Source organism: Anas platyrhynchos, chromosome 5 (genome assembly GCF_047663525.1).
Source record: "Anas platyrhynchos isolate ZD024472 breed Pekin duck chromosome 5, IASCAAS_PekinDuck_T2T, whole genome shotgun sequence".
Taxonomy (NCBI): domain Eukaryota; kingdom Metazoa; phylum Chordata; class Aves; order Anseriformes; family Anatidae; genus Anas; species Anas platyrhynchos.
The window spans coordinates 68,563,945-68,636,033 of NC_092591.1; positions in this window are offsets into that span (position 1 = coordinate 68,563,945).

Here is a 72,089-nt window from a genome sequence, read left to right on the forward strand (position 1 = left end):
CTTCCAAGGAGGAAGACAGATTCTTACCCACCACTTACTTTCTCTGCTTCTTATGTAGCAATGCTTTCCCATCATGCATTTGTTCTTTGAGAGATATTTCTAATCATACAATCACAGAATCAAAAAACTATCCCAAGTTGGAAGGGACCCAGAAAGATAATCAAGTCCAATTCCTTCATTAAGTTCTACTTCTAAGGGCCTTTGCATTCCCTTTGACCCCTTCCTATGCTTTGTTTCCCCACTTTCATCTCTTACTTCTTCCTTTGCCTGTCTAATTCATAGATCTTGCTCTGAGAAAAATGCCCATATCTGTTCCTTTTTACACCCCCTGAATTCCATGGCCCCATTGAGACATGTCTCAGAAACCAGGGAATCACAGACATACCCTATGTCACAACTGACTCAGACACAATGATAGAAAACTAGATGGCAGTTTTTAGTGAAGAGACTGTCTATGCAACCCAAGCAGAGAATGGACTGTCAGTTTTCTCCAGGAGTCTCTCAGCACCTTGGTATATCAGGGTCTTCTCACAGAACTGCTTGCAGTGCATAGCTTTAGTTGATAAACTAAACGAATTTCCTTGGGCTGATTCAATCTGCCTTTATCTTCACCTTGAAGACCAACTTTGAATCAGCAACTGATGTACAAATAAATTTGAGGAGTCCCACACTTGGTTTCCTGTAGTCCTGTTTGGATTCTGTTTCCACTTCCTTCTGCTTGATCTTGACATACCAACTGAAACTGCTGTGAAAACTGCTTGGCACTAGGGAAAGTTTTCACATCCTGCCCAGTCATTGAGGTGAGACCGAGAGATGAAACTTAACAGCTAAATTAAATCTGATCTTTATGGTAGAAACAAACAAGATCTAATGAGCACCTCAGCAGTCCCATCACACAGTCCTGTCCCTTGCATTTGTGTCGACGAAGGCTGCTGATGCCACTGGCAGAAACCTGAGAAAAATCATTCAGACATGAGTGTAGTGTATAAACAAAAGTGTCTTTCTCCTTCACGAACTAATTCCTTTAGAGCTTATGCATGAAGTATAAAGCTGAATTTGAGTTAACAGAGCATTACGGGAATAGTGACAAGGGAACTGGTCCTCTGCAAAGAATACATAAACCAGATCCATCACTCATTGGATTCTGCCTTGGGGTCTTCACAAATTCTTTTAATTTCTGTCCAGCATCCATTCTTTTGCAGAGAAGAAATGTCTTTCCAAAACTCACTATTAATTAACTGATATATCCCAAAGCATTTTCTGTGGTCCCACAAGCTTTAAATCAATGCAACATCAAGGACTACACTGTTCGTCATGGGTCTTTTAGGTAATAGATAAAAGGAGCATAAAGAAACATCTATTTTTCTATCTACTTTAGAAAATCTTGGTAGGTTAAGGACATGGTCTGGCAATATTTTAACTGTTTACCTTCAGGATTCTTCATCTCATGTATTCCTAAAAACGTTACTAGTGCCAACTGGACTAACTGGTATAACTTTGGATGATGGTTCTCAGAAGAGACCGTGGGCACTAAGAAAGATAACCAGTGCTTTGCAAGGAAGAATTGTGTGTGTGATACCTTTCTGGCTAGGTTTCATGCTTTAATCTTCATTTGAACATCAGCTTGGGTAATATTTTTCTAGAGCTGATAAGCCCTCTCACCTAAAAATACGTACTTGCACTGCATTCATCCAGCAAACCTGGCAAGGGGTACAAGGAAAAGATGCATTTGCCCTACCTATTATCCTGAAGAGCAGCTTTTTTGTTTCCCACCACTCAACCCCACCCACCAGGAGAAACACTAAAAATACCAAACCCAGATCTGACGGTGCCTTTAGCAACTTCTAAAAGGGAGCTTTTCCAGATTGTCTCATTCCTCCTGAATTCTTCCCCTGTAGAGGTTGGACCAACATTTTAATAAATGACACAGCAGAAGCCACACTGTATGAAAACTAGGTTTAAGACAGGTCTTAGATGATAAGGCCTCAGTCTATGCAACCATATAGTGAAAAGCAGCAGGGAATACTCAGCGCAGAATACAGCTCTTTACCCCTAAATAGGTGACCCAAACCCAGCACAAACAGCACCTCTACTACTACCATAACACAGATTTGCACATGGGATTTATTTCTAGCTGTTGCTTCCTGACAGGTCAGGGTCCAACATATGGATTTGGGGAGCCTTTCAGTAACTGCCTGAGTTTGGTTACCCCTGTTCAACAGGCTCTGCACCTTTGCACTGCTGCTGCCCTGATGCATTGTGCTGCGTTTGTGAGGGCACCAGCACCACAGCCTGTGTGGTGGAGCAGATGTTCTTTCAACCCCACCTTTGCACTCCTGTGCTACCCTCCTCGCACAGTCCCTCTGCAGGTCAGCGCTGACAGGGATGTCCCCATGGGTCCCATCTTATGAAGGCCCCTGTGGGAGTCACTTCCTGATGAACCATTTGGATCTGTTTCTATAGGGTGCTTCCAACACAGTTCCCACATTTATCTTTTCCCTGTCTGGATGTAGCTGTGCTCTGTTGGGATAGAAAACGATGGACAATTGCATCCTTCATGTATTTTAACTTCAGAGTGCTCTCAGTAACTCCAAGAGGCAAACCAAGGTCTGATGTCTGCTGGGGTGACTCTGGGACAGCTCTGTGTCAGAGCCAAACAGCCTAGGTGATGCAGGATATGGTGAAAGTTATCAGATCAGCCCCAGAAAGGCAGCTGGTGCAAGGCAGCAATGAGACAAGGGAAACAGTAATTTCTGATGTGAGTTTGTACTCCTTTCTGGGCCTTCCACTGATGGTATTGAACCAAACTACATCAGCCTGATGACAGATTATCTCTACTGTGATGATCGTTGAAGGAAATCAAAGTGCATAACTTTTCTTCAAAACACCTGGAGAAATGGACCTGATCAGCTCCATGGACCCACCTCCCTGTCCTCTAAGCCCTACTAGTTTCCTGGGGTGAAAAGAAGAACATTTTATGGCTTTCTATAAAGCCATAAATGAGTGTGTCAGGGCACACTGCTAGCAGAGAAGGCAATGCTGGCTACTCTTCTTGGTGCCATTGAAACCTGCCTAAATTCCTTGATAATGCTGGAGCTATGGGTATCACATGACTTGAAAGTTCAAAGGAGTCCAACAGTGCTGTTTGGTGTTTGGGTCCCTTTTTCAGGCTTTCAGGCCTCTTATAACAATGCATGAGAAGGGAAACTACAGGAACTCTCAGACTCCAAGGCTTACAGGCAAGAAGATGCTTAATCTAATTGAAAACTGAGCCGCATTTGAGGTCTGCATAGTATAAAGAACAACTTGTAACCCATGGTTCTATGGTTGCACTCTCATGCCTCCAAGTGGGGCAGCTCTGTGACATCTGCTTAGGGAAATCCCATCCCAGAGTCAGTCCACAGAACCAGCCAAGAATCCGGGAAAGATCGCTAAAGCAAGCAAGGACAACATGTCTGCTGCTAGGAGAAGTCTGGAAGATCACTCTTCCACACCCAGATGAACTAGTTCAGCATTCATACCAGCCAGCTCTGCTTGGAGGGGAAAGGAAAGAAAGCAATTAGTGAGGAAATAAATGAGGAAAAAAAAAAAAAAAAGAAAAGAAAAAAAAGAAGAGGAGAACAAAGACAACACAAGAACATTTTGCCACAAAGATGATGAAGTGAGTACCTAATATTTCTGCAAAATGACAGACCAGATCTCCATGAAAAGCACAAAAATGGTCTCAGATATAAGCACTTGCAGCCCAGGAGAGGATGGGAATATGAATAAATTTATTTTGCTTTTGTCCATGCTGTGATTGTGTTTAGATGGGTACTCAATATCCATTTTTCATATTTTTTTTCTATCATCCACCAATCCTCTGCCCTCAGTTCACTGGAGTCATCCCATATAAGGTGGGTGGTAGCACTGCTGACTCTTATCTGGGCAAGAGATGCCTCTTGAAGACTCACGCTGTTGCAATGATGGGTAGGAAAGAAACAGACATCTTTGACAGAATTTAGTCTCATGATTTCTTTCATCATTTGCATTATTCCGTGGAGCAATAAAAAATTGTGTTTTAAGTGGCACTGCTCCTTTATCATCCCAACTGTCACTTGCCAGAAAATTCAGAAAGCCAATGTAGAGCTTGAGGTTATTAAGAAACCTCACTGAAGCATATTCCTCACTCCTCTTACTCAGATAACTACTCCTATTCTCATCCAACAGGTCAAGCCTGACTCAAAGAGCAGTGAACTGTAGGAGTGAACAGAACAGTGGCTGATGTCCCTTTGCAGCCCTTCCTGGATCTCCCTCATTTGCAAGGCAGTGCTGGAACCTGGGTTGCCTGTCTGGGAGTCAGTGGGACAGGCTGTCTTGGTGACCAGCAGGTCTGACACATACCCCTGTTGGCTTTGCTGTCAGTGGGGTCTGGTGCTTACAGAACCTCGTGCATGAAGGAGCCTTGTTGCATGGTGCTCTCCTTAATAGTGCTCTCCAAGCTGGGGCTTAAGACCTGTTCCAGACTCTTTTTCTGCAGGATTGATCTTCTTCCCATGATCCAAGAACCTTTAGTCTTTGACAAATTGCTAACAGCACTGGCAGCCTATTCCACTTTGGGGGACTGGATAAAACCACCCTTAAAGCAGGGGATAAATCAATAGGATGGGATAGGGCAAAGGTGGGAATAAAAGTAATTGGGCAATCATAAGGCTGGTAGTGAGACGAGCAGATTTCCCAGAGGAGCTAGCCAAGAGTAATACATATCTAGGCTTACAAAAGAGCTCCTGTAAGTCAAAATAACAGATGTGGTCGTGAATATAGCCTTTGTCAACGCAGTATAATTGCGATGTTCAATGGCTTCATGAAAATGTGTTGACTCCTAATTGCTATAGCACCTGCATTCCTCAACTAGCACAAAGCTCCAAACCTTCAAGAAGATCATAAAAGAGCTGAAAGTTTCCTGGCTTCAGACAACTGCATTTTTTCAGCTCCCCTTGCAAACTGCACAGTGACAGCTTGGACCAACCCCAGCAAGTCCACTTGGCAACTGTTCCCTATTTTGCTGTGGGAAGCAAGCAGGAGATGACACAGGCTCCAGCAAAATGAGTACAGAGGTTGATTTTTTCTTCTTCCTGTTGGTCAAGTTGGCAGTTCCTTGGGCAGGACTCTTAGAGTAGTGGGAATGAAGTGAAATGATCTTGCCTTAGAGAGTCCGTGTCTCCGTGGGTTCCTTCAGTCATCAGGGACTGAAAACTCCCTTCCTGTATGTGGTGGTTTTACTGTGTTGGGCAGCTAAACCCCACAATCGCTCTCTCACTCCCCCTCTTTAGATGACGAGGGGAAGAAGTAAAGCAAAGAACAATTCACAGGTTGAGATAAGGATAATTTAATTAAAGGGAAATAATAATAATAAATAAATAAAGATTATTATAAACTAAACAATTTAACTAAAGGGAAATAAAAAGGGGAAGGGGAAAAGGGAGGGGGAAAGGGAAAATAAAAAAAAAAAGGAGGAAAACAAACAAATAAAACAAATGAAGGCTATGTGGAAGTGCAGAGGAAAGAAATTACTCTCTACTTCCCACAAATGAGCGATGATTGACCATGTCCTTGAAGCAGGGCCTAGATGCACATAGCCAGTGTTTGGGAGGAGGAACGATGTTTTCACAACAAGAGCCCACCCCTCCCCTCCTCTTCCTGTTTCCACCTTTTATTGCTGAGTGTGACATCACATGGTATGGAATATCCCTTTGATTGGTTTAGATCAGCTGCCCTAGTGATGTTTCTCTCCTCACTTTTTGCCCACCCCCTAGGAGGGTTAGAGAGAGGCCCAATGCTGTGCCAGCACTGCTCAGCAGTAGACACAACCCTGGTGTGATAACACTGCTGTTCCAGCTACAAGTGCAGAGTACAGCACTGTATGGGCTGCTGCCGGGAAAGTTAACATTCCAGCCAGACCTGGTACACTGTATTACTTCCTTTTCTGCTGCAGTGCTTCCAAGCACCTCTTGCAATCACTCAGAATCACACAGGAGTGATTCTTAGAGAGCTCCTGGCACGTGAAAGTGTCCCAAGTGCCTTGAGTTTAATCAGGCCACAGTTCTTCTTACTCCTAAGCTCAGCAATACTCTGCAAGTGATGCTCCAAAACAACAGGTTTCACACTGAGTACCACGAGGTCAAACTCACCCTGTGGCTCATGGTTCCAACCAAATGCCATTTTGCAGCTAGAAGACCCCATCATGCTCATAACCTATCAGTAGTGCTCAGAGTGGCATGCTGCTAATATAAATGATACATCCCCTCACACCATGCCACCAACCCTGCTGTCATCTCATGGCTGGGTGTGTGCACATCACAGGTCTTCCCACTCCCCAGGGCTGAGGGGTTTGGTGACTTGTTCAAGAGGATGTCCTGAAACCCCAGCTCCTGAAGCACCAGCTCAGTCCTTCCCGTTTTCACGCACATGACAGATGGAACGATGTACTTTCTGGACTTTGATCTCTGTTTTCTCTCTGTGTTTCCTTCTAGATCTTCCCTTCTTTCCAGCAAATTGAAAGAGAACTTTCCCGTATGGCAAAGAACTTTTCAAGGAGATCTTTCACTTCACAGTATCTGTGGATCTCTACTTCAGCCACATATCTTTTTTGCCTACATCTCTGGACTGTCCTCTGCTGCCCTTCACACTCGCTGTTTCTCCAGCCATGTGACACTCATTATTTCTGAATGCAAAAAATAAGAAAGACAAAAAAATTCTTTCAAGTTGCGGAGGCTGGGCTGTCTTGTCATTCATCTGTGGGGAAAACAAAGGAAAACAAAATAAAGAAGAAGAAGCAATCACTAAAAACATCTCCTCCCTGAGCAGTTTGAAAGGGACGGAGCTCCTCTGTGATGTTGGCAATACCATGCAGCTCTGCAGGAGAAACACAGTGATCTGCAGTGGAGGTTTGTAGAGGTGCAAGCAGCAAAGAAAAAATGATCTTGCTTTAATGAATTACCTTAAAATTCACCTGTTGTAATCTCCTCTAATGAGTTACTTCTCCTTCACAGAGTTAGGGTTGCAGACAGTGTTTCAGCTCTTGGTTCATCCTGTAAGCAAAGTAAAATGAGCTTAAAAGTATTTACAATGTGGGTTTCCTTATGAAAGCAGATGTTCCATCTTACTAGAGCTGCCCCTTCAAGGGGTACCAATCCCACCAGCACACTGCAGTGCCCATGAGGAGATCCCATTAGGAACCAGACCCCAGAGCTCTGCCCACACCCTTTGCCCTGTCACACTGCTTTTTGCTCAAGGCCATCGATGGCGATGTGGTGGGGATGTGGCAGAGGATGCTGCTGAAGATGTGACTGTGAAGCACTGCGGTGGGGGTGCCAGCACGTGCTACCCTGCTTTGGGACAGGATGAAATGTGCATGCCAGCTGACTGCTTCTGCTGCAACATGCCCCTGAGCTGATACTGGCATGACTGCCTAGGAAAGGGATTACGTTAGCACCACTCCTGTGGCCTAGGCCAGCTGGGCTGTCAGTCTCAAAGGCTCTTCCTCATAGAAATGCACCTTCAGAGTTAACACTTGTGCCAACTGTTAGCAGGGCTACATCTTGCTTTCAGCCTTGAAACCATACCAATACGTACGGTCCTGAATGCTCCTGAATTCAGTGTCCCATGCATGTCCAGCTGGGAGAAATTTACTGAGTCTTTAAGACTCTCCATAAGCCTTTTCTAACTGCTTCCACAATCCAAAGTATTTGCCAAGCATACTGTGCATAACATTCTCCCCACACTCCCACAGACTCGCATTTCACTCCAAGCTATGCTAACCCATAGCTCTTTGTGCAGTCATCAAGTTTCAGTTGTATTTTATTTATCATAGGCTTACACTTCAAAATTTAACCTTTTAGTATCTTGTGAGGTGATCTCTTGAGAAGGCAGTGCTTCTTCCTTGCCACATAAACATGGTTGCCTACAGGCTATACAGAATTAGTCTTCCAAATCTTTAGCCTTTTCCACTTCTATCAGCTTTGATTTCTTGTAATCCCCTGTGTCCAGCCACTGAGACATACCTGGTGGGTTCTTGGTTTTGTTCTAATTCTCTGAGTGAAGAAAGCATATCTGAGAACACTATCACTCTAAGCAGCAACAGGGAAATACCTGTGAACTGTCCCAATGTAATCAGGAACTGTTCTGGAAACATGATATGACGGATTGCCCAACTGAAGTGCCTCTACACCAATGCACACAGCTTGGGAAACAAGCAAGAGGGGAAATTCAGTGGTGAGGCACTGGAACAGGTTGCCCAGGGGTTGTGGATGCCACATCCCTGGAGGTGTTCAAGGCCAGGTTAGATGAGGCCCTGGGCAACCTGATCTAGTGGGTGGTGGCCCTGAACGTGACAGAAGGCTGGAACTGGATGACCTTTGAAGTCCCTTCCAACCCGAGTCATTCTATTCTATGATAAATAATGGCAGTCTGGAGGCCATCCATTAGCCCTTTGGCTTCTCACTCACCTTGGTGTCCCCAGCTCTTCATGGACACTTGACATAGGCATCTGCCCACCAGGAAGGCCTTTGTACCTGCTGCTCTGCTGGTGCTCTTGCTCTTGTAGAGATGAATCTCAGGAGCTGAGCATCTCCAGTATAGCTGCTTTTTTTGGCAGTGGCTCCATCTACACCTCTCCACACTAAAGAAGGTCCTTTCTTCACAGTGAAAGAGAGGATTTTGCCCAAGATTGCCCCAAGGCTCAACTTCTTGTAATGAACAGACAGACAAATCCCCAGAGTCATTGCAGAGAGCTGAGACCAGGTTGTGGAGCAACCAAGGGACACGTGATGCTCAGCCAACAACCAGGATGGAGAAAAAAACAGGCCACTCAGTCCTCTGAGCCTTCATGGCAGGTCACCAGGTTCTCTGTATAGAGGGTATGGGGACAAAGGGCTTCTTTGGGGGGTTCTGTAGCCCCAGGAGCATGGCCAATTTGTTGGCACCCTTATATTTGTGCTTGCCATCCTTGGCTCAGGACTCAGAAGGGCTAATGCCCCACTTCAGTCCAGGAAGACACTTTCAGTATGCTTTTCCAGTTGATTTAATTCCTCTGACACTATCATGTCTCCATGACACCTGCATCATTTATAAAACTCCTCCCTGCCTGCAGGGGACAGAAGTTATTATTGAGGGTCTGGAAGGTTATGCCACCCTCCCACTCAGACTCTGCAAAATAATTGAGGAGCCCTTGGCGTTCAGCTCCATGGTTTCCTCTTGAATGACACTCAATGTCAAGGCAGGGCTTACAGGCTTACAAGAAACAGCTTTTGTCTGGTCTCGCTGCTCCCTAGCCCTTTGCAAATCTTTCTGGAGATTTCCTTCAGGTACAGTTCTGCTTCTTAAACATTTTAAACCAGAATGATATTTAGCAAAGATAAGGCTTAAGCAGTCTCCCTGCATCTCTCTGTCTCAGTTGGGCTGCTTGATGGGCTTCAGTACACTGAAAGCTGATAACAGCAGCCTGCCTTGGGGAGCCTGGGTCTACATCCAGACTAAGAAGCTCAGCAAAGTCAGGGGGGCATGGCAGCCCAAAGTGTCTGATCAGAAGCATGCTTCATGGCACAGTTTAGAGCTGTACTAACCAGAATGCCTCGGGGGTTAGCGTGGACCAGGGACCATTTTCATGGAGTTCTGGGGAAACAGCTACCTTTTTGCAGAGTTTGGCTGTATGGCTGTACTAGCTATCTCGCACCAAAGTCAGGACTGGAAAGAATCCTTGGGGTGTTTAGTCTAAAACACTCAGACCATGGTTACCTCTGAGAGTAGCAGTTCTGAACGGTTGAAGTGTTAGTCATTAGGTGTCCTCCCACTATTATGGGGGAGGTATACAGGGACCTAAGAAATCCACCACTGTAAATACACAGGGAGAGTGTGCTGCAGCATCAGATCTTCCAAATTCCTAACCCAATTACATGCCAAAACAAAACAAAACAAAAACAAACAAACAAACAAACAAAACACAACAACAAAAACAAAAACAAAAAAAAACAAGATCTCAACGATGTAATGCAAAACAAAGCCAACAGGGTTATTGCATAGCTCCATGCAATATGTCCTTTGTATTTTGACTGCTGTCAGCATGGTCTGTATACAAGATAAATTAAATTATTATTATTATTATTTTAAACAAACTGTAGAGTACTGTTTCTCCACTTTTAGCATTTGTTTTATTAAAAATGACTCTATATATTAATGTCTATACATGTAACTTACATTTATATACAAATAAATGAATAAATGAATAAATAAATAAATCTATATATATACTAGACTCCCCCACCACCCCGGGCACAGTTTCATTAAAATGGGTCTTCGTATGTCAACCACTATTTACGTTATTTAGGTGACATGAGAGTTTTCCATACAAATTTTATTACAGCTGTGCAGCTCATGAAAATTTCCAGAAAAAAGGGTGAAAGGACACAAAAAAATGGGCATTGGTGGTTGTTAGCAGGAAAGGGTCCTACACAGACAACAACGGACCTCTGGAAGGCTGGGCAGATGAGCGATGGGTAGCAGAGTGTTTGTTGCAGGGTATGTGAACATGCCCCGCACTGCAGAGCGAGCCCAAAGCAGGGAGGGGATTCCCCCCGGATTCATTCAGGCTTGGCTGCCAGGATTAGTTTCTGAAATGTAGTTGGGCACATATGGATGCAAATAAGCACCCAGTAGGAATTTTAAAAGCACATAATCCCTAGCAATTTTGTGGGAGGAAGGCACCTGAATACAGATAAGAATCTAGCTTTAGGTGCCTAGCCTTTTACAGAATGAATCTCAATAGATGCCTACCTACTCTGTTAGATACCTACACATATTTTTCTTCCTTGGAACCAGTTTAAACAGGAGACTCTGCTAATCCACAGAGATGCAGTTTCAGTTTCTCAAGGCCTCCTGGCAGGCAGCAGCACCAGGAGGGAGACCTTGAAGTTTCTGTAAAGCAGCACCCCCTGTGATTGCTGTGAAGTCTGTCTCTGCTGAAGGCGTAGTAACAGACTGCTACGGCTCCAGCTGAATGCTCTGGCATTGTAATAGTCAAATTATATGCAAAATGCATGCATAGTCATTACTCATTAATTAATTTAAATAATTGACTACTTCAGAAGTATGTATGATCTGTCTCTTCTGCAGCTGCTTCATTTGGCTGATCTATTGTTCTGTGGACACATATTAGAAATGTTTGTGAAAAGCACAAAATATTTAGTTTGTGAGTACTGTGTAAGTAAATATTCTTTTTATCCAAGTACTCCAGAAGCAATTAATTAACACCATATCCTCAAAGAAGAGAGCCTTTCATAAATCACTGTCAGTAAAACAACCTAGTCTGGTTGCTGGGAAAAAAAAAAAAAAAAGTTCTATTTGCACAACCGTGGACAAGTCTAAAGCAAGAACAGCCCAGCTGAGTGAGGAGCCTGCCACCTCAAGCAGAAATTGTGAGAAAGGAGCAGTGCCTATGGCCTTGAATGCTCATACTCCATGCTGGCAATGTCCCAAGGGATGTGTGACACTGTGGCACTGACATCCATGGTAGGATCCAGGGCTATGCCATGTCAAGCCCCATCAGGAGAGCATGGTCACCTCTGCTGGACTCATCACTTGGAGCCAGCCCCTTTTGTGATGCACGAACTTAAGAAGACTTCCTGCTTTTCCAGGAGATCCTCTCCTTTTCTTCCTCCATCTGGGCTTTGCAGATGTTTTACTGTTGCCAACCACCAAGGAGACTTCAGCATCCTTGTTTTCTCTCTGAAGTAACCAGAAATAGTGTTAGCCTGATTATTGACAGAAGTCTTTTCTGGACTGGTAGCACCTGGACAGTGAAGATGGACCCTTGACCAGCATGGAGGTCTCTCCTGACCCTAAGTTAGATCTAAACTTGGTGTCACAAACTTCCTTCTCCTCCTTTTTTTTTTTTTTTTTTTTTTTTCCCTTTTTCCCTTAGTGGCCAGATGAGGACTTCTGGATGTCAGTAATTTCTCTTTTAATGCTGACTCTTCTTCTGACCCACACTATGCTCTCACCCAGGCCACTGTGAATGTCTTCTCCACTGTGGGTGCCTTGCTTTTAGCAAGGGTACAGCAGAGGCTAGACCATGCCAGAAGATTTTCAGAAGAATGACACTGATTTGGAGGAAGGCTAAATGACTATAATTAAGATTATCATGTTTTGGTTTTGTTTTTCTCACTTCCCTTTTATCATCCCAACTATAATGTGATTCTATGATTTTCATCCTATCTTTGCAGATGGAGGCAAGTCTTTGTTCCTTGGTAATACCAGAGCCCTTCTTGACTGCAGAAGGAATCTATCTATTGTAAACACAATAAACCTTAGCACAACACTTCCAAACATCATGGGGAGAGACGCTGAGCAAGAACATGATCGCAGATCTAGTGAAGTTACTAGTGGGAAGAAGATACCAACTATAGTCACCAAAACAAGAAAGGAAGAATATCTTTTCCAAGCAAATAACAACCTGCAAAGGAGGATATTGCAGTCTCTGAGGAGATTCAATGTGTATTTTAGAATCAGATTTGGGAATCCAGCCATCTGTCCAAATATTGAAATTCATCAGCCATTTCAAGTGGGAGTTCGTCAAGCAAAAACATCCAAGGGAGCTCCCACGCCTGCTGTGTTACTGGGCTTGGGCCACAGCCAAACACCATTGACACAGTTTTCTTGCTCTTGCATCTTAACTTTTTTTTTTTTTTTTTTTTTGGCTGAAAATCACCTCTGAGTGTGTGCAAAATCTATCTGTCAGTTCGGCAAAGTCACATGTCATATGAAAGTACTACAGGTGCTAGTAGGATTTTTCATGTGTGGATGGAGACAGGAGAATGTTCCCTGGCCACATGGAGACTCATTGCTCCCTTAAACATCCCTTGAAGAAGGGACCCAGCAGTGGCTTTCTCTGCATCACTCTTCTGTGTTTCCTTTCGGACCTTCATCAGCAAGGCTTTTTTTTTTTTTTTTTTCTTTTTATTTCTGCAAATATTGTGGTTATTTCAAGGTAAGGAGAATAATTAAACAAGGCTAGGGAGAAAAGCTGGTACAGACGCCTCTGTGAGAGGGCTCAGCAGTGGACAAAGTGGTTGCAGTTGCTGCACCAGTGTTTAGAAAGCACAGTTCTGCTCTGGAAAGGACATTTGCCTCCCATCTGGATCCATGCTTTCAAACAGGGCTACTGTTGGTACTATTTGCCACAAGCTTTGAGCCAGAAACTGGGCAATTTTTACAAGGCAGCACAGATCTGCAGTCTTCAGGCATTGCAGGAGACAGAAGAGCCAGGCCAGAAGCAGCACGGGTAGAGATGCCCGTAATATTGCCACAGCCATAAAGGGGCTGATTCAGCCCAGACTAAGGAGTGCTGGCTGAGCAGCTAGCAGGTGCAGGGAGGAGTGCTGCTGTCCCCAGCAGAAGGCAAAGGATGAACAAGATCAATGCCCACAGGACACAGATGCAACATGAAAACTTCTGCGAGTGCTGGGATTTCCACCGGGTCTAGTACCTGTCTTCAAAGCAACTCAGTCTACCCTGGGAATGAGAGCGCCCTGGCTCCCTTCGTATGGCTGTGTTCCAAGTCCTCGAGCTGCCAGAAGGCATGGAGGGCTGCCTCTGCCTTGTACTCCCCAGGCATGGCTGCTGTGCTGTGACACAGCCCAGAGAAGGTGGGCAATCTCATGCTGATTTGACTCATGACTTTTGATCTCCAGCATTGTGATTTCAGGAGATGTTTTTGGTCAAAGCCACACTTTGGATGGTTTTGTAGGATATCCTGAATAACTACAGATGGGAAAATCAAGCCTGGGACCTAAATGTTCCTGTACTTTGAGTAAAAAAAAAAAAAAGTTATGTGTCATCTATCCCATCCCAAAGTGTCCGATCATCTGCTAGGCTAGCATAGTTCTGTTCCAAATCCCTGGGCAGATTTAGGGGCAGAAGCGAAGCAGCACATGGCAGACCTGGGAAGTCTTCTTTGCAGAGAGCTCTGGTAAAGAAGTCGTCCAAGAGTTTGTGAAGGCAAATGAGACAGGGGGTGAAATCTGTATATCATGCAGTTGGTAAGAATGCACATTGTTTCTCTGAAAAAATAGCTGCCACATCAGGAGGCTACCACCTGAGGCTTTCCAAGTATTACTTCCAAGAGAGATTGCTCTGCAGCTGGGACTAATTCCAGCAGTTTAACTTGCATGGACAAACCCAGTCTCTCCAAGAGAACCATGTCCTCTAGTTGTAAGTCAGGGGTGTCCTGCTGTGTTGAAACACTGTTCCCCCTCTAAACCTCCCAACAGCAGAGCTGTAACGGGTATGGAGACAAGTGGATCCCCTTGAATATCTTCTCTCCATGGTGGGCCCGGGGTAAAGCCATGTAACGAGGTCCCTTGGTGGGTCACTGCAGGCTGACCTGCTCTGCTGGGTGCGGGAAGTCACAGAGGTGAAGAATGACCATGGTGCCCCACCATCCACCACAAGGTGCAAAGCAGAGCCAGTACCAATGGTGGGAAAAGGCTGTTCCGTGGGGGAGCTGCCAGCTGCACTGATCCCTGTGTGGAAACCCAAACACTAGTCCTTATGTACAGGCCCTCTTTGAACAGTCAGAATAAGTTCCTGAGGAACTATTGGCTTCCTATAGGCTGACCCCATCCCGTGTATGGACAAGGTTCACTGAAATATATTCCCAAATTGCAATAAAGATTGAATTATTTTGCTTTTCCACATGTCCCTGCTCAACAGTACTCACTCTTCTTTCCTGCCTCCTCTCAACCTCTCAACTTGGCTTTTGTTTAAAAGCTTTTTTTTTTTTTTTTTTTACTCGGGGGATTTAGAAAGTTTATAACACATTAAATCTCTCCGTAATCTCATAAATATAAATGACAATATTATGAAGAATAAAAAACGGTGCAGAGAAATCAGAATAATTAAATCTGGGACTTCTAATACTTAATGAGTCCCTTTTTCTCAGGCTGTGATTAGGAAGCCATCACTTGCTGCATTTTCTCTGATGGAGAACTGCAGATGAGAAAACTGATATGCCCTCAATGCTAGATTTGTGCAGCACCAAACACCAGATGAACTGCATATACTGAAGGCTTGGGTAAGGTTTGACTAGGGCATGCTGGAAGAGTAGCAGATGAGCTTCCAGTTTCACAGCTATGGGGAACATCTGGCAACAGATAAGCAACAGCAGGATCTGGCAAATTATTTCATCTACTGATTTAATCAGCATTTGGAAAGCCTCTGTGCACCAATATTTCTCCCCTGTGTCTTGTCTCTTTTTAATATAGAAAATCTTCAGTGTAGCACAGACTTGAAACAGCTCACTCTGGGAGGAATAGTCTGTCCTCATAGGTGTTTGGGATCAGCTAGACAAAGCCACAGCTGATCTGATCAGATATTGGAGATTGCCCTGCTCTGCGAGTCAGCGTGGACTGAAGACTTCCAGAGGTCCCTTTCCACCTGCACTTATACAAATACTTTATTTCCTTCTCCTCACAGACTTCTAAAGGAGAAGCTAAACCAGGCTGATGTCTTGGCTGTAGCATCTCACCTTTGTGGTGATCTTGATCCTGTAAGGTGCTGTGTGCTTCCTCTGGTCTGAATCAGGTTTCTGTAGCATTCGAGAGGCATCCATAGCTTGCCTCTGCCCTCTCTGCCCTCTGTTTCTTGTTCTAATACAGAGAAGTTGTCAGATTTTCTTTTTGGGTTTGTCCTTCTGACTCTGGAAACTTGCATAGAAATGGAACAAAAAGCCAGGCATGCTTCTGCTCTCTGCATAAGGCAGGATCAGAGTTTTCCATGGAAAACAGGGAGAAATGTTTCTGAAGCAGAAAACAGACACGATAGTTCCTCCACTCATTGTTCTCTTGACATGTCACAATTTTCTACCAGCATCTATTTAGAGGAACAAGGCTCCAGGTACAACCACTAGCCATCTGAGGTGGAGGTAGGATCTCAGCCTGGCTCCAGCTGCAAATAGCAAAGGACCTGTCCCTGTCCTTACCCCTGACCAAACTGAAGATGGAGTCACCTACTGCACTCAGTCAACCAGGTGAGAGCCTTTGCCCAAACACTGGTCAGTCCTCAGCAGTCTTAACCTGCACCTCTCACATTCCCCAAAAGCAGGACAGCTGCTGAGCCTTCTGGGACTTCTTGGGGTACATCATGAGATGATGTACCACTGGCATGAAGGTACGTGGCCAGGGATAGGCCCTTCTCAGAATGTCCTTAGGCAGCAGTGGGCAGTGCAACAACTCCAGCAGAGGTCAGTGCAACAATATCAACAGTGGTCAGTCCAAGAACGTCAGCAGTGGTCAGCCCAACAGTGCCAGCAGTGGTCAGTCCGAACACACATGTGGAGGTTCTTCACAGGCTCCAGGCAAGCAATGTTCTCTGAATTTCAGCAAGAGAGTGCATTTCTCTCTCTCCCATGTCCAGATGCTTTCAGCAGCCCTAGCCAGGGAGGTGATGCACAGCCTGACTTGTAGATCTGGGGCTTTGGTTTTACACCCCTTGAGGGTGGAGGAAATTCAGCACATTTGCATGGAGTGACCAAAGCCAAGACCTGAGCGCAAGTTGGTGTTTTGGGATGTGCTTTCAGTAGCAGTATCCCAACGACATAATTTAGGTAGTTCAGATTTGTGTGTTTTGTCTGAGCTGCTATTTCTCAGCTTCCTTTAAAGAAAAAAAAAAAAAGAAAAGAAAAGAAGGCAGCAGGAGAACAATTCAAATGAGGGGCTTTTAACTTTGTTATAGGTGCATAGGTGGTTCAATGAATCTCTGGTTCTGTATAAGCAGTATCTCTATAACACAGGTTAACTGGACCTCTCTAGACATATCGCCAGAGAAATTGACCTTCCTCTGTTGATTTTATGTACTTCTGGCAGCCAGATTCACCCATACTTTTCCAGCAAGGGTAGAGAAAATAGATACAGGGTTAAGTATTAAGGGTAGAAGATCTAGACTGCACAAATACTTATGAAATGAAACCTTGACAATGAGCTGCATCTCATAAACAGAAGTATTTACTTCATGGGACAATTGCTTTATAGAATAAATTAGTAGAATACTTTTCCATCCAATTACACCCCAAAACACGGTGGGATGCTTTGGGTAATCATGATCAAATACCACCAAGCTGTCTTATAACATTAAAGAAAATATTTGATTGCCAGAAATCCATTACTGAGTAGACATCTGTGCACTGAACTCAAACCATGAGATTCTTCTTCTTTTTTTTTTTTTTTTTTTTCAGACTGGTTCTCTGTAATATGCCTACTCATACTACTGTACAAACACAAGATTTGCATTAATTTATGAAGTCCTGCAGCTTTTGATACTGTACATTAATTAAAAATGATTTGTTCACAAGAGAAGAAGAAAGTTTCACAGGAATTTACGAAGAACTTTCTGCAGTTTCTGGAAGAGATGTAGGGGCTCTGGTTTGGGGTAGGCTGGGACATCGTGGGGAGGCACTGGGAGCCCATGGCACCACTGCCTGTCATGAGCAGGTGAACACTGATACAACTTGCATGGGGGTCACTCAAAACTCCCTCTCTGATAAGCAGTGCTACATTTAGTAGGCTGATACTGTGCTCAAATAGCATGCAAAGCTACTTAAGCAGTCTATCTTCGACCACAAAAAATATGTGTCTGTTGCTCACTGACATGCCAGATATGTGATGCTCCCTTGCTTCTGGGAGAGGTCCCAATTTATTCTCTGTTTCCCTTGGAAATGACAGGTTTCCCTACAGTTTCTTAAAGGATTATGGTAAAAAATAATCTGTCCTTTGTGATGGTTATGAATAGTCAAATGTAATATCAAGGACTCAGAACCAACATTGTTAATCTAAACTATCTCTAACTGAAAGCATCTGAACAGAGGCTCAGATGAGTTTCTGGAGAAAGAAATAGTTTCTCTACAGAGAAACACTGGACGCAACTGCATAATCAAAAGGGATTCATTTCTTGGTTCATTCAACTCCTAGGTTTTAGTTTTAAAACATGTCTGTCTTGGCTTAAAGCACTCTTCCAATCTCTATTTCCAGTTCCTAGGATTTCCTGAAATAGGGAATCCCACTTTTTCCTTTTACAATCTCCCAGTCTCTTCTTTTTTACCTCTCCCCAAGAAACTTAGCACTGCTCTCTTCATACTTGACAACTAGATATGGAGCTGTATCAGCCAGAAGGAAGTTTCCTTCACACTTTCTGCTTCTTACGGTATCTGGGCTCTTACCTTTACACTTACTCACCCTTCCTACATTAGCACAAAGAAAGCTGTTTGGGAGATCTGATGTCTTGTTTTCCAGAAACTGCCCTGAATCACCTTTATGAGAGCTGTCCCACGCTGCGAGCACAAGTCTTGCAGTCTGGCCAGATATTTGCCTTCTAAGTCAATAACCAAATCTGTTACAAAGGTAAGAACATGTAATTAATGGAAAGGAAATCCTTTTATCCTTTTATTTTGATCCAAATTCACTTTTTTTTTTTTTTCTAGTCCAAGAATGAATCATGGAGAACCACCAAAACTCAGGTGAGAAATGAAATGACAAATGTTAAGGTCAGGAAGCTTGCCCACTGCCATCGCTACCCTGAAAGCAGATGGAGTGCATCTTCATACGCCACAGCCTGAGACACTAGTCGACAGGCCAGCCCGTGTGAGGAAGTCCATTGCTGCCTGAATTTTAACATGACAGGGGGACTCTTAAGCCTCTTGTTTATGCTTTAGTACTTGCGGTCTATGGGAGGACCACAGCACACTCTTCTCTGTCTCCCCTTATTTGTTGATCGTCTGTAGGAAGAAGAGAACGTGCAGAGGCCCTCACCCGTACATTGGGTCTGTTCTCACTCTGTGCAGCTCCATCATTGAGCAAAGTACCAACCTTGAGGCTTCTGTAAGGACTTGACACAAACTACAGAATACTACAATGAAGCATTCACAACAAAACCACATTTTTTTCCGCAGCCAAGCATCAAAACACTTACAGAAGGGCATGGTCCCTCTCTGTGCACCTCAAGGGGAGATCCACAAGTCCTCACGTGGTTTCATCGCATCCAGCACCCTTCTCTGTGCCTCCCAGCTAAACGTGCACAGAGGCAGCTGTTGCCAAAGTGCTGTGGTGACACAATTCAGTTCTGTTTCTGAAGTCATCACCGCAGGCGCCTCCCAGTGACGGCACAACACTCTCTGTTGCTAATGCGTCTGTCTCAGAAACAGCTAGGGAAGTACCACTATGCCCAAACTGACTTGAATTAGAGTAGTTCCCAAATTGTTTTCTGTTCCCCTACATCTGTGGAAGGTGTGTGATCAATCTTTTCCTTGAGAAAGGACTACAGAGCAAAAGAGCTTGATTCTGAGACGTTGCCCGTCCTTGTAGAGCAGTTCACCTTTGATTTCCATGTCAGAAAAAAGAAGGTGAAATCAACAATTCCCTTCCTCTGAGCTGGGAATAGGAAAGAAGCCCAATTCTCCAGGAAGCCTTCAAAAGGAAACTCTGCATTTCTTTGTTAAACACCTTGTTTAATTTCTTGAAAGAAATCTTTCCCAGGACTTTGCAACTGCGGTGGTTCGAAGCGGGTGGGCAGCCGAGTTCCACCACGGCCGCTCTCTCACTCCCCCTCCTCAAAGGGAAAGGGGGAGAAAATACGATGCAAAGGGCTCCAGGGCTGAGATAAGGACAGGGCGATGGCTCAACAAGTATCGTGACGGGCAAAGCAGACTCAGCAGAGTGACCCTCAGGGTCCCTCCCTGCCCCTGCTCCCCGTGGGGTCCCTCCCATGGGATGCCGTCCTTCCCCAGCTGATCCCACACGGGCTGCCCACAGGCAGCAGCTCCTCAAGCACTGCTCCCACACGGCTCCGTCCCACGGGCTCCATCCATCCATCCATCCCCCAGGAGCAAACTGCTCCAGCACGGGTCCCCCACGGCTGGGCGGCAGCTCCCCCCAGCCCCCCTGCTCCTGCGGGGGCTCCTCTCCATGGCTGCAGCTGCGGCCCGGGGCCTGCTCCTGCGGGGGCTCTCCACAGGCCGCAGCCTCCTCCAGGCCACAGCCACCTGCTCCACCAGGGGCTCCTCCACCCACAGGGGGGCAGCAGCGTGGAGATCTGCTCCATGTGGGACCCATGGGTGCAGGGGGACAGCCTGCTCCACCAGGGGCCTCTCCCTGCACAGCCCGCAGGGGAACTGCTGCTGTGAGCCTGGAGCACCTCCTGCCTCCTGCTGCACTCACCTTGGGGGCTGCAGGGCTGCTTCTCACTCCTTGCTCTTCCAGCTTCTGTTGTGCAGCAGTATTTCCCCCTGCTTACATCTGCTCTCCCAGAGGTGCAAACAACATCGCTTATTGGCTCAGCTCTGGCAAGCGCCGGGGCCCTTTTGGAGCTATCTGGAGCTGGCTGTTGTCTGGATTGTTCTCACAGACGCCATCCCTGCAGGCCCCTGCTACCAAACCCTTGCCACGTAAATCCGATCGAAGTGTATGCAGCAATTACAAAGCCGCTGTGCTTTGGGCTGTCACGATCCTTCTGCAAGTGCAGGGGAGGTGCAGGGTTGCTTTGCATTTCCAAAAGGAGGAAGAAAGCCTCCAACCCCACTGGACCTCAGCCACTTGCAGGATCCAAGCAACGCTCCCCACTTTCAGTTATCTCCCTCCCATGCACACAGTGGGAGCAAGGTTGAACAAGCACATTTTTGAAAATGTTTATCTTAATGAAGAATAAAAGAAGTCTACAACACCCAATCCCTCTGTGCACCCAAGGCAAAAATCGTGGACTATTCTGCCTCAACACTATTTTCAGACCCAATTTGTCAAGTCATCTAGCAGAGGATTTCTCTCTTGTTCACTCACTAGCTTAGTAGAGCACCAGTTTACATAGGTGCTGGAGCAGATTCCTCAACCATCTGAAGGGACTTGATCCCAGAAAAGTTCAAAACTGCAGATGACTCATGATTTTGTGGTGAAGCATCTATTAAATGAGAGCTGTTCCGCTTAGGGCACAGTGAGACAGTGTGAGAAGAACCCTGTATCTCACTGATTGAGGCTTTATAACTCTACAGAATTGTCAGTCAACAATAAATGGAAAGTGCAGGAGATATGTTCTTTCTTCCTCCTTTCCCTGCCATACATTAGCAGAGAGATTGTGGTGGGATATAGGTTCAGAGCCTCACAGAAGAAGGATTTGAACCCAGGCTCTCCACAGTCTGCACCACTGCCTTCCTGACGGCTTTTGACTATTTTATTTTATTTTATTTTATTTTATTTTATTTTATTTTATTTTATTTTATTTTATTTTATTTTATTTTATTTTATTTTATTTTATTTTATTTTATTAGTATTATTATTGTTCTTTTTCTGGGTGGTGTCTAAGTCTTGGGGGGAAGAACAAACTGTGGGAGGAGGGAATGCTACTACTGTCTGTGACAGTGGTGATTTCTGGACAGTGTTAGCAACAGAGCTTCTGCAGAGAAGAGAAAATGCCAGGCAGTCTCTGTTGGTATTCCATGTACTGAGTACTGAGTGCAGTTTTGGGCTCCACAGTATAAGAAAAAGACATAAACCTGTTAGAGAGTGTCGAAAGAAGGGCAACAAACAAGAGGGTCTCTTTTAACAGGGGGATTGAGGTTTGTGGCAAGGTTTTGGTAGCAATTTAGGGGCTGCACTGTGCTGGACACAGCAACAGACGCACCATAAGCCAAAGTCAGACAATAAGCCAAGGTGTGTTCACGCGTGGTTTACTGTGGTTTACGTGTGGTTTACGTATAGAAGAAAGTTTTTGCCTAGTGGTGAGTATACTGCAGATTTGCTGCATTGTTCTAAATTAAATAGCAAGATAAGTGATGGCATCGTAGGCTGGGAAAATATTTCTAGAGTATCAGCGCATTTTGAGCATCATTTTAACTGTTTATGCAAACATGAAGATTATTAAAATCAGTGTTTATTTATGTCTGTATGTAAACAGGTGATCATGTTGTATAGCATGCAGTAAATGGTTTGTGAATGCTGCTTGAAGAATGAAAAGAGTAAGTCAGCTCCACAAGGAATAAATGAATTTTGTTTATTTGTGCAATGCAGAGATTAGAATTAGACCAACAGCATGGAACCAAAGTCTTGCTGTGTGCCTTTTATCTGTAGGACAGTTCATGGAGGCTTCAGCAGCCCTATCTGTTTTCTAGCAGTCTGAAATGTCCTCTGTGGTGCTGCACCCAGTTGAAAGCCTGCACTGATTGTGATGAACTTTCCTAACAGGAGGCACGGGTCCTTCGTCGGACGCTGGCTGGGGATGTATGCTGCGATGCGGGCAGATGATGCTGGCCCAAGCACTGATCTGCAGACACTTAGGGAGAGGTGAGTGCTGGTCCTGAGGGAACTTTGGTATTGTCTGCAGACGCTTCTTCGTAAGTACTCCATTAAAAGCACAAACCCTGAATTTATTAGTGAGACTTTCTTTGATGCCCTGGTAACAGTTCCTAATGAATCAATTCATATTCAGCTGGGTGAAATCATCCCAGCCTGAAGCAGAGAAATAGGCATAGAAGGAGAACAAATGGGGAATCCTGTCGCCATTATTTTATAAACCTTTTAGTGTAACACCCAAGTTGAGGCCAAGGGAAAACCTGCCACCGTGGGACAGTGCTCTTACCCTTCTCTTCACTACTCACTTGTCAGCAGCACGAGGTCCAAACCCCCCTGGTGCAAGCTCTTAAGCATGCATGTCACATCCCAGGATGCTGCCAGTGGAGTGTTTGGACTTTCTGTATGGATCTTATGTTGTTATTTAATGGGTGCTTAGAAATCCAACAAGGTCTAAACACAGCCTGTACTTTTAAATAATCTTGGAAGCTCAGAGATAGTGGAATGGCTATCAACACGCAGCATGATCCGTCAGAATATGTTTGCAGTTGATGTTTTTGTTTTGTTTTATTTTCCCTGTTTTTACAATCTAGCCTATGATGATAAAGGGCAGCTTGATGATAAATAACAAGCTTGGAATTCTAGGAGCTCTACACAAAATGTAAATATTCGAGATGAATTGAAATGTCTTTTAACATCTCATTATAAAGCTTTCTGCTGTCTAGACATTTGATCAGTGTAATGAAAACGTCACCATTTTTTATTCTATATCAATTTTTCCTTTCAGATTGGCAATGGGAAAAACACAAAAAACAACCAGAAGAATATCACAGAATCCTACGATGCTTTCTCCACAGGAAGGCTTGCTGTTATTCAATCCACCAGATGGGTAAGAACAAACATAAACTTTCAGGTTTTTTCCACTGAAATTTCTACTGTGTTGAATCACTAATTTGCAGTATGTTAATTCATAATTTTAAAAAGTGGATGTGAAGACAATGTGTATGCTTATATAAAAATAAAAAGGTATGCAGATGGGCGCAAAGACTAGTAGTACAGAAACATTCCCTGAGACCTAAATAAAGCCATGTACTAGAATGTAGCTCTTGATAAACTCTGTAAGCCTTGGGTACCAGAGTCAGTAATGTTAGAATAGACAGTCTTGTAGCTTATTGCTGTAATTTGTAATAAAGGGCACTAACATTTGTTAACTTGTAATTCTCATTGTAGTTTAGAAGCCTTTTGTTTATTAAAGAAACTGGCACTCCCTAAGTTTTGAAAAGAGCATAGATTGAGAAAATAATTGTTATTGCTAAATACAGATTGCAGTTACTCTAGAATGTTTGACAGTCACAGTATTTACTGTATATTGTTCCCACATTCTTTATGGTCTCATTTTTCTTTGATTTTGTGTACGTGTGTCTTTTTTTCACTGTGAAAACAGCACAGGTGGGTGTTGGAGAGGGGAAGTCAATTGGAGAATGGTTTGGACCAAATACAGTTGCTCAAGTACTAAAGTAAGTGAGATCATACCAGTCTCATTCAGAACGTACTCCCCTGGGGCAGCCAAGAGAAGGCCCAGGCAGAGTTTTGAAGGCTGCATCTCCCCCTGTCCCACAGTCAGGAATGTACTTGCCATCTATTTACAAGTGCAGCATGGAATGTCATGCCACAGCTCGGTGTGCAGGTACTGAGTTGGGAATGGGTGACCTCTAAATTTTAATAAAGGAAGAGCCTGAGGAGAAGAAACTGCAGGAAAGTCTCCTGCTATGCCGTCTGCATGCCCTCACCAGTCACACCACAGATGTATATTCCTTTCTGCACAGTGGCACAGCTCTGGCAGGTCGAGAGTGCCACCGTGTAGGTCGGAGTGGTGGTGTGAAACATCAGAGAGAAGCCATCTCGGCTGAGGAGGGAACTGAGCTGCAATTCCTCCCTTTCTGAGCAGCAGTTCTGCCAGCAAGGCTACTGGATAAAGATGGGCAGCTCCTCATAGTCTGGGAGCCACACTGAAAGGAACTGAGGCTGCTCAGTTCTCCAGGGGTACGTGGAGGTGTCTTACCTCAGGCAGGGGCTAGGCTACAGGTCCTGCGAGCTCAGCAGCAAGTCTTTGACACCCTGGAACAGGCACATGATCTGAAGAGGGAGGGGAGCTGAAGCATGCCCTGGACTCCAGATCTTTCATGGCCAAGTTTTTCATGGTGAAACGCTCAGCCCCATTTCTTTCTGGCTTATTTGAAACAGCTAATTCTGCCAGTGCAGCTTAAGAGTGTAGCTCCCTTCCCCAAAGGTTTGGATTTTGCAGAAGTGGACATAAAACTGTGTGCTGCTGTCTCCCACTGAAGTTTTGGTGCCCCAAACCCTTAGCTGATTTAGCTTTTAACGCCCCATTTCTGCTGTGCACGCAGGCTCAGGCAGAAGTAATTCCACTGAATTCAGTGGAATTTCTTAAGCAAAAAGTAATCTGCAAAACTGGCATAGGAATTTTTTTCTTTTCCAGATGAGAAAAGACACAATCGGGCAAGAACCCAGTGCAGAGACTGTCGAGTGCAATAAAAAGTAATAAACTTGATGTAGTTGAACTGTTACTGTCACTGCACTTAGCAGTAAGACAAAACAGTTTGCACATGGTGCAGCGCATATGTTTTTCCTGGTACCACTCAGTACCTATTTTTCTAAAGATATTAAACATTTAATGTTTAAAGTTTTCTTTTTCTTACATGGAGACTTTAAAAAATGCAGAAAGGATGTTTTTTCTTAAGAAAAAAAAAATAAATAAATGGTTCTGAGTGTAAAGCTACCCTTTTGATCCAACTAGTTTATATTAATTAGTACCTTAATGTTTTCTAGGAAGCTTGCTTTATTTGATGAATGGAATTCATTAGCAGTTTATGTATCTATGGACAATACGGTGGTCATTGAAGACATCAGGAAGTGACACCTCATCAGTTTTCTGGTAACAGTTTCTGATTTGACTCCATTTGCCAGCATGTATCTAAACATGAACAAATACTTGGGGGGCCATGGGTTTGTCTTGCAAGGGTAAGAAGAGGGAAGAAGGACATACAAACTCAGTTGTGTTTTTTTGATCCCTGATGCCAACTTCGTGCTCACATCACTGGATGTGAAGAGCTCCTTGAAGAATTTCTACTGTCATCATTGCTGCCATTTCATTTCTCTGGCGTTTTATAGGCAAAGCTTGACACTATTAATAACATTAATAGGACATGTCACTGCAGTCTTAAATTGTCATCCCCCAATCATTGATCTAACGTCTCACTTGGACGTGCCAGCACATACTGTCTGCTAGAATTACTTCTACTAAATAGCTGTAATTGCCATGCCCGGCTCGTTTTGTCTTGGGTGCCCTATAAAGATCCCTGGCAAACTAGCTTAATTCACTACTGAGAGGAAGATCTGCTTTGTGTTCCTCTGTGCGTTGACTGATTTCTAGTTTTATTCCCGCAGAAAAAATGTGCTGGTGCCCTCCTCAGAGCAGCAGCGCGTCCCACAGCAGTGCACATTTGCACAGAAGTGCTCTTGGCCGAAGCAAGAAGGCAGGAGGACTCTGCACAGGCTGGAAAGCCCTCTTGCTTATTATACCTCTACGACTAGGGATAAATCACATAAATCCCGTATATATTGATGCATTTAAAGTAAGGTTTTCTTTCAATTCATTGCTCGTTACTGTCAAATAAGTTTGGGTATCTGTGATGTCAGTAAAGAAATGAATGACAATTTCCTTTATTCCTTTTGAACTCCTAGGAATGCTTTAAGATGCCACAGTCTTTGGGAGCATTAGGAGGGAAACCAAATAATGCCTTTTATTTCATAGGATTTTTAGGTAAGGAAAAAAGAAACTTATTCCAAATGTGCAGATGATCAAAAGAGAACATTTTTTGAAGGGGAAATAGTAAGGGGTCTAAGCGTGAACCTCTAGAAGTAAAGAAAGATGAGAATAGAATAAAATAAATGAAGAAGCATATCTAAAAGAGTTTAGAAACAGTATGAGATGATCCTTAACAGGAGCAGAAAGTTAACAGCAAAGCTAGGTGTAAAAATAAGTGATGACATCAACAAGAGCAACATACTGAGAATAGCTGATAGCATTTGACAAGTGTATTGGTCAAATGTCACTTTTATTTTCTTGTATTTCAAAACTGTTTCTGATAGCAGTATCTTTTTCACCTTTTGCATACCTTCTGTTATTAAGTATTGCTCTAATTAATTTAAAATGCATTCCTTCAGATTTCACCCCACTTTGGGCCAAAATTTTGCAACCCTATTTTGTCCTTTTGTAAAACCTAACCTGTTTTAGTTAGGCTTTTTTGTTCCAATTTCTGAATGAATGCCTAATGGGATTACAGATTGCATCTGTGAACATCCTGTACCTTTTAATCTGTCAAATGTTAGTGTTTACAACACTTGAGATTTAAAAAAAAAAAAAAAAAAGTACTGGATCTCACATGGAAAAATAAAAGTATGTGACAAAGATAGAACATAACCAACCAAAAAATTACAGTAATAGGTGACAATAGGAAGTTATACTAAATACCCTGTGGGAAACGCTGTGTCTAAACCTTCCGATTCTCTTAAAGAATCCCTAGCTGGAAAGTCTAGATTATACTGACTGCGATGGCAATCTAATTTCTATTTTACAGTTCTGGACCAAGTGCTTATTAATGTCACTTGCTTATTTTTAACATACGGCTTTTACCCATCCAGACAATGAGCTGATCTATCTGGACCCTCACACCAATCAAAGCTTTGTAGATTCAGAAGAAAATGGCACGGTTGACGATGAGAGTTTCCACTGCCAGGAAGCCCCACATAGAATGAAGATCATGAATTTGGACCCTTCAGTAGCTTTAGTAAGTGTCAGGAAATCTGGAATGCATGTACTTTATCTCAAAGTAATGTCTCTCTACATTGGTAAGGGCAGCAATGCATCTCCTTGAACAGAACCAAGATCACAAAGCTGTCTTCTGTGATCAACACATAGTAGTTTGTACATAACTACATCGAGAATCTTAGGGCAAGTGGGGAGCTGTCTGTACTGTAGGAGCTCGCTTTGTTTTCTTTACTGAGCAGCTTTTACTTCTTTCAAGAGGCATTATAATGGTCAGAGCAAGGAACTGAAACAGGTTTACGTGTTTTATTCTATCACTACTTTATGTTTGGTCACCTCTAGACAAGTTACTTAAACTTACTTTCTATCATAAGTTGAAAATGTTTAAGTGGAATTATTGTATTTCACCCCAAATTACAAATACAAATGTATTATTTGTAATTCACCCAAAATGTCATGGGGGTACTGTGGTATTTGAAAAAGTTGGATCTGATCCCATGCCAGTATCCTGTGATTGGGTGATTGGCAGTTGTCACCAGTGGGATGTGTTTCTAAAGCTTTAAACAATCTGTAAAGATACCGGTATCTGTCATTCATTCACATACCTGTTTTTTAATACTGCTGCTTTTTAGAAAGTTTTTTTGTTTTGTTTTGTTTTAATACTTAACTACGTAACTGTGCAAAATGTGGCATGATGCAACGAGACAGACAAAATCATAATGAAGAGCAAATATTTTCAGTATAGATACCAGAATGGAAATGTTCCTTAGGTGGTCCATCATCTACAAGTTTTCAGCTTCTGCTGATACCTGGACTGTAGGAACTGGGTGGCGCTCCATGGAGGAGCACACAGGAGCTGCTGGTATTTTTTGGTTGACTATTTCGTTAGGGGTTTGCAGGGCCTTGTTCTCCCCGTGGGTTCTCTCCCTAGAGCTGCCACATATTTGGAGTCTTATATCTACTGATCGTACAGGGCATTACTGTATCAGAGGTCAAACCGCCTTACCTGCTGGTACCACATACCTACCATCTGCAAAGGTAAAACTCTGTGTGTTTGTTTTTTCCCCTAAGGGCTTCTTTTGCAAAGAAGAATGTGATTTTGATAACCGGTGTAGTCTTGTACAAAAGGTAAGAGTGGGAACTTAGCATCTCGATTTGTTCTTTATAAAGTCTGGTTTTTATTGTCTGTTTTTTGTAAAATTTTCCTTTGCATTTTCCTTTGTATACAAATTGTATGAGCCATGGAGAAGAATGCATTAAAGCATCAGGGTAAGGCAATACTACTGAATTGCTAATTGGAAATTGTTCAGCACTTTACCAGCCACAAACCCTGCCAGTTGGAAAATGGGTGTAAACATCCACACTTGAAGGTGTTACTGGGTGACACTTGCTTTTAACTTCTAATTCTCACTAAATGACTAAGGTTTAACTGCCATATTGTAGTGATGTATCAATGATTTGCTTCCTGATCCTTTTTTATTGTTTGACATAATAGATTGCGTGTTCTAATTATGACTGTTAGTCCCTGCTATCTTAAAGATCTGATTCTGTAAGCGCTGCAGGCCTCTAGCTCCTGCTGATCTAGGGAGAACAGAAGGTGCTGGCTGCCACAGGAAACAGACTTGAGGATGTTTCTGCATGCAGCTGTTAAGCTAAGCACCAGACGTCTGAATGTAAAGTACCATCAACCTCTAAGGGCATTTATTTAAAAAAAAAAAATCATCTAAGGAAAACAGTTTGTAAATAACTGAAATACAGGACAGAAGGTAACTTCTCTTTGAAGAGGAATAGCGTTTGGCTTCAGGAACACCTTTTTTCCTGACCAAAACCTGTCCTTCAAAATCTGATGCGTTTTTTTTTTTTTTTTTTCCCCCTTTGGAGGAGCTGATAGATCTGTCTTTTGTGCTATTGATCAACAGAAAACTTGAGGAGAGTTCTATGCAAGCAACTTTCTTTTAAAAAGCAGAAAATATTGTACATTCCTAGTGTGCTTGCTACCTGTAAACAAAATTACAGGTTTGCAGATATCAAAGCTGATATCAAAAGATGATAAGACTGATAATTTGTAGTACAGTTCAAGAGATCTGTCTTCCAGATGTGTTTTAACTAGGGATGTATTACAGAGACCATGGTGCTTGGATTTCACAGTATGTCTGTATAAAGACTTTTTTTTCCTGATGGACATGCGTAATTAAAAAACACTTTCAATTAAGCAGACACGTTTTGTGTTTGAAGCGTCCCCCGAGCCAGCTTTTAAAATGAAAGCATTCTGTCCTCAGGAGATTCTAAAGCAGCAGAGTCTACGGATGTTTGAGCTGGTCCAGAAGCACCCGCCACACTGGCCTCCTTTCATACCTCCAACAAAACCAGAAGTGACAACCACAGGAGCAGGTAAGGCACCGATTAAAAGCCTAATTGTGCAATGTTATGTTCCTCGTTAGCAAATAAAAGAATAATCACAGGTAGAATAACTATCCTTTGTGAGTGTCAAGCAATATATAGCAGGCATGTATCCAAACAAGCCATACAATTGCTAGCACAGATTTTTTTTTTTCACTCTTACAAAGTACTTTTCTGGAATGCGTCTTTCAAAGTTTTTTTTTTTAAGTGAACAAAATCAGGCATGTCTTTAGAAGCATTTTTTTCTTTATCTTTTTTTACAGAACTCATTGAATCTACTGACAAGCTATTTGAATTGGAAGAAGAATTTGAAATCCTGAGTGTGTGAAGGAAACTGTGGTGACTCTTCTGAGTGTTGAATATATTGGTAATATTATTGCATTGACTTAAACAGCCATGTTAGCCCCGAAGTGCCTGAAATTATGGATAACAGAGCACAGAAATCTAGTAGCATCCAAAACTCCAAGGGCAGTTTAACACACAAGCTTCCCCGGGTGGAAAGGCAGTAAGAGATCTTGTGATAAGATGCTTAAAGGGAATCTCTTTTTAACGTACCTTACCTGGAGACAAACGGGCCTTTGAGATTAAGGCAAAAATACATGTATCACTGGGCACCATGTTTGGAGAAAGGGATAACCCAAATGGATATTTCTTGCTCTCATATAATAATGCAATAGTTTAGTTCTTCAAGCAAAACAGTCTTCAGTTCAGGAGGATGTTTACTTCTGTTCCCTCCTGTGGGCTGCGTCATAGGAAAAATACATTGTCTTGTTTAAAAGATTGACTGGATCAGGAGAAAATTGTTTCCTTGTTAAATATTTTAACATGTATTTGAGCAACCAGACTTTATTACAAAAATGTTTCTGTAAAAGGAACTATGTCTAATGGACACATTTTGCAATAGCCTTCCTGTTTCTGGGAGACCTCAAGAGGAACAGGAGCCTCAAATAGTTGATACAGATCACAACCACTGTTATAGTTATGGTATATTTCGCCTTGACCTTAAAATTCAAATGATTAAAACTTAGGTTATTTCTTTCCGAGTTAAAACGAGTCAAAGGTGGTTTAACTGTACCTTATTTATTTTAGAATAGATTTACACAACTTTCTCTGTTACAGCACTTTATCTGTGCATCTAATAAATTTCTTAAGCTTTTCTTAGGTTGTATGCTGCTATGTTAGGTTAATTTGTGTGAACTAAATATAAACCAGGTTATCTTAAAACTTAATATAGAAGCGTACACAGATTACTGAATTGTTGCTTTTTGACTTCTTGCCTTTTGAAATCTGTTTTGGTAGAAGTGCCTTAACCCTGCAGGTTTATCAGAACAGCCTGGGCAGTTTTATTTCTAAGGAAAAGAATCTCTCTCTAGCAGCCATAAGAAAAACAGTTCAGAATAAAGAAAGGCAAAGATTTTTAATCCATGCTGAAGTTCCTTTTCACTACCAGACAGTCCCCCTTGTGGTCATGTTGTCATGCTAGTGTAATGAACATGAATTGCAGACTTTCATCTTCACCAATAAATGACAACATAGAGAAATACCGAATATTGTCTCCTCTCACTTGCACCTCTCGATCAGGGCCACTGTTTTTTCAAACAAAAGAGTTAACGAGATCCTATTGCATCTTGTTTAATGTTTATTAACTACAGTTTGGAAACCACAAACGTAGAAAAAAAATATAATTTCCTTATTTTATTAAAACATATATAAAACATATATAAAACATATATAATATATATATATAACACATATTGTGTTGTAAAGCCCACAATTCCATACCAATGACAACAAAAAAATCATCTAATTGAGCATGCAGTTTTCATTAACCTGTTTTTTGTTTCTTTTTTTTTTTTACAAATACCCAACAACACATACACATGTGTTGTGTTGTGTTTTTTTCCATCATTTCTCACTGAAGCAATACCCATCCCGTATCAGATCTGTGTCATTACTCTAATTTTTGTTCCTAATGTACTTGAAAAACTTCTTAACTCTATTGATTGCAACAGTGGATTTTTTTTCCCTCCGATCTTAACTCCATTTATCAATTACTTATTCTCTTAAAATCCTGCTTTTAAGAGATGGTTGGGTATTCACCATCTCTCACTTTTATTTATAGATTTTCTTTTCTTTTTCAGTAGTTCAGCCCTAGTCAACTCGGAGGTGGGCAGCAGCAGCTTCTATGGAGCACCTATGCTGGAAAAAAAAAAAAAAAAAAAGTTGAGCCTTGAGGGAAAAGGAAGGTGGGAGAGCCAGATGGGGCAAGAGGAAGGGAGGTGGTTTGACCAGGACACCTTGAGGGTCTGGGAAGAGAAGAAATGGATGGGTGCTTAAGAAATGAGCAGCATCACAGCCTACATACGGAAGAATTGTGACGAGCAGTTTAGAAATGTGAGCGATTGGTGGTCTTGTGTTGATCGGCAGCTGTGCTCCATGGTTATAGCTGTAATTTCAGCAGTTTACTGTGTAAGCCGCATGTTGCCACTTCCTTGATCAAGGCAAATGCTGTTCAGTTGCAGGGAAGAGGGGCAAGACTCAGGGAAGAAACGGAACGGAGAAAAACTGTACACTGTGGATATGCACACGTAGCCATAAAATCAGTGCTGGACAGAAAGAGAGAAAGAGAGACAGACAGACAGACAGAACGAAAGGAGGGAAGGAAGGAAGGAAGGAAGGAAGGAAGGAAGGAAGGAAGGAGGGAAGGAAGGAAGGAAGGAAGGAAGGAAGGAAGGAAGGAAGGAAGGAAGGGAGGGAGGGAGGGAGGGAGGGAGGGAGGGAGGAAGGTAAAGGGAGAAAGAAGGAATACCCCACACTCATAAAAGTGAGAAAGATCCAGGTGTAAAAGAACGTAAAAGAAAGACAACTGTCATGTTGTGGTCTGATAGTTTCTGGGAGAAAGCAGAAACCCAGTAATTCTGTCTTTCCTACTCCTCCAAACCAATTCCGTTGACAACTCTGAATGCTTCCAGCTAGAAAAAAAAGGAAGCATGAAGTGGAGGGCTCCTTGCCATCACTGTATTTCTGGAGCAGATTTCTGGATAGTCCCCGCAGCCAGCTGTAGGGCCTGTGCCAGGCTTGGAGTGGCTGCAGGGAACATGCCAGGGGCTCGAGGTGCTGCAGGGAACATGCCAGGGGCTGGAGGGGCTGCAGGGCGAGTGACACGGGTTTGAGGGGCCTCAGGTCCCAGCGCAGTGGTTGAAGTCGATGCAGGGAACATCAGAGTTGTTGGAGGGGCTGCAGGTAAAATGCCAGGGGTTGCGGGGGCTGCAGGGTGCTGAGTCACAGCTTTGCATCAGGTCAAGACGCATTTTCCTAGAACCATCCATTTCCTCCTGAAGGGGCTGAATAGCATGGAACGGTCTTCAAAATGCACAGAGCAGACCCCAGCAAACGTAGGGATGCTGCTAGCAAGTAGGGAACTTTTTTGTTGATGTTGTTAACATTGTTTCACGACAATAGATGCAAACATGTATCTTGAGTTGAGGGCAAAGGTGACCTTGGATCTGAAGCACACAGGCGTTCACTAATGTCCCCCCATCCGGAGTGAATCCACAACGACTCGGAAGGAAAACTAAAGTCCAAAGCAGTGCACTGGGATAAAGAGAGTTTAATAGGGTAGAAAAGGAATAAAAACAATATAAAAAATATTAATATTTATAATTTATAATATAATAACGTATAAAAATTGTTTAATTAATAAGATTAAATAATAATCATCATAATTTTATAGTAATAAAACAACGCCATACTGTACAACACAGTCAAGAAAGTGGATTTAATGCAATAAAAATAAAACCCATTTATCCCATCCCAATGAGTTCCTATCCCCATCATCACTTCCCATCCCACTGATCATTTCCTATCCCAACAACGTCCCAGTTCTGATCCCAAGGCTGAATTCCCAACTCCCACCCACCCATCCAGCCAGCCATGCACCCATTTTCTGCATTTTCAGGTCACAAGACTCTGATGAAGGCCACCTCAGCCTTTTCCCCCCAAAAAAAAGCTGCTCTTTATTGTGAAAAACTTCACTTTTGCACAACACTGCAGACCCAGCCAAGATGGTCCTGCAAGACAAGGTGAAAGAAACATACAAAACCCATATGGAGGTAAATTGGTTCATCTAAACAAATTCCTACCACGAAATCCTGATCCTCAATCTCAGCACCGATGAAAAAAGAGGATACAGTTCCCTCCTCCAAGGTCCCTCTCTGCCCCTGCTCCCCGTGGGCTCCTCTCCATGGCTGCAGCTGCGGCCCGGGGCCTGCTCCTGCGGGGGCTCTTTTTTGCACCTAAGTGCTGTTAACCATCCCAGGCATTTGTTGTTCACATGGTGAATAAGTGCTGTTTTGGATTTACAGAGATAATCTGTAGATTTGGTTCCAAAGGGGTTCAAATTCAGGCAAGGCAGTGAGAGCTTTGTGGGCTGCAGGAGAACCAAAATGCAGGAACTGTCAGGGCTCATCCTCACCCGTGACCAACTCTCATTTGGTCTTCTTTGGAGAGAAAGCCAAGCCAGCCAGATGGCTTCCACTACTTCTATGGGAGTGACATTGGGATTGATCTTTAAAATGAAATGAAGCAGAAGGCTGTGGGTTCTCCAACCTTCAAGATATGCAGCACTTGGCTGGGAAGGTTTCTTCCGTTCCTATGGATTTGAAGAATTAGGGCTGAAAGAAGCAGCAGGACCCTAGGGCCATATTCTGTCATCTCTATGGAAACTCCTGACGGGAATTACCTCCCTACTGGTGTCAAACTGCAGGCAGGCAAACGGGTGTGGTCTCCTCTCTGTGCAACTCCCCAATCCATGGTGTCTCTTTGCATGTGTGAAATTGCATGTGTATAGGGGGTGTGGTGGCAGAAGAGTGAAAGCCTCTTCTGATGGCTCCTAAAGCTGTGAGTCTGACCCTTCTGTGACTGTGCTGAAAGCGATCCTGGGGATAGAAGGGAGAGTGATCCAGCTGCACATCATGAGACGGGGAAGAGACAGAGGCTCTGGCGTGCACTGCTGACTGGTTTGCCTCGGTGGGGTTGGAGTGAGGAAGCTGTACCCTCCTCTGTTAGCACAAAGGAGAGGAGTTATTCCACGCTATTTGTCCTCCTCTGTGTATGAATGGACAGACTGCACAGTTGGTTAAGGCCGTAGCTACTGAAGACAAGAACTCGATTGTCTGCTGCTCTTCAGGCAGAAGGCAGAAGGAATCAAGAGACAGGACTGGCTCTGTCTGCATACTGCAGTAGACGCACTTTTTTGCATCTTCTGTGCGTGAAAAAGTATGTTTTAATTGATAAGAATCCCAAGGGCCTAGAAATACTGCAGTTTTAGGATAAATCTGGTATAAACTGAGTGTCCTGAGGATTTTGAGTAATCCATTTCCGTGGCCAGACCAACAGAAACTCCAGGGCAATAGGAAACACAACTTTCTCTCTCTTATCCTAAATTTCTCCACTTGTTATCTCCTGACCAGCAATTTACAGGAAAGTTACAGGAAAGTGAGGGAAAATATTTGAACTATTTATACACCAGTGCAGGTGGTGCCATGTTAACTTCACTCTTTTGCAAGATCTTGTTTGCTAACAGCAAGTTATGGCCCCTAGGGATGTTTTACCTTGAGGGAGGGAATGGGGGCACACCAAAACAAGTAGAACAAGCAAAATACTGTGGGGTGGAGCTGACAAAACAACAAACAAACAAACAAACAACAAAAAAACAACTACCACCACAGACCACCCACTAGTGCCGTGCTTTTCATACTGAAGTGAGGAAAGAGCAGAGCATCCTTGCAGGAACTTCATGCCTCAAAACCCTCCTTTGTCACTCTTCCTGCACTTGTGTAACAGTTGCTTGCAGGTCTGTTTCCTTTCTTATTTCAGGACTGGAAGATGGCTTCATGGACAAAACAGACTTGGCTTGGGGAAGAGTAATTGAATTTATTGCCAACTGATCACAAAGTAGGACAGTGAGAATTTAAAAACTTTAAAACCAACCAACCAACCAACCAACCAACCAACCAAACAGAAAACCACCTCACTACACTACCTCCATCCCAGGCTAAACCTCAGTCTTGATTCTTCTATCTATTTCCCACGGAGCAGTGGGGGGTGGTTGGAGGATGTTGGGGACTGGAGGTTGCAGGCTCTGCTGCTCCTTCATCGTATTTGGCAATTTTATTGATGGTAGCGCTCCCCACCCCTCCCATCCCCTCTTTTCCCTTCCCTCCACTCCCCTGCCCTCCCCTATGCTCCCTGTTCTTTCTGACCAACAGTATGATAGATTCGGGTGGGTGGTCAGCACGTGGGGCTACGGAGAGGACATGTACACAAAGATTTGGCTCCAGATCCAAAATGTCATGTATTTGGCAATTTTATTTATGGTAGCACTCCCCTCCCCTCCCCTCCCCTCCCCTCCCCTCCCCTCCCCTCCCCTCCCCTCCCCTCCCCTCCCCTCCCCTCCCCTCCCCTCCCCTCCCCTCCCCTCCCCTCCCCTCCCCTCCCCTCCCCTCTTCTGCCTCCTCTCCCCACTTTTGCCTCCCCTCCCCTCCCCCCCATCCTCTCCCCTCCCCTCCCGTCTCCTCCCCTCCCCTACACCCCCTCCCCTATGCTCCCTGTCCCTACACTCTGCTACACTCCCCTCCCCTATACTACCCTACACACTCCTACACTTCCCTCCCCTATCCTACCCTAAACTCCCGTTCGCTACACTACCCTACATTACCCTTTTCCCCCCTCCCCTACACTCTCCTACACTCCCCTCCCCTATCCTACCCTACACTCCCCTAAACTCTGATCCCCTACACTACCCTATACTCTCCTATGCTCCCCTCCCCTCTAACACGCTACACTACGCTATGCTACCCTACCCTACCCTACCCTACCCTACCCTACCCTACCCTACCCTACCCTACCCTACCCTACCCTACCCTACCCTACCCTATCCTATCCTATCCTATCCTACCCTACCCTACCCTACCCTACCCTACCCTACCCTACCCTACCCTACCCTACCCTACCCTACCCTACCCTACCCTACCCTACCCTATCCTATCCTATCCTATCCTATCCTATCCTATCCTATCCTATCCTATCCTATCCTATCCTATCCTATCCTATCCTATCCTATCCTACCCTCCCCCTGCCCTCCCCTCCCCTCCCTTCCCTTCTTTTTATTCCCTCCCCTTCCCTCCCCTCTTGTCTTCTTCTCTCCTCTCTTCTTTCTTTCGGGTAACTTCAAATCGCTTCAGTCGTTCTCATATGTCCTCTCCCTGGCTGATTCACGGGAACCCATCAGCAGCAACCAGAAGCGCTCCAGCTGCTGTGTCACTGGTCGAGCAACAGTCTCCAACTGGGAATCGCTGACTTCGTTGTGTGGCTCAGACAGGTGCCTTGCAGTTCCACCGTGGCCTGGACGTTTCCTCTTGCTGTGTCCCCACCTACAGCGCACTTCTGCTTAGAAGCAGCAGCAGGCTTTGCAAGATGTCCCACTCCTTCCATTTTCAGTGGTTTAGCTTGGCTAGCTGGGTGGTGTCTGTCAATAGAAGACAACAACGAGATTTGGGTTAGAAACAGCTAACTGAGTAGTTCCTTTGCACAAGGGCAAGGAATATCTACACCTTCCTACTGGAGGCTGCAGTGTCAGAGATAATGACGGGTCCTTCCGAGAGCTTTGAAATATCCCTTGGGGATGCTGAGTCCAGAGGACCAGAGCAAACCTGTCTAAAGTACACCGTGGAATCACTCGGAATGACTTCCTAGCAGAAGCATGGGTCTGATACGGCTTCAGCTGCTTGCAGTGTTCTTCTTCACCTCGTACCTAAATTCAGATGAGAGATCTCAATGAAGATGGAAAGGTTGAGAAATAGAGAAATCACTGATGTGCTTTGAGAACTTCTAAGGACTGAGTACTGCATCAATCCAATGTTGTAACATTAAGGATTGGTTAGAAAAGCAAACGTTAAAAACAAGGAAAGGGGAAGAACAAGTAAGCTTTCTTAAAGTATCTATTCTATTTAAGGTATCTTTAAAGAAGTAAATAAGTACTGAAATATATATGCAGATAGAGAGAGAGAGAGAGAGAGAGAGAGAGAGAGATACAGAAACCTAAGAGTCTGCTGTGCAGGTTAGCTTCTTGCTCTCTTTTCTAAAAGTCACAGTGAATGCAGCATCTGTGTGCGTTACAAGCATTACCCTCAGTCCAGCACAGGTACACACGAGAGGTCAGCCTGCAGGTTGCGGAGGCAAAGCAACTGCTCTGGCTGGATGTGAAGAGCCAAGACAGAAGTTGCTGTCAGGGAAAAGATACACAGAGGGGATGAAAAAGACGGAGTGTGCTTCCGACCTTCACAACTTCTAAGCAAGCGGAGATGAGGTTGTGGAAGAAGCAAATAAGCTGTTGATCTAGAAGCAGCCTGAAGATTGTCCTTAAGCAGGGCCTTGCATTCTTCATTTTTACAGCATTGCTTGCCTTCAAGTGCACGACGATGATTTTATGAACTTTCTACCACTACAGAAATGCACCGGATTCTTTCACAAAACTTACGGGTGGTACTTGGCAATATTGGTCAGCATTCTCTATTTCCTTCTTCATCTCAATTCTCTTTTGGCCTGTGAAGCTTTCCAGATCAGAGGAGAAGATCCACGGTAATACGGAGCTTTGGATACTGCAAAGGAAACGAAGAATCCTACTGACAACTCTTTTCAACCTCGCCTGCAAGCATCACAGAAAAGAACACCGAAAGAACACCGCTTTATCATGGGAAGCATAAATTGGAGCATAGGTGTCCTATAGCTGAAGCGAGGTGAAGCAGGTTCCACACAAGGTGAAGGAGCACACCCATAAGCATTTCCATAAAGCCGTGTTTTCAAACAAAGGGTTAAGATTTAGATTTTCTTACAAGTGAAGAATGAAGAAATAAAAGAAAAAGAAAATTACCAGGACATCCAGTTTTCCTCTAGCTTGCTTTGCTTCTTTCCGAATCTGAGTCTGGAGTGACAGTCAGGGAGCAGCGTTGTGCAGAAATGCCAAAGCCTCCCCAGCTGGTTGTACCTTCATCAGCAAGGGCTTTGATACTGCTGCCTCCTCAGCAACATCAGCCATTTCCGAGGAAAGCTGGTGTCCATCAGGTCAAATAGGAATGGGAAATCCCTCTTGCCACAACTTCACACTCACACCAGAGTTGGCAGGACAGGCCGATGGACAGAGAAGCGTCTGCAAGAGTGTTAGAAAACAGACTTTAGATTTCCGTCAACCCAGGAAGAATTACTTGCTCATCCCTTCAAAGTGAACTCTGAGTAGAAGGAGGGGATCCCAAGCTGCATTCCTGACATCTATGCTGCAAAGTCATCCAATGGGACATGTTACTGGACCAGCCTGTTACGAACAGAAACAGGACTTTGAGGTTATGCTGTTGGATTAGAATTAAGCTCAAAGAGTTAGTCCTTTGACGTGTTTTTGTTTGCAAGTGTTTTCACTGCTTCCCAGACAATGTCTCCAGCAAGCTAGCTGCTTGCTTCATTTGTTCTGTTCTGTTCTGTTCTTTTTGATTCTGTTTTGTTTTGTTTTCTCAGCCAGGATTCTTAGAGAAATGAGATTAAAGTGATCATATTGTATGTCCACCCATCCCTCCCTCCCCTTCGCTTGTCCAGAGCTTTTACCTCGTCCAGCAGCTTGAATGAACTCGGTCCTAGGCGCAGTTGTGTCCAAGCCATTCTGTTCCTAGACGTGTTGTGAGAACAGACAGCTAAGTAGTGGGGAGAGGACGTGCTGCTGTCTGCAGTGTGACCTCAGCGCTTACCAAACAGTAGGGAATACACAGAGAAGGGCCTTAGGAGAACTTCAAGCCCCAGATACGTTTTATGTGGAAACCATATTTCCCAAGATAACACTGGACGCAACTGCATAATCAAAAGGGATTCATTTCTTGGTTCATTCAACTCCTAGGTTTTAGTTTTAAAACATGTCTGTCTTGGCTTAAAGCACTCTTCCAATCTCTATTTCCAGTTCCTAGGATTTCCTGAAATAGGGAATCCCACTTTTTCCTTTTACAATCTCCCAGTCTTCTTTTTTACCTCTCCCCAAGAAACTTAGCACTGCTCTCTTCATACTTGACAACTAGATATGGAGCTGTATCAGCCAGAAGGAAGTTTCCTTCACACTTTCTGCTTCTTACGGTATCTGGGCTCTTACCTTTACACTTACTCACCCTTCCTACATTAGCACAAAGAAAGCTGTTTGGGAGATCTGATGTCTTGTTTTCCAGAAACTGCCCTGAATCACCTTTACGAGAGCTGTCCCACGCTGCGAGCACAAGTCTTGCAGTCTGGCCAGATATTTGCCTTCTAAGTCAATAACCAAATCTGTTACAAAGGTAAGAACATGTAATTAATGGAAAGGAAATCCTTTTATCCTTTTATTTTGATCCAAATTCACTTTTTTTTTTTTTTTTTTTTTTTTTTTTCTAGACCAAGAATGAACCGTGGAGAACCACCAAAACTCAGGTGAGAAATGAAATGACAAATGTTAAGGTCAGGAAGCTTGCCCACTGCCATTGCTACCCTGAAAGCAGATGGAGTGCATCTTCATACGCCACAGCCTGAGACACTAGTCGACAGGCCAGCCCGTGTGAGGAAGTCCATTGCTGCCTGAATTTTAACATGACAGGGGGACTCTTAAGCCTCTTGTTTATGCTTTAGTACTTGCGGTCTATGGGAGGACCACAGCACACTCTTCTCTGTCTCCCCTTATTTGTTGATCGTCTGTAGGAAGAAGAGAACGTGCAGAGGCCCTCACCCGTACATTGGGTCTGTTCTCACTCTGTGCAGCTCCATCATTGAGCAAAGTACCAACCTTGAGGCTTCTGTAAGAACTTGACACAAACTACAGAATACTACAATGAAGCATTCACAACAAAACCACATTTTTTTCCTCAGCCAAGCATCAAAACACTTACAGAAGGGCATGGTCCCTCTCTGTGCACCTCAAGGGGAGATCCACAAATCCTCACGTGGTTTCATCGCATCCAGCACCCTTCTCTGTGCCTCCCAGCTAAACGTGCACAGAGGCAGCTGTTGCCAAAGTGCTGTGGTGACACAATTCAGTTCTGTTTCTGAAGTCATCACCGCAGGCGCCTCCCAGTGACGGCACAACACTCTCTGTTGCTAATGCGTCTGTCTCAGAAACAGCTAGGGAAGTACCACTATGCCCAAACTGACTTGAATTAGAGTAGTTCCCAAATTATTCTCTGCTCCCCTACATCTGTGGAAGGTGGGTGATCAATCTTTTCCTTGAGAAAGGACTACAGAGCAAAAGAGCTTGATTCTGAGACGTTGCCCGTCCTTGTAGAGCAGTTCACCTTTGATTTCCATGTCAGAAAAAAGAAGGTGAAATCAACAATTCCCTTCCTCTGAGCTGGGAATAGGAAAGAAGCCCAATTCTCCAGGAAGCCTTCAAAAGGAAACTCTGCATTTCTTTGTTAAACACCTTGTTTAATTTCTTGAAAGAAATCTTTCCCAGGACTTTGCAACTGCGGTGGTTCGAAGCGGGTGGGCAGCCGAGTTCCACCACGGCCGCTCTCTCACTCCCCCTCCTCAAAGGGAAAGGGGGAGAAAATACGATGCAAAGGGCTCCAGGGCTGAGATAAGGACAGGGCGATGGCTCAACAAGTATCGTGACGGGCAAAGCAGACTCAGCAGAGTGACCCTCAGGGTCCCTCCCTGCCCCTGCTCCCCGTGGGGTCCCTCCCATGGGATGCCATCCTTCCCCAGCTGATCCCACACGGGCTGCCCACAGGCAGCAGCTCCTCAAGCACTGCTCCCACACGGCTCCGTCCCACGGGCTCCATCCATCCATCCATCCCCCAGGAGCAAACTGCTCCAGCACGGGTCCCCCACGGCTGGGCGGCAGCTCCCCCCAGCCCCCCTGCTCCTGCGGGGGCTCCTCTCCATGGCTGCAGCTGCGGCCCGGGGCCTGCTCCTGCGGGGGCTCTCCACAGGCCGCAGCCTCCTCCAGGCCACAGCCACCTGCTCCACCGGGGGCTCCTCCACCCACAGGGGGGCAGCAGCGTGGAGATCTGCTCCATGGGGGACCCATGGGTGCAGGGGGACAGCCTGCTCCACCAGGGGCCTCTCCCTGCACAGCCCGCAGGGGAACTGCTGCTGTGAGCCTGGAGCACCTCCTGCCTCCTGCTGCACTCACCTTGGGGGCTGCAGGGCTGCTTCTCACTCCTTGCTCTTCCAGCTTCTGTTGTGCAGCAGTATTTCCCCCTGCTTACATCTGCTCTCCCAGAGGTGCAAACAACATCGCTTATTGGCTCAGCTCTGGCAAGCGCCGGGGCCCTTTTGGAGCTATCTGGAGCTGGCTGTTGTCTGGATTGTTCTCACAGACGCCATCCCTGCAGGCCCCTGCTACCAAACCCTTGCCACGTAAATCCGATCGAAGTGTATGCAGCAATTACAAAGCCGCTGTGCTTTGGGCTGTCACGATCCTTCTGCAAGTGCAGGGGAGGTGCAGGGTTGCTTTGCATTTCCAAAAGGAGGAAGAAAGCCTCCAACCCCACTGGACCTCAGCCACTTGCAGGATCCAAGCAACGCTCCCCACTTTCAGTTATCTCCCTCCCATGCACACAGTGGGAGCAAGGTTGAACAAGCACATTTTTGAAAATGTTTATCTTAATGAAGAATAAAAGAAGTCTACAACACCCAATCCCTCTGTGCACCCAAGGCAAAAATCGTGGACTATTCTGCCTCAACACTATTTTCAGACCCAATTTGTCAAGTCATCTAGCAGAGGATTTCTCTCTTGTTCACTCACTAGCTTAGTAGAGCACCAGTTTACATAGGTGCTGGAGCAGATTCCTCAACCATCTGAAGGGACTTGATCCCAGAAAAGTTCAAAACTGCAGATGACTCATGATTTTGTGGTGAAGCATCTATTAAATGAGAGCTGTTCCGCTTAGGGCACAGTGAGACAGTGTGAGAAGAACCCTGTATCTCACTGATTGAGGCTTTATAACTCTACAGAATTGTCAGTCAACAATAAATGGAAAGTGCAGGAGATATGTTCTTTCTTCCTCCTTTCCCTGCCATACATTAGCAGAGAGATTGTGGTGGGATATAGGTTCAGAGCCTCACAGAAGAAGGATTTGAACCCAGGCTCTCCACAGTCTGCACCACTGCCTTCCTGATGGCTTTTGACTATTTTATTTTATTTTATTTTATTTTATTTTATTTTATTTTATTTTATTTTATTTTATTTTATTTTATTTTATTAGTATTATTATTCTTCTTTTTCTGGGTGGTGTCTAAGTCTTGGGGGGAAGAACAAACTGTGGGAGGAGGGAATGCTACTACTGTCTGTGACAGTGGTGATTTCTGGACAGTGTTAGCAACAGAGCTTCTGCAGAGAAGAGAAAATGCCAGGCGGTCTCTGTTGGTATTCCATGTACTGAGTACTGAGTGCAGTTTTGGGCTCCACAGTATAAGAAAAAGACATAAACCTGTTAGAGAGTGTCGAAAGAAGGGCAACAAACAAGAGGGTCTCTTTTAACAGGGGGATTGAGGTTTGTGGCAAGGTTTTGGTAGCAATTTAGGGGCTGCACTGTGCTGGACACAGCAACAGACGCACCATAAGCCAAAGTCAGACAATAAGCCAAGGTGTGTTTACGTGTGGTTTACTGTGGTTTAACGTGGTTTATGTATAGAAGAAAGTTTTTGCCTATTGGTGAGTATACTGCAGATTTGCTGCATTGTTCTAAATTAAATAGCAAGATAAGTGATGGCATCGTAGGCTGGGAAAATATTTCTAGAGTATCAGCGCATTTTGAGCATCATTTTAACTGTTTATGCAAACATGAAGATTATTAAAATCAGTGTTTATTTATGTCTGTATGTAAACAGGTGATCATGTTGTATAGCATGCAGTAAATGGTTTGTGAATGCTGCTTGAAGAATGAAAAGAGTAAGTCAGCTCCACAAGGAATAAATGAATTTTGTTTATTTGTGCAATGCAGAGATTAGAATTAGACCAACAGCATGGAACCAAAGTCTTGCTGTGTGCCTTTTATCTGTAGGACAGTTCATGGAGGCTTCAGCAGCCCTATCTGTTTTCTAGCAGTCTGAAATGTCCTCTGTGGTGCTGCACCCAGTTGAAAGCCTGCACTGATTGTGATGAACTTTCCTAACAGGAGGCACGGGTCCTTCGTCGGACGCTGGCTGGGGATGTATGCTGCGATGCGGGCAGATGATGCTGGCCCAAGCACTGATCTGCAGACACTTAGGGAGAGGTGAGTGCTGGTCCTGAGGGAACTTTGGTATTGTCTGCAGACGCTTCTTCGTAAGTACTCCATTAAAAGCACAAACCCTGAATTTATTAGTGAGACTTTCTTTGATGCCCTGGTAACAGTTCCTAATGAATCAATTCATATTCAGCTGGGTGAAATCATCCCAGCCTGAAGCAGAGAAATAGGCATAGAAGGAGAACAAATGGGGAATCCTGTCGCCATTATTTTATAAACCTTTTAGTGTAACACCCAAGTTGAGGCCAAGGGAAAACCTGCCACCGTGGGACAGTGCTCTTACCCTTCTCTTCACTACTCACTTGTCAGCAGCACGAGGTCCAAACCCCCCTGGTGCAAGCTCTTAAGCATGCATGTCACATCCCAGGATGCTGCCAGTGGAGTGTTTGGACTTTCTGTATGGATCTTATGTTGTTATTTAATGGGTGCTTAGAAATCCAACAAGGTCTAAACACAGCCTGTACTTTTAAATAATCTTGGAAGCTCAGAGATACTGGAATGGCTATCAACACGCAGCATGATCCGTCAGAATATGTTTGCAGTTGATGTTTTTGTTTTGTTTTATTTTCCCTGTTTTTACAATCTAGCCTATGATGATAAAGGGCAGCTTGATGATAAATAACAAGCTTGGAATTCTAGGAGCTCTACACAAAATGTAAATATTCGAGATGAATTGAAATGTCTTTTAACATCTCATTATAAAGCTTTCTGCTGTCTAGACATTTGATCAGTGTAATGAAAACGTCACCATTTTTTATTCTATATCAATTTTTCCTTTCAGATTGGCAATGGGAAAAACACAAAAAACAACCAGAAGAATATCACAGAATCCTACGATGCTTTCTCGACAGGAAGGCTTGCTGTTATTCAATCCACCAGATGGGTAAGAACAAACATAAACTTTCAGGTTTTTTCCACTGAAATTTCTACTGTGTTGAATCACTAATTTGCAGTATGTTAATTCATAATTTTAAAAAGTGGATGTGAAGACAATGTGTATGCTTATATAAAAATAAAAAGGTATGCAGATGGGCGCAAAGACTAGTAGTACAGAAACATTCCCTGAGACCTAAATAAAGCCATGTACTAGAATCTAGCTCTTGATAAACTCTGTAAGCCTTGGGTACCAGAGTCAGTAATGTTAGAATAGACAGTCTTGTAGCTTATTGCTGTAATTTGTAATAAAGGGCACTAACATTTGTTAACTTGTAATTCTCATTGTAGTTTAGAAGCCTTTTGTTTATTAAAGAAACTGGCACTCCCTAAGTTTTGAAAAGAGCATAGATTGAGAAAATAATTGTTATTGCTAAATACAGATTGCAGTTACTCTAGAATGTTTGACAGTCACAGTATTTACTGTATATTGTTCCCACATTCTTTATGGTCTCATTTTTCTTTGATTTTGTGTACGTGTGTCTTTTTTTCACTGTGAAAACAGCACAGGTGGGTGTTGGAGAGGGGAAGTCAATTGGAGAATGGTTTGGACCAAATACAGTTGCTCAAGTACTAAAGTAAGTGAGATCATACCAGTCTCATTCAGAACGTACTCCCCTGGGGCAGCCAAGAGAAGGCCCAGGCAGAGTTTTGAAGGCTGCATCTCCCCCTGTCCCACAGTCAGGAATGTACTTGCCATCTATTTACAAGTGCAGCATGGAATGTCATGCCACAGCTCGGTGTGCAGGTACTGAGTTGGGAATGGGTGACCTCTAAATTTTAATAAAGGAAGAGCCTGAGGAGAAGAAACTGCAGGAAAGTCTCCTGCTATGCCGTCTGCATGCCCTCACCAGTCACACCACAGATGTATATTCCTTTCTGCACAGTGGCACAGCTCTGGCAGGTCGAGAGTGCCACCGTGTAGGTCGGAGTGGTGGTGTGAAACATCAGAGAGAAGCCATCTCGGCTGAGGAGGGAACTGAGCTGCAATTCCTCCCTTTCTGAGCAGCAGTTCTGCCAGCAAGGCTACTGGATAAAGATGGGCAGCTCCTCATAGTCTGGGAGCCACACTGAAAGGAACTGAGGCTGCTCAGTTCTCCAGGGGTACGTGGAGGTGTCTTACCTCAGGCAGGGGCTAGGCTACAGGTCCTGCGAGCTCAGCAGCAAGTCTTTGACACCCTGGAACAGGCACATGATCTGAAGAGGGAGGGGAGCTGAAGCATGCCCTGGACTCCAGATCTTTCATGGCCAAGTTTTTCATGGTGAAACGCTCACCCCCATTTCTTTCTGGCTTATTTGAAACAGCTAATTCTGCCAGTGCAGCTTAAGAGAGTAGCTCCCTTCCCCAAAGGTTTGGATTTTGCAGAAGTGGACATAAAACTGTGTGCTGCTGTCTCCCACTGAAGTTTTGGTGCCCCAAACCCTTAGCTGATTTAGCTTTTAACGCCCCATTTCTGCTGTGCACGCAGGCTCAGGCAGAAGTAATTCCACTGAATTCAGTGGAATTTCTTAAGCAAAAAGTAATCTGCAAAACTGGCATAGGAATTTTTTTCTTTTCCAGATGAGAAAAGACACAATTGGGCAAGAACCCAGTGCAGAGACTGTCGAGTGCAATAAAAAGTAATAAACTTGATGTAGTTGAACTGTTACTGTCACTGCACTTAGCAGTAAGACAAAACAGTTTGCACATGGTGCAGCGCATATGTTTTTCCTGGTACCACTCAGTACCTATTTTTCTAAAGATATTAAACATTTAATGTTTAAAGTTTTCTTTTTCTTACATGGAGACTTTAAAAAATGCAGAAAGGATGTTTTTTCTTAAGAAAAAAAAATAAATAAATGGTTCTGAGTGTAAAGCTACCCTTTTGATCCAACTAGTTTATATTAATTAGTACCTTAATGTTTTCTAGGAAGCTTGCTTTATTTGATGAATGGAATTCATTAGCAGTTTATGTATCTATGGGCAATACGGTGGTCATTGAAGACATCAGGAAGTGACACCTCATCAGTTTCCTGGTAACAGTTTCTGATTTGACTCCATTTGCCAGCATGTATCTAAACATGAACAAATACTTGGGGGGCCATGGGTTTGTCTTGCAAGGGTAAGAAGAGGGAAGAAGGACATACAAACTCAGTTGTGGTTTTTTGATCCCTGATGCCAACTTCGTGCTCACATCACTGGATGTGAAGAGCTCCTTGAAGAATTTCTACTGTCATCATTGCTGCCATTTCATTTCTCTGGCGTTTTATAGGCAAAGCTTGACACTATTAATAACATTAATAGGACATGTCACTGCAGTCTTAAATTGTCATCCCCCAATCATTGATCTAACGTCTCACTTGGACGTGCCAGCACATACTGTCTGCTAGAATTACTTCTACTAAATAGCTGTAATTGCCATGCCCGGCTCGTTTTGTCTTGGGTGCCCTATAAAGATCCCTGGCAAACTAGCTTAATTCACTACTGAGAGGAAGATCTGCTTTGTGTTCCTCTGTGCGTTGACTGATTTCTAGTTTTATTCCCGCAGAAAAAATGTGCTGGTGCCCTCCTCAGAGCAGCAGCGCGTCCCACAGCAGTGCACATTTGCACAGAAGTGCTCTTGGCCGAAGCAAGAAGGCAGGAGGACTCTGCACAGGCTGGAAAGCCCTCTTGCTTATTATACCTCTACGACTAGGGATAAATCACATAAATCCCGTATATATTGATGCATTTAAAGTAAGGTTTTCTTTCAATTCATTGCTTGTTACTGTCAAATAAGTTTGGGTATCTGTGATGTCAGTAAAGAAATGAATGACAATTTCCTTTATTCCTTTTGAACTCCTAGGAATGCTTTAAGATGCCACAGTCTTTGGGAGCATTAGGAGGGAAACCAAATAATGCCTTTTATTTCATAGGATTTTTAGGTAAGGAAAAAAGAAACTTATTCCAAATGTGCAGATGATCAAAAGAGAACATTTTTTGAAGGGGAAATAGTAAGGGGTCTAAGCGTGAACCTCTAGAAGTAAAGAAAGATGAGAATAGAATAAAATAAATGAAGAAGCATATCTAAAAGAGTTTAGAAACAGTATGAGATGATCCTTAACAGGAGCAGAAAGTTAACAGCAAAGCTAGGTGTAAAAATAAGTGATGACATCAACAAGAGCAACATACTGAGAATAGCTGATAGCATTTGACAAGTGTATTGGTCAAATGTCACTTTTATTTTCTTGTATTTCAAAACTGTTTCTGATAGCAGTATCACCTTTTGCATACCTTCTGTTATTAAGTATTGCTCTAATTAATTTAAAATGCATTCCTTCAGATTTCACCCCACTTTGGGCCAAAATTTTGCAACCCTATTTTGTCCTTTTGTAAAACCTAACCTGTTTTAGTTAGGCTTTTTTGTTCCAATTTCTGAATGAATGCCTAATGGGATTACAGATTGCATCTGTGAACATCCTGTACCTTTTAATCTGTCAAATGTTAGTGTTTACAACACTTGAGATTTAAAAAAAAAAAAAAAAAAGTACTGGATCTCACATGGAAAAATAAAAGTATGTGACAAAGATAGAACATAACCAACCAAAAAATTACAGTAATAGGTGACAATAGGAAGTTATACTAAATACCCTGTGGGAAACGCTGTGTCTAAACCTTCCGATTCTCTTAAAGAATCCCTAGCTGGAAAGTCTAGATTATACTGACTGCAATGGCAATCTAATTTCTATTTTACAGTTCTGGACCAAGTGCTTATTAATGTCACTTGCTTATTTTTAACATACGGCTTTTACCCATCCAGGCAATGAGCTGATCTATCTGGACCCTCACACCACTCAAAGCTTTGTAGATTCAGAAGAAAATGGCACGGTTGACGATGAGAGTTTCCACTGCCAGGAAGCCCCACATAGAATGAAGATCATGAATTTGGACCCTTCAGTAGCTTTAGTAAGTGTCAGGAAATCTGGAATGCATGTACTTTATCTCAAAGTAATGTCTCTCTACATTGGTAAGGGCAGCAATGCATCTCCTAGAACAGAACCAAGATCACAAAGCTGTCTTCTGTGATCAACACATAGTAGTTTGTACATAACTACATCGAGAATCTTAGGGCAAGTGGGGAGCTGTCTGTACTGTAGGGAGCTCGTTTTGTTTTCTTTACTGAGCAGCTTTTACTTCTTTCAAGAGGCATTATAATGGTCAGAGCAAGGAACTGAAACAGGTTTACGTGTTTTATTCTATCACTACTTTATGTTTGGTCACCTCTAGACAAGTTACTTAAACTTACTTTATATCATAAGTTGAAAATGTTTAAGTGGAATTATTGTATTTCACCCCAAATTACAAATACAAATGTATTATTTGTAATTCACCCAAAATGTCATGGGGGTACTGTGGTATTTGAAAAAATTGGATCTGATCCCATGCCAGTATCCTGTGATTGGGTGATTGGCAGTTGTCACCAGTGGGATGTGTTTCTAAAGCTTTAAACAATCTGTAAAGATACCGGTATCTGTCATTCATTCATATACCTGTTTTTTAATACTGCTGCTTTTTAGAAAGTTTTTTTGTTTTGTTTTAATACTTAACTACGTAACTGTGCAAAATGTGGCATGATGCAACAAGACAGACAAAATCATAATGAAGAGCAAATATTTTCAGTATAGATACCAGAATGGAAATGTTCCTTAGGTGGTCCATCATCTACAAGTTTTCAGCTTCTGCTGATACCTGGACTGTAGGAACTGGGTGGCGCTCCATGGAGGAGCACACAGGAGCTGCTGGTATTTTTTGGTTGACTATTTCGTTAGGGGTTTGCAGGGCCTTGTTCTCCCCGTGGGTTCTCTCCCTAGAGCTGCCACATATTTGGAGTCTTATATCTACTGATCGTACAGGGCATTACTGTATCAGAGGTCAAACCGCCTTACCTGCTGGTACCACATACCTACCATCTGCAAAGGTAAAACTCTGTGTGTTTGTTTTTTCCCCTAAGGGCTTCTTTTGCAAAGAAGAATGTGATTTTGATAACCGGTGTAGTCTTGTACAAAAGGTAAGAGTGGGAACTTAGCATCTCGATTTGTTCTTTATAAAGTCTGGTTTTTATTGTCTGTTTTTTGTAAAATTTTCCTTTGCATTTTCCTTTGTATACAAATTGTATGAGCCATGGAGAAGAATGCATTAAAGCATCAGGGTAAGGCAATACTACTGAATTGCTAATTGGAAATTGTTCAGCACTTTACCAGCCACAAACCCTGCCAGTTGGAAAATGGGTGTAAACATCCACACTTGAAGGTGTTACTGGGTGACACTTGCTTTTAACTTCTAATTCTCACTAAATGACTAAGGTTTAACTGCCATATTGTAGTGATGTATCAATGATTTGCTTCCTGATCCTTTTTTATTGTTTGACATAATAGATTGCGTGTTCTAATTATGACTGTTAGTCCCTGCTATCTTAAAGATCTGATTCTGTAAGTGCTGCAGGCCTCTAGCTCCTGCTGATCTAGGGAGAACAGAAGGTGCTGGCTGCCACAGGAAACAGACTTGAGGATGTTTCTGCATGCAGCTGTTAAGCTAAGCACCAGACGTCTGAATGTAAAGTACCATCAACCTCTAAGGGCATTTATTTAAAAAAAAAAAATCATCTAAGGAAAACAGTTTGTAAATAACTGAAATACAGGACAGAAGGTAACTTCTCTTTGAAGAGGAATAGCGTTTGGCTTCAGGAACACCTTTTTTCCTGACCAAAACCTGTCCTTCAAAATCTGATGCGTTTTTTTTTTTTTTTTTCCCCCTTTGGAGGAGCTGATAGATCTGTCTTTTGTGCTATTGATCAACAGAAAACTTGAGGAGAGTTCTATGCAAGCAACTTTCTTTTAAAAAGCAGAAAATATTGTACATTCCTAGTGTGCTTGCTACCTGTAAACAAAATTACAGGTTTGCAGATATCAAAGCTGATATCAAAAGATGATAAGACTGATAATTTGTAGTACAGTTCAAGAGATCTGTCTTCCAGATGTGTTTTAACTAGGGATGTATTACAGAGACCATGGTGCTTGGATTTCACAGTATGTCTGTATAAAGACTTTTTTTTCCTGATGGACATGCGTAATTAAAAAACACTTTCAATTAAGCAGACACGTTTTGTGTTTGAAGCGTCCCCCGAGCCAGCTTTTAAAATGAAAGCATTCTGTCCTCAGGAGATTCTAAAGCAGCAGAGTCTACGGATGTTTGAGCTGGTCCAGAAGCACCCGCCACACTGGCCTCCTTTCATACCTCCAACAAAACCAGAAGTGACAACCACAGGAGCAGGTAAGGCACCGATTAAAAGCCTAATTGTGCAATGTTATGTTCCTCGTTAGCAAATAAAAGAATAATCACAGGTAGAATAACTATCCTTTGTGAGTGTCAAGCAATATATAGCAGGCATGTATCCAAACAAGCCATACAATTGCTAGCACAGATTTTTTTTTTTCACTCTTACAAAGTACTTTTCTGGAATGCGTCTTTCAAAGTTTTTTTTTTTAAGTGAACAAAATCAGGCATGTCTTTAGAAGCATTTTTTTCTTTATCTTTTTTTACAGAACTCATTGAATCTACTGACAAGCTATTTGAATTGGAAGAAGAATTTGAAATCCTGAGTGTGTGAAGGAAACTGTGGTGACTCTTCTGAGTGTTGAATATATTGGTAATATTATTGCATTGACTTAAACAGCCATGTTAGCCCCGAAGTGCCTGAAATTATGGATAACAGAGCACAGAAATCTAGTAGCATCCAAAACTCCAAGGGCAGTTTAACACACAAGCTTCCCCGGGTGGAAAGGCAGTAAGAGATCTTGTGATAAGATGCTTAAAGGGAATCTCTTTTTAACGTACCTTACCTGGAGACAAACGGGCCTTTGAGATTAAGGCAAAAATACATGTATCACTGGGCACCATGTTTGGAGAAAGGGATAACCCAAATGGATATTTCTTGCTCTCATATAATAATGCAATAGTTTAGTTCTTCAAGCAAAACAGTCTTCAGTTCAGGAGGATGTTTACTTCTGTTCCCTCCTGTGGGCTGCGTCATAGGAAAAATACATTGTCTTGTTTAAAAGATTGACTGGATCAGGAGAAAATTGTTTCCTTGTTAAATATTTTAACATGTATTTGAGCAACCAGACTTTATTACAAAAATGTTTCTGTAAAAGGAACTATGTCTAATGGACACATTTTGCAATAGCCTTCCTGTTTCTGGGAGACCTCAAGAGGAACAGGAGCCTCAAATAGTTGATACAGATCACAACCACTGTTATAGTTATGGTATATTTCGCCTTGACCTTAAAATTCAAATGATTAAAACTTAGGTTATTTCTTTCCGAGTTAAAACGAGTCAAAGGTGGTTTAACTGTACCTTATTTATTTTAGAATAGATTTACACAACTTTCTCTGTTACAGCACTTTATCTGTGCATCTAATAAATTTCTTAAGCTTTTCTTAGGTTGTATGCTGCTATGTTAGGTTAATTTGTGTGAACTAAATATAAACCAGGTTATCTTAAAACTTAATATAGAAGCGTACACAGATTACTGAATTGTTGCTTTTTGACTTCTTGCCTTTTGAAATCTGTTTTGGTAGAAGTGCCTTAACCCTGCAGGTTTATCAGAACAGCCTGGGCAGTTTTATTTCTAAGGAAAAGAATCTCTCTCTAGCAGCCATAAGAAAAACAGTTCAGAATAAAGAAAGGCAAAGATTTTTAATCCATGCTGAAGTTCCTTTTCACTACCAGACAGTCCCCCTTGTGGTCATGTTGTCATGCTAGTGTAATGAACATGAATTGCAGACTTTCATCTTCACCAATAAATGACAACATAGAGAAATACCGAATATTGTCTCCTCTCACTTGCACCTCTCGATCAGGGCCACTGTTTTTTCAAACAAAAGAGTTAACGAGATCCTATTGCATCTTGTTTAATGTTTATTAACTACAGTTTGGAAACCACAAACGTAGAAAAAAAATATAATTTCCTTATTTTATTAAAACATATATAAAACATATATAAAACATATATAATATATATATATAACACATATTGTGTTGTAAAGCCCACAATTCCATACCAATGACAACAAAAAAATCATCTAATTGAGCATGCAGTTTTCATTAACCTGTTTTTTGTTTCTTTTTTTTTTTTACAAATACCCAACAACACATACACATGTGTTGTGTTGTGTTTTTTTCCATCATTTCTCACTGAAGCAATACCCATCCCGTATCAGATCTGTGTCATTACTCTAATTTTTGTTCCTAATGTACTTGAAAAACTTCTTAACTCTATTGATTGCAACAGTGGATTTTTTTTCCCTCCGATCTTAACTCCATTTATCAATTACTTATTCTCTTAAAATCCTGCTTTTAAGAGATGGTTGGGTATTCACCATCTCTCACTTTTATTTATAGATTTTCTTTTCTTTTTCAGTAGTTCAGCCCTAGTCAACTCGGAGGTGGGCAGCAGCAGCTTCTATGGAGCACCTATGCTGGAAAAAAAAAAAAAAAAAAAGTTGAGCCTTGAGGGAAAAGGAAGGTGGGAGAGCCAGATGGGGCAAGAGGAAGGGAGGTGGTTTGACCAGGACACCTTGAGGGTCTGGGAAGAGAAGAAATGGATGGGTGCTTAAGAAATGAGCAGCATCACAGCCTACATACGGAAGAATTGTGACGAGCAGTTTAGAAATGTGAGCGATTGGTGGTCTTGTGTTGATCGGCAGCTGTGCTCCATGGTTATAGCTGTAATTTCAGCAGTTTACTGTGTAAGCCGCATGTTGCCACTTCCTTGATCAAGGCAAATGCTGTTCAGTTGCAGGGAAGAGGGGCAAGACTCAGGGAAGAAACGGAACGGAGAAAAACTGTACACTGTGGATATGCACACGTAGCCATAAAATCAGTGCTGGACAGAAAGAGAGAAAGAGAGACAGACAGACAGACAGAACGAAAGGAGGGAAGGAAGGAAGGAAGGAAGGAAGGAAGGAAGGAAGGAAGGAGGGAAGGAAGGAAGGAAGGAAGGAAGGAAGGAAGGAAGGAAGGAAGGAAGGGAGGGAGGGAGGGAGGGAGGGAGGGAGGGAGGAAGGTAAAGGGAGAAAGAAGGAATACCCCACACTCATAAAAGTGAGAAAGATCCAGGTGTAAAAGAACGTAAAAGAAAGACAACTGTCATGTTGTGGTCTGATAGTTTCTGGGAGAAAGCAGAAACCCAGTAATTCTGTCTTTCCTACTCCTCCAAACCAATTCCGTTGACAACTCTGAATGCTTCCAGCTAGAAAAAAAAGGAAGCATGAAGTGGAGGGCTCCTTGCCATCACTGTATTTCTGGAGCAGATTTCTGGATAGTCCCCGCAGCCAGCTGTAGGGCCTGTGCCAGGCTTGGAGTGGCTGCAGGGAACATGCCAGGGGCTCGAGGTGCTGCAGGGAACATGCCAGGGGCTGGAGGGGCTGCAGGGCGAGTGACACGGGTTTGAGGGGCCTCAGGTCCCAGCGCAGTGGTTGAAGTCGATGCAGGGAACATCAGAGTTGTTGGAGGGGCTGCAGGTAAAATGCCAGGGGTTGCGGGGGCTGCAGGGTGCTGAGTCACAGCTTTGCATCAGGTCAAGACGCATTTTCCTAGAACCATCCATTTCCTCCTGAAGGGGCTGAATAGCATGGAACGGTCTTCAAAATGCACAGAGCAGACCCCAGCAAACGTAGGGATGCTGCTAGCAAGTAGGGAACTTTTTTGTTGATGTTGTTAACATTGTTTCACGACAATAGATGCAAACATGTATCTTGAGTTGAGGGCAAAGGTGACCTTGGATCTGAAGCACACAGGCGTTCACTAATGTCCCCCCATCCGGAGTGAATCCACAACGACTCGGAAGGAAAACTAAAGTCCAAAGCAGTGCACTGGGATAAAGAGAGTTTAATAGGGTAGAAAAGGAATAAAAACAATATAAAAAATATTAATATTTATAATTTATAATATAATAACGTATAAAAATTGTTTAATTAATAAGATTAAATAATAATCATCATAATTTTATAGTAATAAAACAACGCCATACTGTACAACACAGTCAAGAAAGTGGATTTAATGCAATAAAAATAAAACCCATTTATCCCATCCCAATGAGTTCCTATCCCCATCATCACTTCCCATCCCACTGATCATTTCCTATCCCAACAACGTCCCAGTTCTGATCCCAAGGCTGAATTCCCAACTCCCACCCACCCATCCAGCCAGCCATGCACCCATTTTCTGCATTTTCAGGTCACAAGACTCTGATGAAGGCCACCTCAGCCTTTTCCCCCCAAAAAAAAGCTGCTCTTTATTGTGAAAAACTTCACTTTTGCACAACACTGCAGACCCAGCCAAGATGGTCCTGCAAGACAAGGTGAAAGAAACATACAAAACCCATATGGAGGTAAATTGGTTCATCTAAACAAATTCCTACCACGAAATCCTGATCCTCAATCTCAGCACCGATGAAAAAAGAGGATACAGTTCCCTCCTCCAAGGTCCCTCTCTGCCCCTGCTCCCCGTGGGCTCCTCTCCATGGCTGCAGCTGCGGCCCGGGGCCTGCTCCTGCGGGGGCTCTTTTTTGCACCTAAGTGCTGTTAACCATCCCAGGCATTTGTTGTTCACATGGTGAATAAGTGCTGTTTTGGATTTACAGAGATAATCTGTAGATTTGGTTCCAAAGGGGTTCAAATTCAGGCAAGGCAGTGAGAGCTTTGTGGGCTGCAGGAGAACCAAAATGCAGGAACTGTCAGGGCTCATCCTCACCCGTGACCAACTCTCATTTGGTCTTCTTTGGAGAGAAAGCCAAGCCAGCCAGATGGCTTCCACTACTTCTATGGGAGTGACATTGGGATTGATCTTTAAAATGAAATGAAGCAGAAGGCTGTGGGTTCTCCAACCTTCAAGATATGCAGCACTTGGCTGGGAAGGTTTCTTCCGTTCCTATGGATTTGAAGAATTAGGGCTGAAAGAAGCAGCAGGACCCTAGGGCCATATTCTGTCATCTCTATGGAAACTCCTGACGGGAATTACCTCCCTACTGGTGTCAAACTGCAGGCAGGCAAACGGGTGTGGTCTCCTCTCTGTGCAACTCCCCAATCCATGGTGTCTCTTTGCATGTGTGAAATTGCATGTGTATAGGGGGTGTGGTGGCAGAAGAGTGAAAGCCTCTTCTGATGGCTCCTAAAGCTGTGAGTCTGACCCTTCTGTGACTGTGCTGAAAGCGATCCTGGGGATAGAAGGGAGAGTGATCCAGCTGCACATCATGAGACGGGGAAGAGACAGAGGCTCTGGCGTGCACTGCTGACTGGTTTGCCTCGGTGGGGTTGGAGTGAGGAAGCTGTACCCTCCTCTGTTAGCACAAAGGAGAGGAGTTATTCCACGCTATTTGTCCTCCTCTGTGTATGAATGGACAGACTGCACAGTTGGTTAAGGCCGTAGCTACTGAAGACAAGAACTCGATTGTCTGCTGCTCTTCAGGCAGAAGGCAGAAGGAATCAAGAGACAGGACTGGCTCTGTCTGCATACTGCAGTAGACGCACTTTTTTGCATCTTCTGTGCGTGAAAAAGTATGTTTTAATTGATAAGAATCCCAAGGGCCTAGAAATACTGCAGTTTTAGGATAAATCTGGTATAAACTGAGTGTCCTGAGGATTTTGAGTAATCCATTTCCGTGGCCAGACCAACAGAAACTCCAGGGCAATAGGAAACACAACTTTCTCTCTCTTATCCTAAATTTCTCCACTTGTTATCTCCTGACCAGCAATTTACAGGAAAGTTACAGGAAAGTGAGGGAAAATATTTGAACTATTTATACACCAGTGCAGGTGGTGCCATGTTAACTTCACTCTTTTGCAAGATCTTGTTTGCTAACAGCAAGTTATGGCCCCTAGGGATGTTTTACCTTGAGGGAGGGAATGGGGGCACACCAAAACAAGTAGAACAAGCAAAATACTGTGGGGTGGAGCTGACAAAACAACAAACAAACAAACAAACAACAAAAAAACAACTACCACCACAGACCACCCACTAGTGCCGTGCTTTTCATACTGAAGTGAGGAAAGAGCAGAGCATCCTTGCAGGAACTTCATGCCTCAAAACCCTCCTTTGTCACTCTTCCTGCACTTGTGTAACAGTTGCTTGCAGGTCTGTTTCCTTTCTTATTTCAGGACTGGAAGATGGCTTCATGGACAAAACAGACTTGGCTTGGGGAAGAGTAATTGAATTTATTGCCAACTGATCACAAAGTAGGACAGTGAGAATTTAAAAACTTTAAAACCAACCAACCAACCAACCAACCAACCAACCAAACAGAAAACCACCTCACTACACTACCTCCATCCCAGGCTAAACCTCAGTCTTGATTCTTCTATCTATTTCCCACGGAGCAGTGGGGGGTGGTTGGAGGATGTTGGGGACTGGAGGTTGCAGGCTCTGCTGCTCCTTCATCGTATTTGGCAATTTTATTGATGGTAGCGCTCCCCACCCCTCCCATCCCCTCTTTTCCCTTCCCTCCACTCCCCTGCCCTCCCCTATGCTCCCTGTTCTTTCTGACCAACAGTATGATAGATTCGGGTGGGTGGTCAGCACGTGGGGCTACGGAGAGGACATGTACACAAAGATTTGGCTCCAGATCCAAAATGTCATGTATTTGGCAATTTTATTTATGGTAGCACTCCCCTCCCCTCCCCTCCCCTCCCCTCCCCTCCCCTCCCCTCCCCTCCCCTCCCCTCCCCTCCCCTCCCCTCTTCTGCCTCCTCTCCCCACTTTTGCCTCCCCTCCCCTCCCCCCCATCCTCTCCCCTCCCCTCCCGTCTCCTCCCCTCCCCTACACCCCCTCCCCTATGCTCCCTGTCCCTACACTCTGCTACACTCCCCTCCCCTATACTACCCTACACACTCCTACACTTCCCTCCCCTATCCTACCCTAAACTCCCGTTCGCTACACTACCCTACATTACCCTTTTCCCCCCTCCCCTACACTCTCCTACACTCCCCTCCCCTATCCTACCCTACACTCCCCTAAACTCTGATCCCCTACACTACCCTATACTCTCCTATGCTCCCCTCCCCTCTAACACGCTACACTACGCTATGCTACCCTACCCTACCCTACCCTACCCTACCCTACCCTACCCTACCCTACCCTACCCTACCCTACCCTACCCTACCCTACCCTATCCTATCCTATCCTATCCTACCCTACCCTACCCTACCCTACCCTACCCTACCCTACCCTACCCTACCCTACCCTACCCTACCCTACCCTACCCTACCCTACCCTATCCTATCCTATCCTATCCTATCCTATCCTATCCTATCCTATCCTATCCTATCCTATCCTATCCTATCCTATCCTATCCTATCCTACCCTCCCCCTGCCCTCCCCTCCCCTCCCTTCCCTTCTTTTTATTCCCTCCCCTTCCCTCCCCTCTTGTCTTCTTCTCTCCTCTCTTCTTTCTTTCGGGTAACTTCAAATCGCTTCAGTCGTTCTCATATGTCCTCTCCCTGGCTGATTCACGGGAACCCATCAGCAGCAACCAGAAGCGCTCCAGCTGCTGTGTCACTGGTCGAGCAACAGTCTCCAACTGGGAATCGCTGACTTCGTTGTGTGGCTCAGACAGGTGCCTTGCAGTTCCACCGTGGCCTGGACGTTTCCTCTTGCTGTGTCCCCACCTACAGCGCACTTCTGCTTAGAAGCAGCAGCAGGCTTTGCAAGATGTCCCACTCCTTCCATTTTCAGTGGTTTAGCTTGGCTAGCTGGGTGGTGTCTGTCAATAGAAGACAACAACGAGATTTGGGTTAGAAACAGCTAACTGAGTAGTTCCTTTGCACAAGGGCAAGGAATATCTACACCTTCCTACTGGAGGCTGCAGTGTCAGAGATAATGACGGGTCCTTCCGAGAGCTTTGAAATATCCCTTGGGGATGCTGAGTCCAGAGGACCAGAGCAAACCTGTCTAAAGTACACCGTGGAATCACTCGGAATGACTTCCTAGCAGAAGCATGGGTCTGATACGGCTTCAGCTGCTTGCAGTGTTCTTCTTCACCTCGTACCTAAATTCAGATGAGAGATCTCAATGAAGATGGAAAGGTTGAGAAATAGAGAAATCACTGATGTGCTTTGAGAACTTCTAAGGACTGAGTACTGCATCAATCCAATGTTGTAACATTAAGGATTGGTTAGAAAAGCAAACGTTAAAAACAAGGAAAGGGGAAGAACAAGTAAGCTTTCTTAAAGTATCTATTCTATTTAAGGTATCTTTAAAGAAGTAAATAAGTACTGAAATATATATGCAGATAGAGAGAGAGAGAGAGAGAGAGAGAGAGAGAGATACAGAAACCTAAGAGTCTGCTGTGCAGGTTAGCTTCTTGCTCTCTTTTCTAAAAGTCACAGTGAATGCAGCATCTGTGTGCGTTACAAGCATTACCCTCAGTCCAGCACAGGTACACACGAGAGGTCAGCCTGCAGGTTGCGGAGGCAAAGCAACTGCTCTGGCTGGATGTGAAGAGCCAAGACAGAAGTTGCTGTCAGGGAAAAGATACACAGAGGGGATGAAAAAGACGGAGTGTGCTTCCGACCTTCACAACTTCTAAGCAAGCGGAGATGAGGTTGTGGAAGAAGCAAATAAGCTGTTGATCTAGAAGCAGCCTGAAGATTGTCCTTAAGCAGGGCCTTGCATTCTTCATTTTTACAGCATTGCTTGCCTTCAAGTGCACGACGATGATTTTATGAACTTTCTACCACTACAGAAATGCACCGGATTCTTTCACAAAACTTACGGGTGGTACTTGGCAATATTGGTCAGCATTCTCTATTTCCTTCTTCATCTCAATTCTCTTTTGGCCTGTGAAGCTTTCCAGATCAGAGGAGAAGATCCACGGTAATACGGAGCTTTGGATACTGCAAAGGAAACGAAGAATCCTACTGACAACTCTTTTCAACCTCGCCTGCAAGCATCACAGAAAAGAACACCGAAAGAACACCGCTTTATCATGGGAAGCATAAATTGGAGCATAGGTGTCCTATAGCTGAAGCGAGGTGAAGCAGGTTCCACACAAGGTGAAGGAGCACACCCATAAGCATTTCCATAAAGCCGTGTTTTCAAACAAAGGGTTAAGATTTAGATTTTCTTACAAGTGAAGAATGAAGAAATAAAAGAAAAAGAAAATTACCAGGACATCCAGTTTTCCTCTAGCTTGCTTTGCTTCTTTCCGAATCTGAGTCTGGAGTGACAGTCAGGGAGCAGCGTTGTGCAGAAATGCCAAAGCCTCCCCAGCTGGTTGTACCTTCATCAGCAAGGGCTTTGATACTGCTGCCTCCTCAGCAACATCAGCCATTTCCGAGGAAAGCTGGTGTCCATCAGGTCAAATAGGAATGGGAAATCCCTCTTGCCACAACTTCACACTCACACCAGAGTTGGCAGGACAGGCCGATGGACAGAGAAGCGTCTGCAAGAGTGTTAGAAAACAGACTTTAGATTTCCGTCAACCCAGGAAGAATTACTTGCTCATCCCTTCAAAGTGAACTCTGAGTAGAAGGAGGGGATCCCAAGCTGCATTCCTGACATCTATGCTGCAAAGTCATCCAATGGGACATGTTACTGGACCAGCCTGTTACGAACAGAAACAGGACTTTGAGGTTATGCTGTTGGATTAGAATTAAGCTCAAAGAGTTAGTCCTTTGACGTGTTTTTGTTTGCAAGTGTTTTCACTGCTTCCCAGACAATGTCTCCAGCAAGCTAGCTGCTTGCTTCATTTGTTCTGTTCTGTTCTGTTCTTTTTGATTCTGTTTTGTTTTGTTTTCTCAGCCAGGATTCTTAGAGAAATGAGATTAAAGTGATCATATTGTATGTCCACCCATCCCTCCCTCCCCTTCGCTTGTCCAGAGCTTTTACCTCGTCCAGCAGCTTGAATGAACTCGGTCCTAGGCGCAGTTGTGTCCAAGCCATTCTGTTCCTAGACGTGTTGTGAGAACAGACAGCTAAGTAGTGGGGAGAGGACGTGCTGCTGTCTGCAGTGTGACCTCAGCGCTTACCAAACAGTAGGGAATACACAGAGAAGGGCCTTAGGAGAACTTCAAGCCCCAGATACGTTTTATGTGGAAACCATATTTCCCAAGATAACACTGGACGCAACTGCATAATCAAAAGGGATTCATTTCTTGGTTCATTCAACTCCTAGGTTTTAGTTTTAAAACATGTCTGTCTTGGCTTAAAGCACTCTTCCAATCTCTATTTCCAGTTCCTAGGATTTCCTGAAATAGGGTGTCCTGGTTTCAGTTAGCACAGAATTAATCTTAATCTCTTAATCTCAGGGTCGTGGGTTCGAGCCCCACGTTGGGCGCCAAAAAGGCTGTCGTGGTTTAACCCGGCCAGCACCTAAACACCACGCAGCCGTTCGCTCACCCTCCCCCCTCCCTCTCTGGGACGGGGGAGAGAAATGGAGAGTGAAGCCCGTGAGTTGAGATAAAGACAGTTTAATAAGACAGGAAAATAATAATAACAAAAATAATAATAACAATAATAATAATAATGATACAATGGTGATAATACGAAAGTAATAGTATGTACAAACAAGTGATGCACAATGCAATTGCTCACCACCCGCTGACCGATGCCCAGCCTAACCCCGAGCAGTCCGGCCCCCTCCCCCCAGCTAGCCACCCCTATATATTGTTTAGCATGACGTCAGATGGTATGGAATACCCCTTTGGCTAGTTTGGGTCACCTGTCCTGGGTCTGTCCCCTCCCAGCTCTTACTGCACCCCCAGCCTGCCCGTTGGCAGGACAGAGCAAAAGGCTGAGATGTCCTTGGCTTAGTATAAGCACTGCTCTGCAACAATTAAAGCATCGGGGTGTTATCAGCACTCTTCTCATCCTAAGCCAAAACACAACATTCCACCAGCTTCTAGGAAGAAAATTAATTCTGTGCTAACTGAAACCAGGACAAGGGAATCCCACTTTTTCCTTTTACAATCTCCCAATCTCTTCTTTTTTACCTCTCCCCAAGAAACTTAGCACTGCTCTCTTCATACTTGACAACTAGATATGGAGCTGTATCAGCCAGAAGGAAGTTTCCTTCACACTTTCTGCTTCTTACGGTATCTGGGCTCTTACCTTTACACTTACTCACCCTTCCTACATTAGCACAAAGAAAGCTGTTTGGGAGATCTGATGTCTTGTTTTCCAGAAACTGCCCTGAATCACCTTTACAAGAGCTGTCCCACGCTGCGAGCACAAGTCTTGCAGTCTGGCCAGATATTTGCCTTCTAAGTCAATAACCAAATCTGTTACAAAGGTAAGAACATGTAATTAATGGAAAGGAAATCCTTTTATTTTCATCACAGTTCACTTTTTTTAGTTAAGTTAAGAACATGTAATTAATGGAAAGGAAATCCTTTTATCCTTTTATTTTGATCTAAATTCATTTTTTTTTTTTTTTTTTTTTTTCTAGACCAAGAATGAACCGTGGAGAACCACCAAAACTCAGGTGAGAAATGAAATGACAAATGTTAAGGTCAGGCAGCTTGCCCACTTCCATTGCTACCCTGAAAGCAGATGGAGTGCATCTTCATACGCCACAGCCTGAGACACTAGTCGACAGGCCAGCCCGTGTGAGGAAGTCCATTGCTGTCCTGAATTTTAACATGACAGGGGGACTCTTAAGCCTCTTGTTTATGCTTTAGTACTTGCGGTCTATGGGAGGACCACAGCACACTCTTCTCTGTCTCCCCTTATTTGTTGATCGTCTGTAGGAAGAAGAGAACGTGCAGAGGCCCTCACCCGTACATTGGGTCTGTTCTCACTCTGTGCAGCTCCATCATTGAGCAAAGTACCAACCTTGAGGCTTCTGTAAGGACTTGACACAAACTACAGAATACTACAATGAAGCATTCACAACAAAACCGCATTTTTTTCCTCAGCCAAGCATCAAAACACTTACAGAAGGGCATGGTCCCTCTCTGTGCACCCACCTCAAGGGGAGATCCACAAATCCTCACGTGGTTTCATCTCATCCAGCACCCTTCTCTGTGCCTCCCAGCTAAACGTGCACAGAGGCAGCTGTTGCCAAAGTGCTGTGGTGACACAATTCAGTTCTGTTTCTGAAGTCATCACCGCAGGCGCCTCCCAGTGACGGCACAACACTCTCTGTTGCTAATGCGTCTGTCTCAGAAACAGCTAGGGAAGTACCACTATGCCCAAACTGACTTGAATTAGAGTAGTTCCCAAATTATTCCCTGCTCCCCTACATCTGTGGAAGGTGGGTGATCAATCTTTTCCTTGAGAAAGGACTACAGAGCAAAAGAGCTTGATTCTGAGACATTGCTCGTCCTTGTAGAGCAGTTCACCTTTGATTTCCATGTCAGAAAAAAGAAGGTGAAATCAACAATTCCCTTCCTCTGAGCTGGGAATAGGAAAGAAGCCCAATTCTCCAGGAAGCCTTCAAAAGGAAACTCTGCATTTCTTTGTTAAACACCTTGTTTAATTTCTTGAAAGAAATCTTTCCCAGGACTTTGCAACTGCGGTGGTTCAAAGCGGGTGGGCAGCCGAGTTCCACCACGGCCGCTCTCTCACTCCCCCTCCTCAAAGGGAAAGGGGGAGAAAATACGATGCAAAGGGCTCCAGGGCTGAGATAAGGACAGGGCGATGGCTCAACAAGTATCGTGACGGGCAAAGCAGACTCAGCAGAGTGACCCTCAGGGTCCCTCCCTGCCCCTGCTCCCCGTGGGGTCCCTCCCATGGGATGCCGTCCTTCCCCAGCTGATCCCACACGGGCTGCCCACAGGCAGCAGCTCCTCAAGCACTGCTCCCACACGGCTCCGTCCCACGGGCTCCATCCATCCATCCATCCATCCCCCAGGAGCAAACTGCTCCAGCACGGGTCCCCCACGGCTGGGCGGCAGCTCCCCCCAGCCCCCCTGCTCCTGCGGGGGCTCCTCTCCATGGCTGCAGCTGCGGCCCGGGGCCTGCTCCTGCGGGGGCTCTCCACAGGCCGCAGCCTCCTCCAGGCCACAGCCACCTGCTCCACCGGGGGCTCCTCCACCCACAGGGGGGCAGCAGCGTGGAGATCTGCTCCATGGGGGACCCATGGGTGCAGGGGGACAGCCTGCTCCACCAGGGGCCTCTCCCTGCACAGCCCGCAGGGGAACTGCTGCTGTGAGCCTGGAGCACCTCCTGCCTCCTGCTGCACTCACCTTGGGGGCTGCAGGGCTGCTTCTCACTCCTTGCTCTTCCAGCTTCTGTTGTGCAGCAGTATTTCCCCCTGCTTACATCTGCTCTCCCAGAGGTGCAAACAACATCGCTTATTGGCTCAGCTCTGGCAAGCGCCGGGGCCCTTTTGGAGCTATCTGGAGCTGGCTGTTGTCTGGATTGTTCTCACAGACGCCATCCCTGCAGGCCCCTGCTACCAAACCCTTGCCACGTAAATCCGATCGAAGTGTATGCAGCAATTACAAAGCCGCTGTGCTTTGGGCTGTCACGATCCTTCTGCAAGTGCAGGGGAGGTGCAGGGTTGCTTTGCATTTCCAAAAGGAGGAAGAAAGCCTCCAACCCCACTGGACCTCAGCCACTTGCAGGATCCAAGCAACGCTCCCCACTTTCAGTTATCTCCCTCCCATGCACACAGTGGGAGCAAGGTTGAACAAGCACATTTTTGAAAATGTTTATCTTAATGAAGAATAAAAGAAGTCTACAACACCCAATCCCTCTGTGCACCCAAGGCAAAAATCGTGGACTATTCTGCCTCAACACTATTTTCAGACCCAATTTGTCAAGTCATCTAGCAGAGGATTTCTCTCTTGTTCACTCACTAGCTTAGTAGAGCACCAGTTTACATAGGTGCTGGAGCAGATTCCTCAACCATCTGAAGGGACTTGATCCCAGAAAAGTTCAAAACTGCAGATGACTCATGATTTTGTGGTGAAGCATCTATTAAATGAGAGCTGTTCCGCTTAGGGCACAGTGAGACAGTGTGAGAAGAACCCTGTATCTCACTGATTGAGGCTTTATAACTCTACAGAATTGTCAGTCAACAATAAATGGAAAGTGCAGGAGATATGTTCTTTCTTCCTCCTTCACCTGCCATACATTAGCAGAGAGATTGTGGTGGGATATAGGTTCAGAGCCTCACAGAAGAAGGATTTGAACCCAGGCTCTCCACAGTCTGCACCACTGCCTTCCTGATGGCTTTTGACTATTTTATTTTATTTTATTTTATTTTATTTTATTTTATTTTATTTTATTTTATTTTATTTTATTTTATTTTATTTTATTTTATTTTATTTTATTTTATTTTATTTTATTTTATTTTATTAGTATTATTATTCTTCTTTTTCTGGGTGGTGTCTAAGTCTTGGGGGGAAGAACAAACTGTGGGAGGAGGGAATGCTACTACTGTCTGTGACAGTGGTGATTTCTGGACAGTGTTAGCAACAGAGCTTCTGCAGAGAAGAGAAAATGCCAGGCGGTCTCTGTTGGTATTCCATGTACTGAGTACTGAGTGCAGTTTTGGGCTCCACAGTATAAGAAAAAGACATAAACCTGTTAGAGAGTATCGAAAGAAGGGCAACAAACAAGAGGGTCTCTTTTAACAGGGGGATTGAGGTTTGTGGCAAGGTTTTGGTAGCAATTTAGGGGCTGCACTGTGCTGGACACAGCAACAGACGCACCATAAGCCAAAGTCAGACAATAAGCCAAGGTGTGTTCACGTGTGGTTTACTGTGGTTTAACGTGGTTTACGTATAGAAGAAAGTTTTTGCCTATTGGTGAGTATACTGCAGATTTGCTGCATTGTTCTAAATTAAATAGCAAGATAAGTGATGGCATCGTAGGCTGGGAAAATATTTCTAGAGTATCAGCGCATTTTGAGCATCATTTTAACTGTTTATGCAAACATGAAGATTATTAAAATCAGTGTTTATTTATGTCTGTATGTAAACAGGTGATCATGTTGTATAGCATGCAGTAAATGGTTTGTGAATGCTGCTTGAAGAATGAAAAGAGTAAGTCAGCTCCACAAGGAATAAATGAATTTTGTTTATTTGTGCAATGCAGAGATTAGAATTAGACCAACAGCATGGAACCAAAGTCTTGCTGTGTGCCTTTTATCTGTAGGACAGTTCATGGAGGCTTCAGCAGCCCTATCTGTTTTCTAGCAGTCTGAAATGTCCTCTGTGGTGCTGCACCCAGTTGAAAGCCTGCACTGATTGTGATGAACTTTCCTAACAGGAGGCACGGGTCCTTCGTCGGACGCTGGCTGGGGATGTATGCTGCGATGCGGGCAGATGATGCTGGCCCAAGCACTGATCTGCAGACACTTAGGGAGAGGTGAGTGCTGGTCCTGAGGGAACTTTGGTATTGTCTGCAGACGCTTCTTCGTAAGTACTCCATTAAAAGCACAAACCCTGAATTTATTAGTGAGACTTTCTTTGATGCCCTGGTAACAGTTCCTAATGAATCAATTCATATTCAGCTGGGTGAAATCATCCCAGCCTGAAGCAGAGAAATAGGCATAGAAGGAGAACAAATGGGGAATCCTGTCGCCATTATTTTATAAACCTTTTAGTGTAACACCCAAGTTGAGGCCAAGGGAAAACCTGCCACCGTGGGACAGTGCTCTTACCCTTCTCTTCACTACTCACTTGTCAGCAGCACGAGGTCCAAACCCCCCTGGTGCAAGCTCTTAAGCATGCATGTCACATCCCAGGATGCTGCCAGTGGAGTGTTTGGACTTTCTGTATGGATCTTATGTTGTTATTTAATGGGTGCTTAGAAATCCAACAAGGTCTAAACACAGCCTGTACTTTTAAATAATCTTGGAAGCTCAGAGATAGTGGAATGGCTATCAACATGCAGCATGATCCGTCAGAATATGTTTGCAGTTGATGTTTTTGTTTTGTTTTATTTTCCCTGTTTTTACAATCTAGCCTATGATGATAAAGGGCAGCTTGATGATAAATAACAAGCTTGGAATTCTAGGAGCTCTACACAAAATGTAAATATTCGAGATGAATTGAAATGTCTTTTAACATCTCATTATAAAGCTTTCTGCTGTCTAGACATTTGATCAGTGTAATGAAAACGTCACCATTTTTTATTCTATATCAATTTTTCCTTTCAGATTGGCAATGGGAAAAACACAAAAAACAACCAGAAGAATATCACAGAATCCTACGATGCTTTCTCCACAGGAAGGCTTGCTGTTATTCAATCCACCAGATGGGTAAGAACAAACATAAACTTTCAGGTTTTTTCCACTGAAATTTCTACTGTGTTGAATCACTAATTTGCAGTATGTTAATTCATAATTTTAAAAAGTGGATGTGAAGACAGTGTGTATGCTTATACAAAAATAAAAAGGTATGCAGATGGGCGCAAAGACTAGTAGTACAGAAACATTCCCTGAGACCTAAATAAAGCCATGTACTAGAATGTAGCTCTTGATAAACTCTGTAAGCCTTGGGTACCAGAGTCAGTAATGTTAGAATAGACAGTCTTGTAGCTTATTGCTGTAATTTGTAATAAAGGGCACTAACATTTGTTAACTTGTAATTCTCATTGTAGTTTAGAAGCCTTTTGTTTATTAAAGAAACTGGCACTCCCTAAGTTTTGAAAAGAGCATAGATTGAGAAAATAATTGTTATTGCTAAATACAGATTGCAGTTACTCTAGAATGTTTGACAGTCACAGTATTTACTGTATATTGTTCCCACATTCTTTATGGTCTCATTTTTCTTTGATTTTGTGTACGTGTGTCTTTTTTTCACTATGAAAACAGCACAGGTGGGTGTTGGAGAGGGGAAGTCAACTGGAGAATGGTTTGGACCAAATACAGTTGCTCAAGTACTAAAGTAAGTGAGATCATACCAGTCTCATTCAGAACGTACTCCCCTGGGGCAGCCAAGAGAAGGCCCAGGCAGAGTTTTGAAGGCTGCATCTCCCCCTGTCCCACAGTCAGGAATGTACTTGCCATCTATTTACAAGTGCAGCATGGAATGTCATGCCACAGCTCGGTGTGCAGGTACTGAGTTGGGAATGGGTGACCTCTAAATTTTAATAAAGGAAGAGCCTGAGGAGAAGAAACTGCAGGAAAGTCTCCTGCTATGCCGTCTGCATGCCCTCACCAGTCACACCACAGATGTATATTCCTTTCTGCACAGTGGCACAGCTCTGGCAGGTCGAGAGTGCCACCGTGTAGGTCGGAGTGGTGGTGTGAAACATCAGAGAGAAGCCATCTCGGCTGAGGAGGGAACTGAGCTGCAATTCCTCCCTTTCTGAGCAGCAGTTCTGCCAGCAAGGCTACTGGATAAAGATGGGCAGCTCCTCATAGTCTGGGAGCCACACTGAAAGGAACTGAGGCTGCTCAGTTCTCCAGGGGTACGTGGAGGTGTCTTACCTCAGGCAGGGGCTAGGCTACAGGTCCTGCGAGCTCAGCAGCAAGTCTTTGACACCCTGGAACAGGCACATGATCTGAAGAGGGAGGGGAGCTGAAGCATGCCCTGGACTCCAGATCTTTCATGGCCAAGTTTTTCATGGTGAAACGCTCAGCCCCATTTCTTTCTGGCTTATTTGAAACAGCTAATTCTGCCAGTGCAGCTTAAGAGTGTAGCTCCCTTCCCCAAAGGTTTGGATTTTGCAGAAGTGGACATAAAACTGTGTGCTGCTGTCTCCCACTGAAGTTTTGGTGCCCCAAACCCTTAGCTGATTTAGCTTTTAACGCCCCATTTCTGCTGTGCACGCAGGCTCAGGCAGAAGTAATTCCACTGAATTCAGTGGAATTTCTTAAGCAAAAAGTAATCTGCAAAACTGGCATAGGAATTTTTTTCTTTTCCAGATGAGAAAAGACACAATTGGGCAAGAACCCAGTGCAGAGACTGTCGAGTGCAATAAAAAGTAATAAACTTGATGTAGTTGAACTGTTACTGTCACTGCACTTAGCAGTAAGACAAAACAGTTTGCACATGGTGCAGCGCATATGTTTTTCCTGGTACCACTCAGTACCTATTTTTCTAAAGATATTAAACATTTAATGTTTAAAGTTTTCTTTTTCTTACATGGAGACTTTAAAAAATGCAGAAAGGATGTTTTTTCTTAAGAAAAAAAAAATAAATAAATGGTTCTGAGTGTAAAGCTACCCTTTTGATCCAACTAGTTTATATTAATTAGTACCTTAATGTTTTCTAGGAAGCTTGCTTTATTTGATGAATGGAATTCATTAGCAGTTTATGTATCTATGGACAATACGGTGGTCATTGAAGACATCAGGAAGTGACACCTCATCAGTTTTCTGGTAACAGTTTCTGATTTGACTCCATTTGCCAGCATGTATCTAAACATGAACAAATACTTGGGGGGCCATGGGTTTGTCTTGCAAGGGTAAGAAGAGGGAAGAAGGACATACAAACTCAGTTGTGTTTTTTTGATCCCTGATGCCAACTTCGTGCTCACATCACTGGATGTGAAGAGCTCCTTGAAGAATTTCTACTGTCATCATTGCTGCCATTTCATTTCTCTGGCGTTTTATAGGCAAAGCTTGACACTATTAATAACATTAATAGGACATGTCACTGCAGTCTTAAATTGTCATCCCCCAATCATTGATCTAACGTCTCACTTGGACGTGCCAGCACATACTGTCTGCTAGAATTACTTCTACTAAATAGCTGTAATTGCCATGCCCGGCTCGTTTTGTCTTGGGTGCCCTATAAAGATCCCTGGCAAACTAGCTTAATTCACTACTGAGAGGAAGATCTGCTTTGTGTTCCTCTGTGCGTTGACTGATTTCTAGTTTTATTCCCGCAGAAAAAATGTGCTGGTCCCCTCCTCAGAGCAGCAGCGCGTCCCACAGCAGTGCACATTTGCACAGAAGTGCTCTTGGCCGAAGCAAGAAGGCAGGAGGACTCTGCACAGGCTGGAAAGCCCTCTTGCTTATTATACCTCTACGACTAGGGATAAATCACATAAATCCCGTATATATTGATGCATTTAAAGTAAGGTTTTCTTTCAATTCATTGCTTGTTACTGTCAAATAAGTTTGGGTATCTGTGATGTCAGTAAAGAAATGAATGACAATTTCCTTTATTGCTTTTGAACTCCTAGGAATGCTTTAAGATGCCACAGTCTTTGGGAGCATTAGGAGGGAATCCAAATAATGCCTATTATTTCATAGGATTTTTAGGTAAGGAAAAAAGAAACTTATTCCAAATGTGCAGATGATCAAAAGAGAACATTTTTTGAAGGGGAAATAGTAAGGGGTCTAAGCGTGAACCTCTAGAAGTAAAGAAAGATGAGAATAGAATAAAATAAATGAAGAAGCATATCTAAAAGAGTTTAGAAACAGTATGAGATGATCCTTAACAGGAGCAGAAAGTTAACAGCAAAGCTAGGTGTAAAAATAAGTGATGACATCAACAAGAGCAACATACTGAGAATAGCTGATAGCATTTGACAAGTGTATTGGTCAAATGTCACTTTTATTTTCTTGTATTTCAAAACTGTTTCTGATAGCAGTATCTTTTTCACCTTTTGCATACCTTCTGTTATTAAGTATTGCTCTAATTAATTTAAAATGCATTCCTTCAGATTTCACCCCACTTTGGGCCAAAATTTTGCAACCATATTTTGTCCTTTTGTAAAACCTAACCTGTTTTAGTTAGGCTTTTTTATTCCAATTTCTGAATGAATGCCTAATGGGATTACAGATTGCATCTGTGAACATCCTGTACCTTTTAATCTGTCAAATGTTAGTGTTTACAACACTTGAGATTTAAAAAAAAAAAAAGTACTGGATCTCACATGGAAAAATAAAAGTATGTGACAAAGATAGAACATAACCAACCAAAAAATTACAGTAATAGGTGACAATAGGAAGTTATACTAAATACCCTGTGGGAAACGCTGTGTCTAAACCTTCCGATTCTCTTAAAGAATCCCTAGCTGGAAAGTCTAGATTATACTGACTGCAATGGCAATCTAATTTCTATTTTACAGTTCTGGACCAAGTGCTTATTAATGTCACTTGCTTATTTTTAACATACGGCTTTTACCCATCCAGGCAATGAGCTGATCTATCTGGACCCTCACACCACTCAAAGCTTTGTAGATTCAGAAGAAAATGGCACGGTTGACGATGAGAGTTTCCACTGCCAGGAAGCCCCACATAGAATGAAGATCATGAATTTGGACCCTTCAGTAGCTTTAGTAAGTGTCAGGAAATCTGGAATGCATGTACTTTATCTCAAAGTAATGTCTCTCTACATTGGTAAGGGCAGCAATGCATCTCCTAGAACAGAACCAAGATCACAAAGCTGTCTTCTGTGATCAACACATAGTAGTTTGTACATAACTACATGGAGAATCTTAGGGCAAGTGGGGAGCTGTCTGTACTGTAGGGAGCTCGCTTTGTTTTCTTTACTGAGCAGCTTTTACTTCTTTCAAGAGGCATTATAATGGTCAGAGCAAGGAACTGAAACAGGTTTACGTGTTTTATTCTATCACTACTTTATGTTTGGTCACCTCTAGACAAGTTACTTAAACTTACTTTATATCATAAGTTGAAAATGTTTAAGTGGAATTATTGTATTTCACCCCAAATTACAAATACAAATGTATTATTTGTAATTCACCCAAAATGTCATGGGGGTACTGTGGTATTTGAAAAAATTGGATCTGATCCCATGCCAGTATCCTGTGATTGGGTGATTGGCAGTTGTCACCAGTGGGATGTGTTTCTAAAGCTTTAAACAATCTGTAAAGATACCGGTATCTGTCATTCATTCACATACCTGTTTTTTAATACTGTTGCTTTTTAGAAAGTTTTTTTTTGTTTTGTTTTGTTTTGTTTTGTTTTAATACTTAACTACGTAACTGTGCAAAATGTGGCATGATGCAACGAGACAGACAAAATCATAATGAAGAGCAAATATTTTCAGTATAGATACCAGAATGGAAATGTTCCTTAGGTGGTCCATCATCTACAAGTTTTCAGCTTCTGCTGATACCTGGACTGTAGGAACTGGGTGGCGCTCCATGGAGGAACACACAGGAGCTGCTGGTATTTTTTGCTTGACTATTTCGTTAGGGGTTTGCAGGGCCTTGTTCTCCCCGTGGGTTCTCTCCCTAGAGCTGCCACATATTTGGAGTCTTATATCTACTGATCGTACAGGGCATTACTGTATCAGAGGTCAAACCGCCTTACCTGCTGGTACCACATACCTACCATCTGCAAAGGTAAAACTCTGTGTGTTTGTTTTTTCCC